This window comes from Lissotriton helveticus, chromosome 4_1 (assembly GCF_964261635.1).
Source record: "Lissotriton helveticus chromosome 4_1, aLisHel1.1, whole genome shotgun sequence".
NCBI classification, from domain to species: domain Eukaryota; kingdom Metazoa; phylum Chordata; class Amphibia; order Caudata; family Salamandridae; genus Lissotriton; species Lissotriton helveticus.
Window position 1 is genome coordinate 1,471,841,512 of NC_136063.1, and position 72,089 is coordinate 1,471,913,600.

General features: G+C 46.2%; 1 protein-coding gene across 1 annotated transcript; it reads right to left on the bottom strand.

Moving 5' to 3' along the window:
• Positions 1-15,697: 15,697 nt before the first annotated feature.
• NRN1 (neuritin 1) lies at positions 15,698-50,672 on the bottom strand. Its single transcript, XM_078688056.1, has 3 exons — positions 50,488-50,672; positions 20,826-20,970; positions 15,698-16,843 (listed from the first exon to the last, which is right to left on the bottom strand). The coding sequence occupies exons 1-3, from the start codon at positions 50,540-50,542 to the stop codon at positions 16,603-16,605; spliced, it is 441 nt and encodes a 146-aa protein (XP_078544182.1). The 5' UTR covers positions 50,543-50,672; the 3' UTR covers positions 15,698-16,602.
• Between the last annotated feature and the right edge of the window lie 21,417 nt (positions 50,673-72,089).

Genomic DNA, 72,089 nt, shown 5'->3' on the forward strand with positions numbered 1-72,089 from the left:
TATCACAGCTGCGCTCAAAATGTTGACATCACAACTGCACCACAACAATCACTCCTTCGTGCAAGAATATAACTTCACATTTGTCCTGTAGTATATTCGTGACAGCATTATTGCCATGGGCGAGAATGACGTCACATCTGCTCTGCTGTCCTAGCAAAATCAGATATATCCCGTAGCGAGATGATATTCCACCAGCCCTGCATTATGATGACGTCACACCTGCCCTGTAGCCCGATGACATCAGGTCTACTCTACAGAAAGATGGCATTGCAGCTACCCTGCTCTAGAATGTCGTCATAACAGCCCTGCAACCGATCACATCAGATCTGTCATGGAATATGAAGATGGCTTTGCAATTTATCTATAATAGGGCGACGTCACAACTGACCTTTCGTGCAATGACGTTACAAAAGGGGGTGGTGATGGACGGAGCATCTGAACCAATCAAACACTCACACCCAGTCAAGAGATCTGGGTTTAATTTTGTACCGCTTTCGTGCAATGACAGCAGACCTATCGACCAGCACGATGACATTTTAACTATCCTCACATAAAATGAGATCATAGCTGCACTGGAATAAGAAATATGACATCACTCTGCTCATCGGCTCGGCTTTGAGGACTGACATCACAACCCTCCATCAACCTGATGACATCAGAGTTGTCCTGTTACAAGATGGCACTGTAACAGTCCTCAAGTAAGCTGGCATCATGACCGAATACAAATTAGATGACATCAATGACCCCTGCAATAAGATGATGTCATAGCTGTCCTACTCGTGGACAGTATGACATCACTATGGTTCTGCAACCCGAAGAACTCAGAGCGGTCTTGCATTACGATGACATTGTAATTGTCCTGAAATAAAAAGCCCCCACAGCTGCAGTGGTGAAATGACTTGGCATCCATCTATATTACAATAAGACGATGATGCCGCAACTGTCATGCACAGAAGAAAGAAATCACAACCTGCCTGCAGCAAGAACACATCATGACAGCCCTGCAGTGAGATGTAATCATAATCCTCTTGCAAACCAGTGATATTCCCACGGTCCTCACGTGAGAAGGTAACATTACAACTGTAATGAAGATAACATTACAACTGTAATGAAGATAACATTACAACTGTATTGTATCACAATACAGTACCATCGTTAATGAAAGCTTGCAGGCTGGCATCACAACTGCCTTGTTAGAAGACATCCATCAAGAATATAAAGACGACATCACAAATGTCATGCTTTTGAATATAAAGCAAGGAATGGCATGCCTACAAGGAAATGACATCACTGCCAAACCAGCATTGCAACTGGCATACTTTTGATAATGTAAAGAATTACCGAAAGCGAGATAATGATGTCACAAGCATCCTGAAATACGAATACATCACAACTGACACGTTGTAGTGATTTCCCTTCGGGCCCACTTTGGTTCTCCCTTAGTTTTACATCTTAGTTAATTTAGGCTGACTTTGCTCTGCATTGGCAGATACGTTTGTTTTTGCGACATTATTCTAGGTACATGTTTTTCAGGGACTCTTCTTGGGATTCAGTCTGCACATGTTGTACAATGTTGCTCTGATGACATAACAGCATAGTGTATTGTTTTTCTCTGCTTGTTCAGCAAAAGCTCCTAATGTTAGACATAAGACGGTCGCACAGCTGCATCTCCCAACACAGTAGTTTTTAACATATAAACTGTGCCCCATCCCCTTGGGGGCAAGAGAGGAGGATTCCAGCAGAGAAGGCTGTTTTGGAACGACATCAGTGCTTGGCATGCAGCCCTGTGTAAACTAAGTTTCCATCATGATGCAGACCACCTAACTACAAACTCCAGGTATGGGGTATCAGGCCAATCCCAGAGATCACATGTGCTCAGACAGTGAGTTTAGATATAGCCAGATACATATTTTGCCATGGTTGGGATGTTTGTCCTCTACACCCTGTTAGTAATGCTAATTACTTTGTTTAGTTGCATTTGCCTAATGATCACTGCACATTTGCTTCGTAATAAACAACAATAGTTTCAATAAATGAATTGTAAACTTTCTTTGTGTCTTTCTTGTATTTACTACAGGCATGCATGAGCGAGTAACGAAAGGGGAGGATCTGTTTCCAGGGTTCCCTTGGGGACTAGCAGGTCACGTTAGAGGTTGCAGAAGTCACCTGCTACTCTGGGAAGGTTAGGAGTTCAGGTAAGGCACTGTGAGAGAGCTAGGATTTTGGCTAGCAGGTACTGAAACTGTAGAGAGACTCAGTCCCTACATTCGAATGTCCTGTCATCCTAATAGCCAGTTCTGCTTTAACAACAGAATCCGTGCAACATGGCACCCAACATGGAGGTTACAATAATGTCATAATGGTCCTCCTGTAGACAGAAGGCATCACAACTGCCATTCTTTCTGCCCTTGAAATCAAATACCAACATGTTTCTATCCTGCAATAAGGCAATTGCATCAGAACTGTTCTGAAAACAGACAACATGGAACTGGCCAACAATATGGCATGGCCAATGACCTACAGTGAGTAACCTTGAAAAATGTCCTGCAATAGGGTGATGACTTCACAAATCTCCTGTGGTACAATGGCATCACAACCGTCTTGCAATAGAAAGATGACGTCAGCACTCCCTTGAAATATGAAGGCATTACAACTGTTGTGCAATAATAATAATATATAATTGCAGATGTTGTGCACTAGAAACAAACATGGCATCATAAATATCTTGCAATACGATGGCATTACAACTGTTCTGCAATAATAATATAAATTAGAGCCTGCAATCTCTATCTAAAGGCCTGTCTCTAATTTTCTTATTACAGCAACTAGCTGCCTGCTACAAAGAAATCACATAGCCACTCAAATGTAATAACTTATAATAGTTGAGTTCTAAAATCGCAATGCTTGCAGCCAGAGCATGAAGACAAGATAAAGGCAGGTCACATAATTAAAACGGTGGTTTTAAAAATGAAAACTAAATGTGGCTTTTCCTTCTTCTGCTCTGTTTTTCTAAATGAATGGTGATAAGTAGAAAGGAAATATTCGTGACAACATGGTTATTTAACCATGCTTGATTTAGTTATAGAAAATATAGACTTGCTCTACATATTCTGAACTACAGTGTTTTTCTTAAATCTTTCTGGTCTTAAACTGATTCTAATATCTTTTTACAACAAATACCTGCTTTTTGGTGTGTTTAATTTTGAACTAGATATTCTATTTTTATTCTTCATGTGAAAGAGCTTTGCACCAAGGATAGAGGCATTTGTGATAAGGGTGATGGTGTGGCCATGTAATATATAAGGAATAAAGTACTGCCTGCTATATATTATAAGGATATTGCAAGTCCCCTCAGAAGTGCATGACCTTATAAACCAATTAGGCCTTCAGCATCATTCCTCTATGTGATCAAGGAACTCCTGAGCAACTTTCCATATTCTTATAATGTACAACAGGGAGCATTTCATCCCAGATATACAGGCCCACTGGAATAATGCCTTTTTGCAGCCACTGTGTTTTCCGCATAAGTATGGATTTGCCGCATGTTTCATATACTCCATTATCTACTGCATAATCTGTAGATTTTAGAAAAAATATTGTTTCTTGTTCAAATGGAACAAAAACGAATAAAAACAAAGCCAGTGGTGTTGCCGAATAGTGGAAGGCCCTGTACAAAGTTTGACTGGGCACCATTTTGTTGTGTATTCCTATATGTAGGCATTAAACTGTTACTGATGAGGCCCAGATAGTGTTAACATGTGTAAAATGACAAAATAATTAAGAAATACCACTACAAATGTGCTGCATTATGCAGTATAAATTACCTTTAGTTGCCACATAGTTTAGTGAACCTGACACACAATTTTGTCCTTCCCTACCACACAATTCAAGAGGCCCTGCATATTCAGCATTATAGCAGTTATGCACTAGAAAAATGACATCACAATGCTCTTGCAACATGATGACATTATAACTATTCTACTATAATAGTATAAATATCAGAACATTGGAATGTTGGGAGCTCCATTGACGACAATGGAGGGCTCCCTGCTTCTACGGGCCGGTAAAGGCCCGAAGAGCAACATTCCTATGTGTTACAAAGGCCTCTCGGAGCTTAAGGGGATTTAAATCCCCTCGAGCTTTGAGAAGCCTTTGTTTAATTTGTTAGAACATTCTGCCCTCTAGTGGCAGAATGTTCTAATAGCCTTATAGCCCTTCGTAGCAGGGCTATACCGGCTATTAAAGTCCTGTCCCTTGTTAAAGTCACTTGCCTTCGGCTCGGGGCTTTAACGCGGGAGCGGACCTTTAATAGCCAGTATAGCCCGCTACAGCAGGCTATAAGGCTATAATATTATACTGATAAAGTACCTCCTGCTATACATTATATGGCTATTGAGAGTCACCGAAGAGTTCCAAGTCCATATAGAGGAACAAGGCTGAAGGCTGAATTCCTTAATAAGGTTATGGATCTCCAAAGTGGCCTGCAATATCCTTATCATGGATGTCAGGGGTTAAATTATACTACAGTATACACTGTCACCTTTCCCACAAACCACTTAAAGACTAGGCCTGTAGCTTTTTCATATTAAAGAGACAGCATGTTTGCATACATGAAGAATAAAAATAGAATCTCTAGTGCAAAATTAAACACATTTAAAAAGCTGTTAGATAGTTGTTGCTATAAGATATTAGAATCAGTTTAATACTAGGCATGGGTGAAGTTTGTGGCGTTCCGCTATGCAGAACTCCAGGAAGTGCCCAAAAACTCCACTGTATTACGCAGAGTTCCACTAGCGGCGGAGTACGTTAGGTCATGCTGATTCTTAAACCAAGTGTTTGTTCCACGCTTGAAAATCAGCGCAAACTGCACCACGGGCAAGATAGCGCTGCTTCTTTCTGCTGCCTGTGGAGATTTTCTACTCGAGCAGCAGCTTCCTCAGCGTGAACGGAATGTTTCTCAACGCGAGTGGCAGCGGCCGTCCGCGACCACCCTCATTGAGAACTCTTGCTGAGAGGTGGTCTGGAGTAAGATTTTCCTCGCTCGTAATCACCAACTTGATGTTGGCGAGCGGAAAAAACTCAGCTCGGAGTTTTTTGGAACTCCGCATGCTATGCGGGGTGCAGACTGTGAAATACTCCGCGAGCAGAGTGGAATTTCATGCCCAGGCCTCTTTAATACAAGTTGTTTTTTTAAGTGCAGTAGCTCGATATATGTAGAAACGTGCAGAAAGATTCCAACTTTTCTATAATTACTTAAGGAGTCCAAAAAATAAAAATGTTACCATAAATATCTCTTTGTCACTTTACAGCCAGATAAACAGGGCAGAAGAAAGAAAACCCATGTTTCGTTTTATTATTCCTTAAACAGTTGCTTTAAGTATGCTCCATGACTTGTTCTTCCCCTTCGCTGCTGGCTCTGGCAGCAGGCACTGTGACAACAGAACTCAATGTAATGTAAAAGATGCTTATAGAGTGCACTGCAACCCATTGGGCATCCTGGCGCTAAAGAGGGAAGACGGTAAAAACATCTATGACAGGAGCAAAAAGGCATTAAACTCTGGGAAAGAGCCAAGTTTTTATTTCTTTAAGAAAAGGCAAAAGATCTTTCATCTGTCGCAACTCCAAGGGTAGCTTATTCCCAAGTCTTGCGGCAGCAATACTGAAAGCTTGTCCCCCCAGTTTAGCTCTACTAGTCAGGGGTACTTTCACCCAATTGGCTGAGGAGGACCGAAGGCAGCGGGGGGGGGGGGGGAGACATACCAGCAACATTTACTCTGCAATGGTATGGGCCCCAAACCGTGTAGTGCCTTAAACACAACACAGAGGGGTTTGAAGTGAATCCTCTGCACTATAGGAAGCCAGTGCAGGTCCGCAAGGGCCTGAGAGGAGGAAGATTGGCGAGGACGTGTCAAAGCCAGCTTGGCTGCCATATTCTGAATTCTCTGCAGTCTCCCCGTTAAAAACTGGTAATAGTTATCACAGTTGTGTTCTGACGTCATTTCTTTATAGTAGGCAAATAGGTGCTCTAGAAGTCACCAATTATAAAGAAATTAGAGGCTGTTTTTTAATACAGAGATTGCACAATTCCATGCATCATAATAATAGTAATAATAATAATAATAATATCATTACAACTGTCAACCAGAAAGATGACTTCACCACTCTCTTGCAATATGATCGCACTGAAGCAGTTTGGCAATAATAATAATAAATCATTACAACTGTTGTGCACTAGAAATATGACATCACCTCTCTCTTTTGCAATGCAATAGCATTACAACTGTTAGGCAATATTAATATTCCATTACAACTGTTATGCACTATAAAGGTGGCATCATCACTCTTGCAAGACGATGGCATTATGACTGTTCTGCATTAATAGTATAATAGAGCCTGCAATCCATGTATTAAAGTCTGTCTCTAATTTACTTATTACAGGCAACTTGTGATGCGCCTAGACACCTGTAATATATGAGATAAAGTACCCCTTATACATATTATAAGGATATTGCAAGTCACCGAGGAGTTCCATGGCCATATAGAGGAATGAGACCAAAGGCAGAGTTTCTTTATAAGGTTATGGAACTCCAAGGTGACTTGCAATATCCTTATCACGTATGGCAGGAGTTACTTTATCTCTTATAACACATGGTCACACCATCACCTTTCCAATAAACCACTTAAATCCTTGGTGCATGGTCCTCTCAAGAATAAAAATATATTCCATGTGCAAAATGAAACACATCAAAAAAAGTTGTTAGGTAGTTTTTGAAAATAAGATATTAGAAACAGTTGAATAGAAGTCTGGTTTTTTTTTTAAGTGCAGAGATATGCAGAAAGATTGTCACTTTTGTATAATTTCCCATGGAGTGCAAAAAATAATCATGTTACTATAAATATAAACTTTCTGCTTGGCACTATAGAGATTAAAAAAAACAGAGTGGAAGAAAGAAAAGCAATGTTTCATTTTTGCTGCTCTAAACAGCTGCTCCATGACCTGACCTGCCTTTCGCCTCAGCTGCTTGCTCTGGCAACAAGCATTGTGACCTTAGAACCCCATTCTAATAAGTTATTGAGGTTGATTACTGACATCTGATTTTGTAATTGGCGACAAAGTGCATCAGAAGTCTTAGATTATGAAGAAATCAGAGACAGTGGTTATAGAGGATAGCAGTATCCCATGTATTATAAAGCAATAACATAGCCACTCAACTATAATATCTTATTACAGTTAAGTTCTGACTTCACAGAGCCATTTGCTGAGCGGAAGGAAGGTCACAGAGCACAATTAAAACTGTGGTTTCAAAATTGAAAATGAAATGTAGCTTTTCCTTCTTCTGTCTCATTTTTTCTAGCTGAGCAGTTATAAGCAGAAAGGAGATATTTATGGCAACTTGTTTATTTATCAATGCCATAAGTAATTATAGGAAAGACAGAATCTGTCTGCATGTGGCTACACATTCAGAGCTACAGTGTTTTGTTAAATCTCGCTTTATAAACTGACTTGAATATATTTTTGTAACAAATATCTCACTGCTTTTTGGTGCATTTAATTTTGCACTAGAGATTATAATTGTATTCTTCGTGTTTACAAACATACTTTCACATGAAAGAGCAACACGCTAAGGATCTACGGGCCGATGATGATGGTGGAAGGCCCGCCACTGCCAGGCGTGCAGTGGCGGGCCCTCTGCCATCGGACGTTGATTTCCCCCCGCCAATTCAGGATTACGGGGGAACTCAGCCTGCGACCGTGACATGCGGAAAAACAGCCCGCCACTCTTCCGCCAGAGGCAATCGTCCCGATTGCCTGGCAGACGGTCCACAATGCGTGAAATGGTGGCGGTGCGGCGTGGGATTAAAAAGAGACCGAAGACCAGTTCGGGGTAGGTATGGTTTTATTTTGCTAAAGGTCTTTTTGTGGCGGGTTGTCAGTCTGTCTTTCTGAAAGTCCCAGGGGTCCGTGATGGCTTCTGGATAGGATCTTGTTTCGACGTGGCTATGTGGTAGTCTTCAGGGGGTTCCATGCCTCCTAACTTCTTCTGCACTGTAAGGCCTGATTGGACTCCGCCGTGAAAAGAAATAGGTACAGACTGTCAGGTAGGTACTCTATCAAGGTTTGCCCACGGCGAACCGGGTAAGTGCAGGGGTCACCAGTGCTACGGTTCTATACACTAAGCATGGGCGTAAAATCCGTTCCGCTCGCGGATTTTGCGGATTTTCGGTAAATTCGCAATCCGCGAACTCTCGCAAACTTACCGAAAATTCGTAAATCCGGTCGAAGCGGATTTTTTTGCTTGGTCGCACTTGCCAACTAGAATACTATACAATTTCGCGGGAGTAAACACTTGCGAGAACGTAGATGCGGCGGGCAGCAACAATCTCGCAATTGCGAGATTGCAAAATTTGCAATTTCGCACAAGAAATCCACCAGCAGGCAGCATAAACTTTGAAAATTATGATTTTTATCAGAATAACTCCTCAGGTTGACATTTGCCTGCACTTTATTTTTGCAAGGAGTCCATTTTGGGGGGGGGTGGGAGGAAGGAAGTGCCCCACAGTCTCCAACTTCCTGTTCCTGTCCAGCAGGCTCCTCTCAGTGCTTTCTTCATGTGCTGGTCACTTTGATTTGGATCTTGACCTGGAAGCACTCAGCAGGTGCAAAAGTTCAATCTTATCATTAGTAACCATTCCCTGTAGTGCCTGGGAGGATTACTTTTTGTGGATGCTGCTGGATATTTGGATTTTTGCTAAACTGAAAGCACTCAGCAGGTGCAAAAGTTCAATCTTATCATTAGTAACCATTCCCTGTAGTGCTTCCTGAGGGGCCCCTTCAGAGTTCAGTTGCCTACTTGCAACTATTCTATGACCCTGCTCTGACCCTCACAGCAGGCTCAGAGAAAGCAATTACAGATAAGGAAGCAGATTCCAGCCAGGAAGTTCAAATTCAGTAACACATTAATCAGCCCCTAATTCATTTATGTCAGTTGAGGCAGGGCAGGTGTGCTTTTCCACCCATAATCTACAGTGATGAACTAGAGGGTGGCATGGGTGAGCCAGAGGGTGGCATGGGTGAGCCAGACGGTGGCAGTGGTGAAACAGAGGGTGGCAGTGGTGAAACAGAGGGTGCTGTGATGAACCAGATGTAGAAACAACATGTTCGCGACCGTTGCTACCCGAAAAGTACGTTTGCGTTTGCGAACTGGTACAAAATCCTCGCAAACTGGCAAAAAACCTTGCGAACACAAAAAAAAAAATCCGCAAATTCGCGAGAGTTCGCGGATTTTGCAGATTGCGAATCCGTAAATACGCAATTTCACGGATTGATTGCCAATTCGCAAAATCCGCCCATGCTTACTATACACATAAATATATATGTGATAGTGAGGCGGTGTGTTGACTCGTGAGGAGGGGTATATTTACACAATGAGGGAAAGGGTTTGACGGTTGTTCGAGTTAAGCTACTGAAAACACAGGTTAAGGTCTAGAAGATCCCCGTCTTCCTACCCAGCCCGCCAAACGCTGCCGTACCTGCTGTAGCCACACTCCTCCCTCGGGAGTGTGGCACGGCGAATCACGGATCCGGTGGCCTCCTGGCTTACTCCCGTCGTCCTCTGGTCCTCCTCCGAACGCTCCTTCCTCCGTTTCTCCGATCCGCTCTCCCGCTCTCGATCCTCCAAGTGTGAAATCACACGCCAGGACATCTTCTTCTGTGTTTTTACCCATTAGGAATCCCTCAAAGTCATCAGGGGGCGGAGTCACGTTCTCGTGGGTCTTCCAAGTGAAGGCGCCGTCATCTTCCAGTTCGTCGGATAGGTCCCACGGACAGGCTTCTCCACTGTTCCAGTCATGCTGGTAATGGGGCAGAGAGGGGGGGGACGTCAGTTCACTACGCCACCACTCCGTATTAATAGATTCTTTTCCTCCCGGCCCCTGCCCAGTGTAACAGAGGGCTATAATCAGCCTTTCCATGGAGGTGGAACCGCCATGGAAAGGCTGGCGGAGATTGGTTTCGGGGGCCCGTTGCGGGCCCCCCTGGTTTTGTAGGGAGGTGGTTGGGCACTGGGGGGGTACCCATGGACTCCCTGACATTTCCTTGCACAAGTTGGCAGGCACCATGTGGTGCCTGCCACGTTGTACATGGAAATGCTCAACTTAGCCATTAAGCAGTGCGGCGGGTGCAGCAGCCAGCTTCACCCGCCGCAATGTCAAATTGCTGGATGCGACAGCCACGGTGGCGGTCGCATTGTAATTAGGGGTGCGGGACTGCGCCTTACAGGTGGGCGGTCCCTATCCAAGCTACGATGGCGGGTGGACTCAAGTCTACCCACCATCGTAATCGCCCCCTAAATGTTTTGTGGGAGGGAAGATGTGTGGTCATATATTATATGGAATAAAGTACCCCTGCCTTACATTATAAAGATAATGCAAGTCAACAGGGAGTTCCATGACCTTATGAAGGACCTCAACCTTCAAACTTGTTCCTCAAAATGGTCATGAAACTCCTCTGTGACTTATATATCCTTATAAAATATGGCAGGGGCTACTTTATCCCATATGTATCATTGTAGCTGTTGAGCACTCGAAAGAAGGCATCACCACTCAGCTGCATTAAAACTGTTCTACTATAAAAATAATAATAATAATAATAGTATGCCACTATCAAAGTCTTGCAATAGAAAGAAGATAACACAACTCTCCTGGGATAGGTTGGCATCACAAAAGTCCTGTAATAAGTAGATGGTATTGCCACTTGCATGCAAATACTCAGCATCACAATTGCCCTACAACTAAAGATGACAGTACCACTCTCCCTCATTTAGGGCCGTATTAGGAGTTTGGTGGTGCGGCAGCAAACCGCCCACACAGCAAAACCCATGTACAAACCGCCCACCAGATTAGGAGTTTTCGTATGGCCTGGTGGGCAGTTCTTTGGTGTTCTCAGGGCAGTGCCTATGAAATAGGCATGACAATGGGAACGTCAAAGGCAGTACCTTCACAGCATGCACTGCTGCAGTTCATGCTGTGCAGGTAGTGGTGTGCATGCACACATGTGGGCACATGTTGTGCCCTCCGTGTGCATCCACATGGCGGGATGCACCAGGGGGCTCTGTAGGGACCCCTTGGTTTCCTCACACCACACTTTTCATGGCTGTAGCACCGCAATGAAAAGTATGGCGGTGAGGAAACTCGTAATATGCTGCTGCACCAAGCATATTGTGGCCTCAATACGGCTGCACTTGGTTGCAGTGGTCCCAGGGCGGCGTGACCGTCCCAGTCGTAATGGGGCAGTTGGAAGACCACCATGACTGCGCCCCCTCGAGTCTGGCTGTCCATGGACCGCCAGACTCGTAATAAAGCCCTTAGATTGTACCCTAGCCGCCTTCAATAAAACAATGTCGACACCACTTTCTGCTGATTGCCCTGCAATGGGACAATGACAACATTACATTTCCACAATAAGATGGCATCACAACTGCCCAGCATTGTGTAGAAAACGTCACGACTCCCCTGCAGTTGGTAGGTGACATCATCACTGTCTTACTTCAAAATGGCATCACAACTTCTCTGCAATAAAATGATTACGTCTTCCAGTTATGTGACAAATGTCATAAAAGAGAACGCTTGAACAATCCCTTGCCAGCACGAAACATGCCCACAGCCCTGCAATAATACGATGGCGGCAATACTCTAGCAGTGGGATGACAACACGACTGTCTTGTACTAGCACCACTCATCACCTCTCTTGCAATATGATGACATCACAGAAGTCCTACTACATGCTTTGGCGCAGAACTCCGCACCTGTTTTTGCAAAGGGCGCATCTGTCAATGGTATAGCAGGTGCAGTGGCACCGGGTCCCAGTGGCCTCATTGAACCCAGATTATTACTGTAATTGTAATTGCATTTGTATAGCGTTTACTACCCCTGACAAGGCGTCGAAGCGCTTTTCGGCGAGTAGCACGCTATTCCGGAACCCAGAGAGGATTAAAACGAAAACAGACCTGGGGACATTTCCTTCCTTTCTTGTAGGTACACGGCTCCCTTGGTAGGCCACTGTTTTTTAGGAGCTTGCATTACCTAAGCACATACGTGTAACTCCGAATTGTTCCTTGCTGCGTTACCTACACACAGGACAAGTCGGGAACAGCTCTGTTTCCAACCTGTGCAGTCTGTAGCGCATGCATAGCCTCGTTATATTGTGATCCGCGTTAGACCGTATAAACACATAAAAGGTTCCTCAGCTCCGCGTCGGGTCAGAGCAACCGATCATGACACGCCTCTAGGTTCGAAAGGATGAACTGGAAAAATCCCAAATGACCCGTTCACAATATATATTTATACTGTTTGCGGTGCATCACGTTGTCTTCGTTCGTCTGCTTATAAATGGAACAAGACAAGAGGCGTAAAAGTCTAACTGTTCATTAAAATATCAACTAACAAAAATAAAAGCATTCACGGTATCAGAAACCCACATCCAACTCGCAATTGTAATCAAATCGAACTTCTACCACGAAAGCGGTATTTTGGGTTGGGAAGATCACATGCATTAAAAGAATGAAAGGACGGGTGCATGCTGCATAATAAGCAGGACACACACTGACTTTCCGGGCTCGTGCATCCATTGGAGTGAGTAATTGCTGAAGTAGCTTGAAGTGTAGAAATTCTCATTTTTTTGGTAACATGACAAACAGGACTAATTCGTTTAATTGAATGAGTGTTTAAAATAGCGTGGTGCATTTTAATTCTATTTAACCATACATACAGACAAATAGAAATGTAACAGCACATTGAGTTAGTGCTCAATCACCGCCACGTGCCCGTATAAAATTACACAATCTGTGCGTCCGATGAGCTTCGACGTGCGTGTGACGTCATAGCCCTGCTAACACGGATTGGCTATGAGCTCAGTAGTAAAGAACGGAAATTCTTGAATCAAACTTACCTAAAAAGTTTCCGAATTCTACGCAGCATTTGCATTACTGTTCTTAATGCGTGAACGTGTGCGTGCATGTCTGTGCATATTAGTGTTGGAGTGCGGGTGAGTGTGTGGTAGCTTACCTTTGTGTCTTTGCCGGTGTATCTTTGTGAGTTGGGTGTACCTTTGTATGTATGATTTCGTTTTTGTTTGTCAGAGCAAGTCACGCAGTGCTTTAAATGGGACGGTACTGAGTACCGGCACTTTTTTATTTGGAGGAGGAGAGTATCGGCACTTCTCAAGAGAAACGTAATACTTTCAATTGGAGAGCACATGCACTTCTCAGAAACAAGCAGGTACTCTGGTGCAGACTAGCAGCACTTCTGTTTTCATTTCAAGCACTGAGCAAGAGTGCGTGCGTTTGTGAGCACGTGCTAAGGCGGATGCATACACCTAACCCTGCCTATTTATTCTCCTTGCTAAATAGTTCATTATTTCATTGACACATTTCAGCCGGGTAAGTGTTTCCTCAATGTTTAAAAAGAACGGGGCCACCTGAAACATACAAAGGAGCATGTCTTAAGTATGCAAAGCGTCGGTCACTACCAGTTCTAATCCAGGCTCCCCTTTACTGTCCGTTACTGGGTCTCTCTGAGCAGCTCACTGCAGATCGTGCAGTAGATGTTGTGCACTTATGTCACTAGAACGCACACTGCTTGCCTGATTGGTTTACGCAGCGTAGCTCTTGTATAGAGGGGCAACTGTGCTACTACTGGGGCATTTGCGTGAACGTGCAGCGCGGGTGCTTCGTGACGAGGCGCTACACTTCGGACTGCAAGCACCACTGCTCCAGCCATTAGCGTAGCTAGTGTGTCATGGCCCCACTGCGAGGAAGGAAATGTCGCCTCCGCTCCAACCTGCTGTTTTAACTCTAATATACAGAAATAATAAGGGTTCAGCGGTCCCGCCGCACCAATGGCAGCTGCGGCCCTGTAGCCTGCACAGCTCAGGCCCGGATCAAAGCCCAATTTTGCTGGGAACCAGACTCTAACTCACGCATGAGACACCCCTCCCACCAGCCACCGGGCAAACGAGACGCGCCCTGTTCCCCTCTCTCCTGTTTACTTCCCCTCCAAGGCTCCGAGGCCTATAAATAGACGCCTCTCCAGCAACCTCCGCTGCCGGATCAATAAGCCCTGGCGCAGCCGCCCGGGCGGCGGACCAGCCTTATTAATTATGAATGAGCACATCTGAGCCCGGGCAGCGTGGCAGCCCCTCCCCCGGAGCTCCGCCTGGAGTCTGGCATGGAGGGGGTCTAGCCCCGGCCCCGGCCCCGTCCCCTGCAGGTTGCTGCACGCCTGCCCTCCGCCAGGCACGGGCCGCCTGACTCTAAGTGCTCTGTCTGCAGCAAGAGCACGTGACCCGTCAGGACACACGTCAGGGACGCGCTTAGAGGTTACGTGGCGTTGTAGCAACAGCAGCCGAGGCCCAAGGGCGTGTGGGGGGCAGTGGCCAAGCCCAGCTTCTGCCCTGTATGCGCTTCTTGCTGCCTGTCACGTGCTGCTTCTCCAGTCTGTCAGTACGGATGCAACGCACACAACTATCAGTCCACCAGGCACCCTCACTGCCAACCAGTAGACGATTCCACTCATCGTTAACTCGTGGAATCCCTGGCCCCTTTTTAGATAGTTTCGCCCTGAGGGTAGCTAGGGTGCTGTAGGCCCTGCTACAAGCTGGCAAACGATTCCCCATTATTGAATTGGAAGTAGAGAAAACTGCTACAACTGGGGTGCAGTTGACCCCTCAGACCTCTGTGCGCCAGTGTCACACCTGCTGCACCACTGACAGCTGCACCCATAGTTTCACACCGGAATCAAGGCCCTGACAAACAAGTTCCAACCAGCCCACATTGCAAGAGGCCACAATGGGGTCATGGGTGAAGCCATGGTTGAAACATGGCGGACAAGGATGTTCAGAAAGCAGCCCCCTAGCCTGCAGACTACCTACCGGTGCAATGGGAGAGTGGCAGACTGATCAGTCTGGCTCTGGGCCCAGGCAGGAACTTTCTAAATAATGGAGACTTGAAGTGCGCTTCCACGCGCTAGGAATACAAGATTATCACATTAGGTGGACTATGTCCATCCACACGTGTATCCATACAGTGGCTCTCTACACGTTGGCTACCTTTCCTCCGCGGTTACCATACCGGATCAGCCTGGGACCTTGATGAACTGGCCCATGGTGCTAATTTTGGACAAATAATTGGAAAAACAATTGGTTCCAATACTCTGAGAGGTTGAGAAACCTGCTGATTTTTCTATCAACATAATTTTGCCATATATTATTCCGTCCTTGAGGTCGTGGATGCCACAAGAAGATTCATTGCCCTGAAGAAGTCCTACTTGAATCGGACGAAACGCGTTGGCTGATGGTTTTTCAATTGGAAATAAAGAAAATATAATCAATTGATGGGATAATTAACTTTCTTGACACAAATCTGTTCTAGTTAATGTTGTGGACATATGGGGTTTCTTACATATATGTTAAGAAAGGTGGTGCAGTTCCAATCTATTGCTTACCCGGAACTGTGGCACTCACGACTCACTCCACCTCAGCTCCCCCTCTGCTAACCTTTATACTTGGACATACATATTATATTGGTCTGCTTCAGGTCAAAGTTCACCACATGACCAACCACCTGTGCAGAAGGTTCCGGTCACACGGCATCCAACAAGCAAAAAGCACAGCGCCTTTCAGAACAAACAACGCGACATCCACTTCAAACAATAATATTTATTTTAATACTTTTTAACTATACTTTGTAGCAAATATCTCTTTTTTGCTGATTTGAGTTAATAATAAACCTCTGTAAGTACATCTGTTATTCATTTATTTTAAAATCAAGGCTCTGGTTTTCTGAAAATCTCGTGTTTTTCTTTTGCCGTAGCTGTTAATACATTTAAAGCCCCCGGTGTGTATGAGTGCGTGAGTGTTTGTTAATACGGTTGTAATATTCAGGTTTACTATGTGCAACATCTAAAACAAGAGAATGAAACTAAAAAGGCAGTGAAATCGGAGATATGCCTTGGCAACAGCGGGTAAAGCTACAGTGCAGCCTCCCATAGCAGCAATGCATCCATTCTGGTGTGCGGCACTTCCGTTTCCGGGTCAGTTCCATCTTTCCTCTCTTAAACCTGTTTCCATACTCCAAGTGCTAGTTGCGGAGGTCCGGCCACACACTACACAAGTCACTGCAGAGGCCTAGTGCTGGGAGGCGGGAATTGTGGATTATTCACCGTTTGTTTCGCAGGCCAGGAGAACGCGCATCTCGCCGTCTTTCCTCACTTTCTTCTTTTATTGTGGAGAGCCCGCCTTGGCTGTTTTTATTTTTTTTATTTTCCTCTCGCTTATTGGTTTTGATAACGATTTTCGATGGCTCTCGGCCGTTCCTGAGGGTTTTATTTTCCTTATCTGCGAAAAGGTACCAGGGCTGGGGACTCCTTGTACTTGGCTGGACAGTAAAGCTGAGGTCCCGTTTTGGCTGTTGCTGCTTGCTGTTTGGTAACATTTGGCGAATAAAACACAAAATAAAGGTGTAAGTCCCGCCGGTCCTGTGGCGCGGAGTGTCGCTGCGCCCCCTGCAGGTGCGAGGCCTCGGGATGAGTGATGGGGTCCGCCAGGGGCTAGAAGACGAACCAGGTGACCAGGGCAGGGAGGGCGGCCAGCAGCAGGGGCAGGAGGGCGGGCATCGGCGCGTGGAGCCCGGACGGGCCCGAGCCGTTGCTCCCCCCGCAGAGTTCAAAGAGGCTGCCTTGGAAATCGAGGTTTTTGGACTCCCGTTTCAGTTTTTCCCAGATGTCTTTCGCGCCTTCCTGGCAATCCGTAAGGGCCGTGATGGTGCAGGCGTGGAAGTCGTTCCAGTACCTGCAGGGTGAGAGGGACAAACAAAGAGAAAAGAGGGGTAGGTTGGCATGGCTTCTCAAACACATGTGGAGATACCCACTCATAGGTCCACAACCCAAACCCCAAGACACGCTCCCCTGCATGCAAACGAGATTCTGGGGCCTTGGCGAGCACGAGCACCAAAGTACCATCCTGTAGGCTAGACCAAGGGTGTCCAATGTAGGCCCAGGAGGGCCACGTTCATGCCAGCTTTTCATGACAAGCCGTTTTCTAGATATACCCGACAGGTATCTCGCCCTACTGGCATGTGAGCCCAACCCTACAGCAGTTACCATATTAAAAGGTAACCGTGTGCTCCTAGCCCCTGGCAAACGCACCAACATACAAATATAAATGTCCAAAGTCAGATCCACCTACAAACAAGCACTCCCAGCCAACAACATCAACATGTCCGCACGAAACTACGGGCCAGCATGGTATAGGGCGCCCTCACACATACACGGCAGGGAAGCCTACTTTGACACAAACCAGAATTTGAAAAACATTTGAAGATCAACCTACACACACTGAATATGACGTCACTCCTTTACTCGTCACTGGTCAGCTTGGAACGTGCAGGCGTGCGGCCCTCCTGGCTCCACACTGGACACCCTTAGTGTAGGAAATATTCAGCCCTGCGCCCCACATGCACAGGCACACATTTTACAGAGTAGTCGCCACGGAGCTGCTGCCGGTGCACCGTGGAAGTAAGGGGTCTGACGTTCCTGCCAAATACATTGGGTTGTAAAGAACATTCGCTCTGAATCTGTGCGGGTCAGCGAACGACGTTCTCGGGTCGTGGATTTTGTTTTTTGGGGTGCAGGAGCATCTATTTTCACATCAATAGGACTCCATTTGTGCATTGAGGGATCGTGTGAGAAAAAGCTAGCGCCAAACGTGGCAGTGCAAGAGGGAACGTGAGGGGGCGTTCGCATTTCGTGAGATAAGCGTGGAAAAAAAGAAACACCTCTGATTACAAAAGAAGAGGGCGACTCTGGGGGGGAGCCTGGGGCCAAGCAGCCCCATAGCTGCACGAGAGGGTGCGCGGGCGCGCCCCCCCCGTCCTTCCTGTTACAAACAGTCTGTGTTTAGCAGGACGCGAAGCGCTGCTTGTTGAAACTCGCTCGGTTTTGTCCCAGTTTCCTACGACAAGACGGGGGCGCGGGTGCGGGCGAGAGGGCGTTATCACAGCGAGGCTCCTGACTGATGAAAGTATGTTTGGTGAAGTCTTTTCAAAAGAGGGCGGAGCCGCGTGGCAGCCATGCCGCGCCGGTGCTAGACAGGTAGAGGTCGCGCTGACTTATTACCCGCACCCCCACTCATAACATCCCCCCCTACTCCCCCCTCCCGTCTCTCGGGCTATAATTGGCGAGGTCTCTAAGCCGGGATGCAGGCCCCAGCTTTCGGCCCATTTGCAATATTTAATGAGAGTTTGAGGGGCAGGGGCGGCCCAGGGGGCGTCTCGCCTGCAATATCTCCCTTGTAATTGTGTCTCCCAGAGGGGGAGTAAATCTGCTCTCGTCTGCTGTCCGTGAACAGGCGCAGCCTAGTGACGGCCCCTTTTAGGGGGGGGGGCATAAACTACCGAGCCGGTGATCGGACCAGAAGCTCTCTAGCAGCATTGTACGTGGCCTTTTAGGGTGTGAACCCCTGGCTTGGATTCATTCAAACCGAGCCACACATAACTGCGCCATTAACGCTTCTCGAATGACCCGGGTGCATTTTCAGTTCGTTTTGTATACCGATTGCGATCGATGTGTGTGAGGCGGTGCGGGGGTCCATTTAGAAAAGAATGACGATTGAGGAAGTTAATGAGGGTAGAAACACGTGTATGAAATTAGCAGAAAACACATTAAATGATGATTTTAATATTTTTTTCGAAGTGATGTATTAATGTGTGTGTAAGATATTTTAGACCCTATAACGGACAGTAAAGGGTAGATGAAATAGGGTCAAACAATGTGCATCAGGCATTAATCTGCGGGTATGTGCCCGTGCGTGTGTGAATACATATGTTCACCATGCCAGTCACATGAACTGTGGATCAATAAACACATGATTTGGAGTTGGCGCACTAATGACAATACATTCCCATGTGTATTGCTGCAGTTCAAAAGGCAAAGGGGATGTTACCACAGTAGTACTCGACACGTTTTCACATTTTTACCGTTATTCGCATTCTAAAATGTTTTTCCTTAATTTTGTGGCGTTTATAGATTAACTGAAATTTTAAGGGCAGGGTTAAGTTTTATATACTTATATTTTCTCTTTTCTATATTGCGTGACTTATGTCGAATCAGCAAAAGATATTTGACAATGCCTAGCGTGAAAATGTGCTGCTTTACTGCTTCACGTGCAGTCTCAAGGCATGTTAAAGTCATAATATGCTTGTTTGCCATGCTGTCGTTTCCTGTGTGGGTTTTGTGGAGCAGCCATACACAAGGGTTGCATTCATGCCGTGGGATAAAATATCACCAATTATATCTGTGAGGGCGGAGGTAAGCGTCATGGTACACACGAGGCGCCGCCTCCCGTGGCTCATCGCCCGTCCCACTCACAACAATGGTAATAAAAGAATACATGGTTTATTGTATGTTATTTTTGTTACTTTTATTCGTAGGAATCATAGGTATTTAGGCCAAACCGAAGAAATACACGTGGCTCACCCCAGCGGGCACTGTGGTTATAACGTAGAAATTACCCCCGTAAATATGCACACCTGCTTCACGTTTAGTTTCCATGGGGTATGACATTTATTTGTACACCTGGGAATGTGCTGTACTGTTCAGACGGTGAATTATTTTTCTCGTCTGACTGAACTCTGGTCTCGTGCTCTGTTTACTGCAAGTTCATGGTTCTCATTTTTGTGTTATCGTCAATACAAAGGTAGGAAAGCACGTTTTCTCTCGCAGTCTACACGTAGAGAAACCGGAGGGACTTTCTGCACCCGGGGTGAGCGCAGAGGCAGGGGTGGACACATTTTATTACCCTCTGAAGGCTGAGAGCGATGAATCAAATGTGTATTTAAATAACGCGGCCAGCGCCTAGTGGAAAGAGACGTCCATGGGGACGGGGCCTTCAGATGTGCCGCCCCAGGCCGGGCTTTTTAAGCGCCCCCCCCCCCATGCCTGTGCATTAATAGGAAGACGCACGAATGCGAACAGGGAGCTGCAGCCCGGGGCAGCAGGCTGTCCTGTGCAGCCCTATAAGGCAGCCGGCAGCACCATCTGGGCTCCGGAGAGGGGGGTGGGCTTCAAAATTGGTTGGCACTGTGGGGGGCTGCACCGACCCTGGCAGGGTGGGTGCTCGGGAGAGAGGCGCCAGCTGTGTGAGGGCACAAGTGCTGGTGCGACAGAGAGTGTGAAGTGGAAGAAACGCAGATGTGTCTGTGTGCCAAGGAGGACAGACGCCAAGAAAGCGTATTGTAGGAACGAAAGATGATGTAAATGGTCTGAGCGGCATTTTTGGATGTGTGCACGAGCGTATGTGTCAGCAGGAAGCGCCGAGGGAGTCAAATGGCATGTAGGAGAGTTGTGGGAAAGAAGGGCGTGGCGACTTGGTGGGGGTGTCATTAAAGAAGGGACCAAGTAAGGAAATAAAATGTAAAAAGAGAAGAATGAAAAGAGGATGGAATAAAAGAAAAAAGAACCCGAAGATAACGAAGGAAGAGTTGGGTCGTCCGCCGCAAGGGAGGAACATGGCGGGTGTTTGTAATCTCGACAACACAAAATGTGATACATCATGCAGTCAATGAAATATGACCAGGCTGTGCTATAATCTTACCCTTGAGCCTGAGCATTACTCTAAAAAAAAAACTTAATTTCCGACAGCATTTACACACCACAGCATGCAACAGCACCCCACCTAACGCCCCGCCCACTCCTCTTCAGGCCGGGGGAGTCCAATTGCATGCGCGGGTACCAGGGAGTGGAGAGAGTGTCTAGCTAAAATAGGGCCTACTTACGAGCAGATGGTCTTGAGGTTCCGGTCATCGTCCAGGTCCTGTGGATAGTTGGCCATTTTGTCGCCCAGTGTGAGCAGGCAGTCCGAGAAGCCCTTGAAGACCGCATCGCATTTGCCCGCTGCCCTCACCGCCTGCACCAGGTACGCTAGGGACAGAGAAGCAGCACCGTCAGCACCAGCCAAGCTGGACAGCTCCCAGCAGCAGCTCAAGCCAAACACAGCCTGCTCTAGATCACGTGCAGCCTAAACCAAACACAGCTGCTCCTGGATCCCCTACAGGCCAAACCAAATACATCCCACGCTAGTTCACATACAGACTGAACCAAACTCACCCTGTGCTAGATCACATGCAGACCAGAACAAAGGCATCGTGCGCTAGATCACATGCAGACCAGACCAAACCAAACGTATCCTGCGCTAGATCACATACAAAACAAACCAAACCAAACGCATCTTGCACTAGAGCACATGCAGGCCAACCCAAACTCATCCTGTGCTAGATCACATGCAGACCAAACAACTCACATTGCAGGCTAGCTCACATGCAGCCCAAACCAAAACTATCATGCTCTAGATGACACACAGAGCAAACCAAACGCATTGTGTGCTAGATCACTTGCAGACCAAACCAACCACATCCTGCGCTAGATCACATGCAGGCCAACCCAAACTCATCCTGCGCTAGATCACATGCACACCAAACCAAACTCATCCTGCGCTAGATCACATGCAAACCAAACTAAACACATCCTGCTCTATGTCACATGCAAACCAAACCAACCGCATTCTGCGCTAGATCACATGCAAACCAAACACATCCTGCACTACTTCACATGCAGACCAAACTAAACACATTGTGCGCTGGATCACATGCAGAGCAAACCAAGCACACCCTGCTCTACATCACATTCAGACGAAACCAAGAGCATTGTGCGCTAGATCACATGCAGACCAAACCACCCACATCCTGGGCTAGATCACATGCAAACCAAACAAAACATATCCATGGCTAGAGCACATGCAAACAAAACTAAACACATCCTGCCTAAGAACACATGCAGACCAAACCAAATGCATCCTGTCCTAGATCACATACAAACCAAACCAAACCAAAGCAAACACATCCTGCACTAGAGCACATGCAGGCCAACCCAAACTCATCCTGTGCTAGATCACATGCAGGCCAAACAAAACACATTGCAGGCTAGCTCACATGCAGCCCAAACCAAACACATTATGCGCTAGATGACACACAGACCAAACCAACCACATCCTGCGCTAGATCACATGCAAACCAAACCAAACGTATCCTGCGCTAGAGCACATGCAGACCAAACAAAACACAGCATGCGCTAGACGACACACAGAGCAAACCAAACACATTGTGTGCTAGATCTCATGCAGACCAAACCAACCACATCCTGCGCTAGATCACATGCAAACCAAACCAAATGAATCCTGCGCTAGAGCACATGCAGACCAAACCAAATGCATCCTGTGCTATATCACATGCAAACCAAACCAAATGTATCCTGCGCTAGAGCACATGCAGACCAAACAAAACACATTGCAGGCTAGCTTACATGCAGACCAAACCAAACATCACGTGCTAGATGACACACAGAGCAAACCAAACAAATTGTGTGCTAGATCACATGCAGGCCAAACCAAGCACATCCTGCGCTAGATGACACACAGAGCAAACTAAACACATTGTGTGCTAGCTCACATGCAGACCAAACCAAACACACCCTGCGCTAGATGACACACAGAGCAAACTAAACACATTGTGTGCTAGATCACATGCAGACCAAAGCAAACACACCCAGCATTAGATCACATGCTTACCAAACCAAAATCACCCTGCTCTAAATCACACCCAGACCAAACCAAACACACATTGTGCTAGATCACATGCAAACCAAAGACATGCTGCTCTAGATCACATGCAAACCACAAACATCCTGCACTAGTTCACAATCAGACTAAACATATCGTGCGCTGGATCACGTGCAGAGCAAACCAAGCAAACCCTGCTCTACATCACATGCAGACCAAACCAACCGCATTGTGTGCTAGATCACATGCAGACCAAACCAAACACATCCTGCGCTAGATGACACACAGAGCAAACCAAACAAAGTGTGTGCTTAGATACCATGCAGACCAAAGCAAACACATACTGCATTAGATCAGATGCTTACCAAACCCAAATCACCCTGCTCTAGTTCACACCAGACCAAAACAACCGCATCCTGCTATAGAGCACATGCAAACCAAACAAAACTTATCCTGTGCTAGATCACATGCAAACCAAATCAAACTGATCCTGCGCTAGATCACATTCAGACCAAACCAAATACATCCTGCGCTACATCACATGCAGACCAAACCAAACTCATCCTGCACTAGTTCACATACAGACCAAACCAAACATCCTGCACTAGATCACATGCAGACAAAACTAAATGCATCCTGCTATAGCTCACATGCAAACCAAACCAAACGCATCGTGCGCGAGATCACATGCAGTCCAAACCAACCACATTCTGCTCTAGATCACATGCAAACCAAACACATCCTGCACTAGTTTACATGCAGACCAAACTAAACAAGTTGTGCGCTGGGTGACGCAGACCAAACCAACCACATGCTGCGCTAGATCACATGCAGACCTAACCAAACGCATTCTGTGCTAGATCACATGCAGACCAAACCAAACACATTGTGGGCTAGCTCACATGCAGACCAAACCACACACATCCTGCACTAGTTCACATGCAGACCAAAGCAAACACATCCTGTGTTAGATCACATGCTTACCAAACCAAAATCACCCTGCTCTACATTACACCCAGACCAAACCAAACACACCTTGTGCTAGATCACAGGCAAACCAAACACAGCCTGCTCTAGATCACATGCAAACCACACACATCCTGCACTAGTTCACATGCAGACCAAACTAAACACATCGTGTGATCGATCACATGCAGACACATTGCGAGCTAGCTCACATGCAGACCAAACCAAACACATCCTGCGCTAGATGACACACAGAGCACACCAAACACATTGTGTGCTAGATCACATGTAGACCAAAACAAACTCATCCTGCATTACATCAGATGCTTATCAAACCAAAATCACCCTGCTCTAGATCACACCCAGACCAAACCAACCGCATCCTGCTCTAGAGCACATGCAAACCAAACTAAACATATCCTGTGCTAGATCACATGCAAATCAAACCAAACGCATCCTGCGCTAGAGCACATGCACACCAAACCAAATACATCCGGCGCTAGAGCACTTGCAAACCAAAACAAACTGATCCTGCGCTAGATCACATTCAGACCAAACCAAATACATCCTGCGCTAGATCACATGCAGACCAAATCAAACACATTGCGAGCGATCTCACATGCAGACCAAACCAACCGCATCCTGCTCTAGAGCACATGCAAACCAAACTAAACATATCCTGTGCTAGATCACATGCAAATCAAACCAAACGCATCCTGCGCTAGAGCACATGCACACCAAACCAAATACATCCTGCGCTAGAGCGCTTGCAAACCAAAACAAACTGATCCTGCGCTAGATCACATTCAGACCAAACCAAATACATCCTGCGCTAGAGCACTTGCAAACCAAACCAAACTGATCCTGCGCTAGATCACATTCAGACCAAACCAAATACATCCTGCGCTAGATCACATGCAGACCAAACCAAATACATCCTGCGCTAGATCACATGCAGACCAAACCAAACTCATCCTACACTAGTTCACATACAGACCAAACCAAACATCCTGCACTAGATCACATGCAGACAAAACTAACCACATCCTGCTCTAGATCCCATGCAAACCAAACCAAACACATTGTGCGCTAGATCACATGCAGTCCAAACCAAACGCATTGTGAGCTAGATCACATGCAGTCTAAACCAACTACATATTGCTACAGGTCACATGCAAACCAAACACATCCTGCACTAGTTTACATGCAGACCAAACTAAACACATTGTGCACTGCCTGATGCAGACCAAACCAAACACATCCTGTGCTAGATCACAAGCAGACCTAACCAAACGCATTCTGTGCTAGATGACCAACAGAGCAAACCAAACACATTGTGGGCTAGATCGCATGCAGACCAAAGCAAACACATCCTGTGTTAGATCACATGCTTACCAAACCAAAATCACCCTGCTCTAGATCACACCCAGACCAAACCAAACACACCTTGTGCTAGATCACATTCAAACCAAACACACCTTGCAATAGATCACATAGCAGACTAAACTAAACATGTCCTGTGCTAGATCACATTCTGACCAAACTAAATACACCCTGCTCTAGATCACATGTGGTCCAAACCAATCACATTGTGGGCTAGTCACATACAGGTCAGACCAAACGCATCCTGCGCTATATAACACATAGACCAAACCAAACACATTGTGTGCCAGATCACATGCAGACCAGATCAAACACATCCTGCGCTAAATGACACACAGAGCAAACCAAACACATTGTGTGCTAGATCACTTGCAAACCAAACCAACCATCCTGCGCTAAATAAAATGTGGACCAAACCAGACACATCCTGCGCCAGATCTCATACCTTGCCACTCCAAACACACCCTGCTCTAGATCACACCCTGACCAAACTAAACACTTTCTGCACTAGATCACATACAGATTAAACCAAGCACATTCTGCACTAGATCCCATGCAGACCTAACTAAACTACACATGTGCTAGATCGCTTGCAAACCAAACACACCCTGCAAGATATCGCATTCGCTTAGCAGACCAAACTAAACATGTTCTGAACTAGATCACATGCAGAGCAAACTAAACAGACTATGCGTCGGATCACACACAGACTAAACCAAACGCAGCCTCTTCTGGATCCTGTCCAGGGCAAATCAAACACATCCCGCACTACATGACATGAAAACTAAACCAAACACATCCTGTGCTGGATTACATGCAGAGCAAACTAAACACAGCCAATGCTAGATCACCTGCAAACCAAGCAAAACAGATCGTTCCCCAGACCACATGCAGACCAAACCAAACACAACCTGCACTAGATCACCTGCCGACCAAACTAAACACACCCTGTGCCAGATAACATGCAGACCAAACCAAACAGCCTTTCCTATTATTTTATGTAGATTTGTAGAGCGCTATATCAGCTGAGAGGGTATTTTGGCGCTGAGCAGGTGTGAGTCTACCCAAACCGAGGGCCTTGAGGGACTACTTGAAAAGTCGGTCTTCAGCTACTCGCTCTTCTGGATCCAGTATAGGACACACCAAACACATTCTGTTATAGAACACATGCAGAACAAGCCAAACAGAGCCTCCTATGCAGCCCAATGAACCTTACTAAACACCAAAAACCAAAACATCTTACCTTTGGCTACATTATTTTCTACCAATAGCCACCGTCTTACAATATTTCACACCTACTACAACACAGCCTGTCTTACAATGTAATACACAGAACTAGAACACATCATGCCTAATACCATAGAACTGGACTGTTCCCATGAGGCACAGGGTCAGACTGATTTGCACATGGCCATGTCTGAACTGGGGTGGCAGAGTGGGCTAAAGAACGGTGATGGGTCAAACCCAGATCTTTTGACTGGGTGTGAGTGTTTGATTGGTTCAGATGCTCCGTCCATCACCACCCCCTTTTGTACCGCTTAATACCATAGAAGACATTATTACAATAAGTCTAGACTGTTTGACCAGTGCACCTCAGTACAATACACTCTGCCTTAAAACCCAATACACATTGACTTAAAATCCATAATCGTCCACCAAAACTAACAATACCATACAGATATGAAATAATACATCCTGCCTCACTGTAGTTCACACCTACCGCAACATAGCCTGCAATGCAGCCCAAATCACAACTTTTAGATCACAGCCTGCTTTACACCCTTAAACGTGCACATGCAATATAACCAATTCAAATACTACTGCACCTCATTCCTTATACCCAAAACACATAACCACAATATATTCTAATTTATTCCCCATGATCACACCCAAAAAATTCAACCTGCGTAGGGCACACTGATTTGTCTTATAAGCCAATACATATTACTAAAACGCAATCTGCTTATATCCAAACTCATATTACTAGAACACATCCGAGCTGAACCCCAACTAACATTACTAGAGCACACCCTCCCTTACATCCGTAAATATATTATTAGAACACATCCTGCCTAACATTTCAAATCACATTACTGGAACACACCCCACCTTACATCCTATCACACACTACAAGAGCACATCCTGCCATACATCTATAAACATATTACTAGAGCACATCCTGCCTTACACCCCTATACATAGTACTACAACACACCCTGCCTTACATCCTATCACACACTACAAGAGCACATCCTGCCTTACATCTATAAATACATAGTACTACAACACACCGTGCCTTACATCCTAGCACACACTACAACACACCCTGCCTTACATCCCTATACACAGTACTAAAACACTTCTTGCCTTACATCCATGATCATAAATAACTTTATTCGATTCAAGAGAATCATAAAAGTATACAGTTTCACATAACATCCATAAACATATTACTAGAACACATCCTACCTTACACCCCTATACACAGTACTAAAACACATCCTGCCTTACATCTATAAACATATTACTAGAACAGATCCTGCCTTACACCCCTATACACAGTACTTCAACACATCCTGCCTTACACCCCTATACACAGTACTAAAACACATCCTGCCTTACATCTATAAACATATTACTAGAACAGATCATGCCTTACACCCCTATACACAGTACTACAACACATCCTGCCTTACACCCCTATAAACAGTACTAAAACACATCCTGCCTTACATCCATAAACATATTACTCGAACAGATCCTGCCTTACACCCATATACACAGTACTAGAACACACCCTGCCTTACATCCTAGCACACATTACAAGAGCACATCCTGCCTTACATCTATAAACATATTACTAGAGCACAGCTCACCTAACACCCCAACTAACGTTACTAGCACACACTGCAAGACATCCTGCCTTGCATCCAAACGCACATTACAAGAGCACATCCTGCCTTACAATCATCAACAAATTACTAGAACACCTCCTGCCTTACACCCCTGTACACAGTACTGCAACACATCCAACCTTACACCCTAGCACATACTACTAGATCACAGCTGACCTAACACCCCAACTAACATTACTAGAACACATCCTGCCTTACATCCTAGCATACATTACTAGAAACAGCCTACCTAACATCCCAACTCACATTACTAGAACACCTATACACATTACTAGAACACATCCTGCCTTACACACTTATGTGCATTACTACAACACATTCTGCCTTACCTCCTAGCATTTATTATTTTAGAACAAATGTGGCCTTATATCGCTATAAACAAGACCCCCCCCCAGGATTATGCGGCCTGGGATGGCAAATTTTGCAGCAATAAAAAGGACATTTTGCTATCATGAACCGCAAAATTAGTGGTATTTTTACGGCAGGCAAAATATGTGTTTATCACAAAAATACAGCTCGGCCATTGCGGGAGACTCTGACCAGTAATGTTTTGTGGCCTCTGGCCTGGCAGAGTGCCCAGCAGCAACACACCTCGGACAAGAAGGTGTTTGCTGCCAGAGAGTGCGTATCTAAATTTGAAAAAACTTTTCTCTCTCTCTGGCATCGGACAGCCACTATTACTAAAGTACGAGTACAGAGCAGCAGGGAGCAAATGGAGTGTCAGGAATATCGATGACTCAAAAATGGGAGCACAATGGGGGTGAGGAGAGGGGGGCCATGAGTGTCCTGAGATTGTTGGGGTGCTTATCACGGGGTGAGAGAGGAGGCACGGAGGGTGGGATCTAAGAGGGGGGCATTTTAGAGGACAGGATATGGCGTTGGGGACAAAGCTACCAAATTTGCAACTGGGGATCCAGATTTGAGTCCTTTCATCGGTTCAACATCCTAGGATTCTGGGCAAATAAGGAAACCTCGCCAGCTCCGAAATACTACTTATTTAATGTAACTGGAGATCCATAGGGAAAAAAAAACACAACAGGCAATGGTTTCTGGACAGCAGGTCTGAGGAAACAATGGGCAGGGGCCCAGGGGGAGCGCTGTGTGCATTTTCAATGCAAAAAGAACAATTGATGGACAGAATGCAGAAAAGATCTGGGCCTAAATCCATTGTTTTTTGCTCCCCGTGCCATTCTGGTTTGAACTCAGCCATATGCAAATCAGTCTGACCCTGCACCCAATGGGAAAAGTCCAGCACGAACTGCCAGGCCAGGTCCTCCCTGGACTGGAAACAAGCATCCTAGGACTGGTTGCAGGATTTCACCCCTCTTCAGGAACAATATCTTTACTCAAGTGGCATGGAGAGCACAGGACCCATGTCTGGGCATACCCACTCGGGGAGAAAAATGCAAAAAGAGAAAATTGATGGACAGAATGCAGAACAATCTCCTACATTCACCCAAGTACAGAGATATGGGCCTAAATCCATCGTTTTTTTGCTCCCCATGCAATTCCGGTTTGAACCCAGCCATATGCAAATCAGTCTTGACCCTGCGCCCAATGGGAATAGTCCAGCCCGAACTGCGAGGCCGGGTCCTCCCTGGACTTGAAACAAGCATCCCAGGACCGGTTTCAGGGTTTCACCCCTCATCGGCCAGGATAGATTGACTCCAGTGGCATGGAGAGCATGGGACCCGCGTCTGGGCATACCCGTCCCACTAGGTGTGACAAATGAAAAAAGAACAATTGATGGACAGAATGCAGAACAATGTCATACATTCACCCCAGTACAGAGATCTGGGCCTAAATCCAACTTTTTTTGCTCACCATGCCATTGGATGCTTGTTTCCGGTCTGATTTGAATATGGAACTAACCCATATCTATTGACTGGGGGTGGATGTTTGTTTTGCTCTGCATTCCCTCCATCATCTGTGTGTCTTTTGCTTTCTCACTCTAAGTGCGCCGGGTATGCCCAGACGTGGGTCTCGGGCTCACTGTGCCACTGGATTCAAGCTAGCCTGGCGCTTCGGGTTTGACTGTTCCCATGAGGTACAGGGTCAAGACTGATTTTCATATGGCTGGGTCTAAACTGGGGTGGCATGGTGAGAAAAAGAACAATGGATTCAAACCAGATCTATAAAACATGGGGTGAATGTTTGATTTGCTCTACATTCCATCCATCATCTGTGTGTATTTTGCTTTCTCATCCTAAGTGTGCCGGGCATGCCCAGACGTCGGTCCTGGGCTCACTGTGCCACTCGATTAAAGCTAGCCTGGCTGATTAGGGGTGATGCCCCGAAACCGGTCCCAGGTTGCTTGTTTCCGGTCCAGGGAGGACCAGGTTTGGCAGTTCGGGTTGGACTGTTCCCATGAGGCACAGGGTCAAGCCTGATTTGTATACTTCTGGGTCTAAATTGAGGTCACATGGTGAGCAAAAGAACAATGGATTTAACCCAGATCTATTTACTTGGAGTGAATGTTTGATTTGCTGTGCATTCTGTTCATCATCTGTGTGTCTTTTGATTTCTCGCTCTAAGTGCGCCTGGTATGCCCAGATGTGGTTCCCAGGCTCACTGTGCCACTGGATTCAAGCTAGCCTGGCAGTTTGGGTTGGACTGTTCCCATGAGGGACATGGTCAAGACTGATTTGTATATGGCTGGGTCTACACTGGGGTGACATGGTGAGCAAAAGAACGATGGATTTAACCCAGATCTATTGATATGGGGTGAATGTTTGATTTGCTCTGCATTCCATACATCATCTGTGTGTGTTTTGCTTTCTTGCCCCAAGTGCGCCGGGTATGCCCAGACGTGGGTCCCGGGCTCACTGTGACACTGGTTTCAAGGTAGCCTGGCTGATGAGGGGTGATGTCCCAAAACTGGTCCCAGGATGCCTGTTTCCGGTTCAGGGAGGACCTGGCTTGGCAGTTCGGGCTGTACTATTAACATGAGGCACATTGTCAAGACTGATTTGCATATGGCTGGATCTAAACTGGGGCGGCATGGTGAGCAAAAGAAAGATGGATTTAACCCAGATCTAATGACTGGTGGTGAATGTTAGAATTGCTCTGCATTCAACCCATTATCTGTGTGTCTTTTGCTGTGTATTTTAAAGGCAGGCAACAGTGGTACTTAACACTTCTGCAGCCTGCTAACTTGTTACTTATCCTCATTTCACTGGCTCAGCACAGAGCAGAGCCAATAAAAGAAGGATCAGCCTCAATGTATTTTAAGTGGCAATTTTGTAAAACAATTGCTGCATTTTTACAACTGTGCAGATTTTACGATAAACATTACTAGAACACATGATACCTTAAATCCCTGCACAAATCAATAGAATACATCCTGCCATATATTGCTCTACACATTATTAGAACATTACTAGAACACATCCTGTATTACTTCTCTATATCATCTATATCCCTATACACATTACTAGAACACATCCTTCCTCACCTCAATGTAGACATTACTAGTAAACATCCTACCTTACACCCCTATATACATTACTAGAACCTATCCTTTCTTACATCCATATACACATTACTAGAACACAACCTACCTTGCACCCCTTATACAAATTACTAGAACACATCCTGCCTTACATTCATGCACACATTACTAGAACATATCCTACCTTACATCCCATACACATTACTAGAACACATCCTGCCATACACCTCTATACACATTACTAGAACACATCCTGCCTTACACCTCTATACACATTACTAGAACACATCCTGCCAGTCAGTCAGTCAGTCAATAAAGCTTTATTTCGATACAATTTATCATAAAAGCTGCACATGAAACAAGTACATCAAATTTAAGAACAAAAAACAAGAACAAGCATACAAAAAAAAGTTTAACCCAGTGAAGGAGAATTAGTTTAAAATTTTACAAATTTCAAAGAAGTTCATTTGGCAGTTTTTTAAAAAAAACATTAAACAATTAATTTTAGCCTTTTGATTCGAATTGACCATGCCCATGATAAAAATTTAGCTAGGGCACAAACATAGGTAGCACGACTATCAGACGTTAATATCCGAATTGCCGCCATGTGGCTCCTAGTGCCCAGCTGCCGGCATAGGTTTTTGAGCCTAACCCTCCTAGGAAGGGCATACTCTCTGCACTCAAACAAAAAATGTGCCACTGTCTCTGGTTTACATAGGCATACTGGGCAAAGTTCTGTAGACTGTGCGGGGGATTTTCAACGTGAAGTAAAATAGTACAAAGGAAGGGTTCCTACTCTAAACTTAAAGTACAGAGCCCTATCGAAGGGTTTTTCTATAATATCAAGGTACACTTCCCGTTTGGGTTGATCCTTAAACTTCAAGAAGTCCTCCGTAAGTCTGCCCATAGTAGTACTGGTGTTCCTTTGTAGAAAGATCCAGTCCCAATAAAGTTTCTTAAGGATTGACTTCGGAGGTGAGGATCTATTAGCCCACGCATCATTTAAGCCCAGGTTTGATAGCATTGTCTTAATTTCTTTCAACCATTTAATTTTATGCCACCCTGATGATGACATAATTTCTGCTAGACCTTGCGCGTATGTTCCAAGTTCCTCCACACGCCACAGTCGTGCCCATAGCAAAAGTGGACGGAGTCTTGCAAGATCATCAATTGGGCGACATCCTAGGTCCAACATTAGCGGGACCGTGGGGGTGCCCTGGGGGAGTGACATAATTGCTCTACAAAATTTCTTCTCTGATCTTGGTAAATCGTCAGTAATGGATGAGCCCCAAAGTTCAGCCCCATAAAGAGCAGAGCTGACCCCTTTAGCCGAATAGATCTCAAGAACTACAGCTATTGGTCTTATTTTGCAGGAGCGTTGTTCTTTTAAAAGAGCTCCTGTTATCCTCTTATGGGTTAACAACATTTTGTCCAAATGTGGGGACCATTCCATTTTATGTGAAAGGCGAATACCAAGATAGTCGAAGACTTCTACCCTCTCCAGGGGTTCAGCATTCAGGGTAGGAGAGCGGACTGTTTTTTTTTGAGGATTCAACACAAGATATTTTGTCTTGCTTGTGTTGATTACCAGGCCTCGTTTGGAGCAAAAAGATTGAAAGTTATTTAAGAGCCTTTGGAGGCCTACTGGGGTTTTTGATATTAAAAGTGTATCGTCCGCGAAGAGGAGGGTAGGTATACGTTTGCCAGCCAGGGATGGTTCATCTGAAGGATGTTCCCGGAGATGCTCAACCACCCCATTGATATAAAGAGAAAAAAGGGTGGGAGCTAACACACATCCCTGGCGGACACCTCTCTCAACCGGGAACACATCCTGCCTTACACCTCTATACACATTACTAGAACACATCCTGCCATACACCTCTATACACATTACTAGAACACATCCTGCCTTACACCTCTATACACATTACTAGAATACATCCTGCAATACACCTCTATACACATTACTAGAATACATCCTGCCGTACACCTCTATACACATTACTAGAATACATCATGCCTTTCACCTCTATACACATTATTAGAACACATCCTGCCTTACATCCATATACTCATCCTGCTGTACACCTCTATACACATTACTAGAACACATCCTACCATATACCTCTATACACATTACTAGAACACATCCTGCCTTACATCCATACACACATTACTAGAACACATCCTACCTTACACCTCTACACGCATTACTAAAACACATCCTGCTTTACACCTCTATACACATTACTAGAACACACTCTGCCTTACATCCCAATATATATTAATAGAACACATCCTGCCTTACATCCATATACCCGTCCTGCCGTACACCTCTATATGCATTACTAGAACACATTGTGCTTTACACCTCTATACATATTATTAGAACACACTCTACCTTACTTCCCAATATATATTATTAGAACTAATCATGCCTTACAATCCAGCACACATTACTAGAATACATTCTGCTAAAACCCCAGCTCATATCTTACATCCCCGTTAACATTACAATAAACCAGAGGGGAGGGTGGGGTGGTAATGCCAGACTCTGGCCAAGAAAAAACTATACTAATAAAAAGACAGAGCTGCAATAAGTCACTCTGTAGTGTGCCATCACTAACATATGTTGTCACTCATAGCTGTGCTGAGAGTAAGTGTCAGATGGGGAAGGGCCTCATTTCAGATAAAGAACAACACTGCGAATAGTTTTACACTTTGGAAAGACCAGATTGCCCATAAGATGCTGGCAACCATGTACTTGAGTACATTTTTAAAAAGGATAACATAACATAACTGCAGTGTGCATATATGGTTAAGGGTATTTAAATATTGTCAGTTTTCTAGAATAATTGTAAAAATTGATTTTCATACTGGGTGGCCCAGTGACTTTTTTAACTGGGGGGCGCGCCATTGAAAGGTTTAAAGGCTACTGCTTTAACCCCTCATGCCTTGCATCCCGGCACACATTACTAGAACACGTCCTGCTACATATCCTGGTACAAATTACTCGAACACACCCTGCATTACATTGCAACTCACAATACTAGAACAAATCCTATCTTACCTCCTAGTACACACTACTAGAACACATTCTACCCTACATCTCTATCCACATTGCAAGAACACATCTTGCCGTACATCCCTATACACACCCTGCCTTATATCCCCAGACATATTACTAGAGCGCTTCCTGCCTTACGTCACAGCACTCATTACTAGATCACATCCTGCAATAGGCCCCATCCCCCAGAGCATGCCTGATAGTCATGCTGATTCCACGCAAGTGCCTCATAGCAGTTCACTTCTACAACAGGGCGACCAGTAGCGGTTGTTGGTGGGAGTGCTGCCGGGCGGTGACATGGGGCGGGGGAGAGGCAGGGTGGGGGGTAGTAAACTACGGAATATGGCCAAATGTGATGCAGTGCGCGCAACAAAATTCATTTTATTTATTTATATGTTTACTTACCTGTATTTGGCCGTATTCCATAGTTTACTACCCCCCACTCTGCCCCTCCCACGCCCCAAGTCACCGCCCGGCAGCACTCCCACCACCGACCGCTACTGATGGCGACCCAGCCTGCACATTTAAACCCACCTATTACAATACAGCCTACATTAAAGTCTATGATCATTCAGTCAAATACAACATGCCTCCTGCACACACAATTCCCACAGTAAAGTCTGCCTTGTACCCCAAAGCAAGCATACTGCACCACACATGCCTTGTACCCACAGAAACCCCACACAGCAGGGTGTGCGTTGCTGTTGCAATTCTACTGATGGACAGCTTGGCTTACTTCCACAATTCACATCCACCACAATTCAGATTGCCATTGTACTTCATAGAGATCCCAAACAAACATGATGCTTGATACACATACCGATGCCCCATAGTACAACATGCCTCACCCCAATCCTCCTCTGCCACAGCACAGCTTACATTACAGTCTGGTATACATGTACAACAATGCAGCCTCTTTCAAACACACACGCCCCCAGAACAACTGCAGCATACACAAACAGACATGACACTATATATTCCGCCTAACCTCAATGCAGGTAGTATTGTGACACAGGTTGTCGAAGCACATTTACTTGTACAGCCTGCAGCATACCTCAAATCACCTCTACCACAACCCAGCTGGGCTTGTGAACGCGATCGGAGCACCCCTACTTTACACGCCATGCAGATTCAACATACAAACGTTATCAGTACTATTACATTATCATTCATTTAAAATGCATTACTTTTTTATTGCTTTTTTGTTTTCATCGTTATCAATAAATATTATTAGCGATGATAACAATATTAATAATAATAGAAGTAGCAATGGAGCAATAATAATTATAATAAACTGGTTAGACAATAACTACTTTATTAAAATCCAATATACTGCCTTCTTATGTGATCTGTGCCCATCGTATCTCTCTCCCATATTCGCATAATTAATCAAGCTTGATATTGTATATGTATTTCGCTTCGCACTCTTCGTTTTTCAGATAGTACATTCTAAACTGGGCTGTGTCGTGTCCCCCGGGGGAGTCACGGTGGGCTGCTCGGATCATGCTTTCTCTCCCCACGTGCACGCGGGATCAGTGAAGAAGCCCCGCGCGTGCGTGCTGCAGCCTTATTGTGGATTTTGGAAAAAGCCGTCATGAAAAAAACCGAGTTCCCACCAGCTCGCTAATTGGCACGTAGATTTTTTTTAAAAAAAAGACGTCGAAGTAGTCTTATTTTCGCACAGATGGCACGTCTGGTGGGCTCACGAGAGCTGGCCGGGGTACCGGTTGGAGGGGTTACAATTGTCTCCTTTGGCTGCCTCAAGATTCACCACCCAGTGCGTCGTGCTCCTGACAGGAGGAAACCAGGTTGTAACGGAAACACTCTGACGTCAGCCACAAACACGGACTCCTGGGGCAAGAAGCTGGGGAGGGGCTGGGGGCGTTTCATTCGGAGCCACCGACGCCGTGCCTGTCAGTGACGCCGTATCAGTGACAACCGTGCCCGTCAGAGAAGCCGCGGAGACTCGAACCCTAACCTAACCGGGAACCAGCCGAATCCAAAGTCTCCTATGCGGGAGACGACAAACCGCAGCAGCTGCCCAATCACAGGTGTCCTGTCATCCTATGCAGGGTCCGCCACGCTGCAGGAAACACCAAAACACAGAACCTAAGCAACTCATGGAACGAGGTTTCGCGTTACAGCCCAGATCAAAAAGCCGATAACAGACGATCCCTCCTGTGCAAGAGGTCGAATTACAGCACCGATCAAAACACAGATCCCAAGTCAAGAGGCAGCAAACAGCAGTAGAGGCCATGCACAATACCAGCCATCCCATGTGCAACAAACAGCAGTGATCAAAACACACATACCAGGCTATCCTGTGAAAGAGACAGCAAACAGCAGAGTTCATAGCACACAGATCAAAGCCAGCCAGTGCAATGCACAGCAAACAGCAGCAGAGTTCAAAACACACAGAGACCAAGCCATCGTGTGCAATAGACAGCAAACAGCAGCAGAGCTCAAGACACACAGACGAAATACAGCCGTTGCAATAGACAGCAAACAGCAGCATAATTCAGGACATACAGACGAAATACAGCTATTGCAATAGACAGCAAACAGCAGCAGAGTTCAAAACAAATAGACGAAATACAGCCTGTGCAATGGACAGCAAACAGAGGCATAGACCAAGCCATACTGTGAAATGGACAGCAGCAGGTTCAACATACAGATCCAAAGCCATCCCGCGCAAGAGGCAGCAAACAGCATCAGAGGCCAAGCACAAATACCAGCCATCCCATGCAACAAACAGCAGAGATCAAAACACTCATACCAGGCTATCCTGTGAAAGAGACAGCAAACAGCAGAGTTCATAGCACACAGATCAAAGCCAGCCAGTGCAATGGACAGCAAACAGAAGCAGAGTTCAAAACACAGAGACCAAGCCATTCTGTGCAATAGACAGCAAACAGCAGCAGAGTTCAAGGCACACAGACGAAATACAGCCGTTGCAATAGACAGCAAACAGCAGCAGAGTTCAAGACACACAGACGAAATACAGCCGTTGCAATAGACAGCAAACAGCAGCAGAGTTCAAGACACACAGACGAAATACAGCCGTTGCAATAGACAGCAAACAGCAGCAGAGTTAAAAAAAAAATAGACGAAATACAGCCTGTGCAATGGACAGCAAACAGCAGCAGAGTTCAAGACACACAGACGAAATACAGCCTGTGCAATAGACAGCAAACAGCAGCAGAGTTCAAAACAAATAGACAAAATACAGCCTGTGCAATAGACAGCAAACAGCAGCAGACTTCAAAACACAGAGACCAAGCACCATGTGCAATAGACAGCAAACAGGGGCATAGACCAAGCCATACTGTGCAATGGACAGCAGCAGAGTTCAGCATACATATCCTAAGCTATCCTGTGCAAGAGGTAGCAGAAGCGTAAACTCAGATCCCAAGGTATCCTGTACAAGAGGTGTCAGGCTACATCAGAGATAAAAACACAAAGCACATGTGCAGGCGATAGCACACAACAGCAGAGATGCCAGGCTATCCTATGCAAGAGGCAACAAACAGCAGAAGCCCACACACACATGCCAGACTATACAAGAGACACGTCAGACCACAGCAGAGATCAAAGCACATGTAACGTATTTAGCAGGCGCTAGCTACAACATGGAGACAAACACCGCCTTCGAAGAAGGCAGCAACCTACAGCAGACGGTAAAAAAACACAGACAATAGAATGCCCATTCGTGGCATCAAACTACAACATATTCTGAAACACAGGTGCCTGGCTACAGCCGGAAAGAGCAGCAAAATCAACGATGAATGCCTCAAAATAGCCAAAAGTCTACCCCACGTAGAAGGAAGTAAATTAAAATAAACGCCAAAAAAACAATCAACTGCATCATCCATACAAGAGTTCCCAAACTGCAGCGTGTACCCCATCGCAGACAACGGACAACCCCTTACAGAAGTCAACTTAATACACTAGGATGCAAAACGCGGGCACCTCTAAATGAAAATAAGCAGAGCGGTGTCAGTTTCAATGCTAATTGTAACAGAAACACGGGTCCAAAATCCAAAATAAAACCAGCATCTGTGTGCACGCACTAATTCCTCATCATAAAACAAGTCGCCTGTTCACACTTCCCTTTGACTGATTTTTCTTCCATGAGCCATTTACTAAAATATTTAATAATTCAACAATATAGGGGAAAAACACTTTTCTGGCGGAAATCGTGCAGCTATTTTATTTTAAATGTAAAGCAGTTGATTTTGCAAATAAATGAACGGCAAGTGGTCCTCCTAACTGTTGTTCAAATGGTAAAAAACAAAACAAAAAAAACGGCCTTCTACAGCAGCTCGGGTTAGTGTCCGATGCCGAGCCACGGGGGCCTTTTACAGCGGCCGGTGCCGGGCACCAATGACGCCGCAGCCGGCCCTTTAAACACATAAGATGAATTGTGCCCAATTGGGGGACACCAAGACGCCGACACGAGGCCATTCATAGTTAGACTATTTTGATGATTTTATTCCACTATTTCTGTAACTGTTCTATTATTTTACGGTGGTGCGCTCGCTAATAGCCTGGTCACGTTTTTAACCAAAAATAAGGCATGGAGTTTCCCAACACATTCGTCAGGACTCTACATACAGAACAATGTGTTGATCCTTTTGCGGAAAATGCGATTTCACGTTGGAATCCCACACAAATCCTTGCAGTGGCTGGTTTGTACAAACAACAGGTCCGGGGTCCGTGCTCGGGTCTGGCCGGAAATGTGTTGTTTTGCCCACGAGTGACACGCTGCTTCCACTGTGCTGTTCGAGCACCGAATCCGCACTACAACGAACAGAATCCATCTTCTGCTTCTGTATCAAAGGCGACAAAAATCCGCCTTGTATTGGTTTTATGTTTCTGGTTTGTTGCTTTGGTCAGTGATTGGAATGTATTTGCGGCGTGATAAACGCCCTTGAACTGTAAACGCTACCGCGTGTTACGATGAATAAACGCAGACAACCGGGGCGGGATTTAGAAAAAATGCACACCGTGGGAGAGTGTGTAGTTTTAATTTTTAATATTGAATATTATTGAAACGGCCCATTTCTGAAATGTAGTGCGCGTTCTTGGAAGTAATTCTTTGTCAGGCGCGCGCGCCTTTAATGACCTGGTTAGACAACTGAACAGAAAACGGGCATGGGCGTTTCAGAGAGGAAGTAACCGGACAGGTTGTAGCTATTCTGCGATGCCGGGAACTGCAACGAAGCGCCCTGCAGCCGAGGTGCGCGTCTGTGCTGGGAATAGGCGTTTCAAGGTGTGTTTCCGCAGAGCAAGCGCTGTGCTCGGATGGAAAGCAGGGTCGTCGGGCCCTCCACGCCCCGCCCCCTTCATGCCGAGCCCCGCCCCCTGCCAGGCTTCTGAGGGGTTAGTGGGGCCCTGGTGGTGTCTTCATCGGCTCTGGGGGAGTCTCTGTACAGGCAGTGACTGACAGCTCGTGATGGGCGGGAGTGAGGCGTGTTCAGGGCACGTGCTGCTCCCTGGTGCGTGTGGGTGTGTGTGGGAGGGGAGTAGTGCACGACTGCACAAGCCCCCGATTTCCCCTCCCCAGTCCGTGCTGGGATACTACCAGGAACTATCGTAGCGCCTCTTTCTGCAGAGCTCCCGCTATATGGCGTAACGCAAAATGATGCCCCCCCCCCATCTGCAGAATGTGATGGGGGGGGGGGGTGAGAAAGTCACGTCCCGCAGATATTCATGGCCGTGGGTGAATAGGGCCCAAGGAGTTTAGCTCCCCTGAAGAAGGGGGGGGGGGGTTGGAGGGCTTGTGACGCTGCCGGGGCCACCTCACTATCCTGCACCCAACTCTCCACCCTTCACTAGGGATGGGCAGAGAGCCGGGGCGAGGAGGCAGCGTGGGAAGGAGAACAGGTGGGGGGCAGGATAAACTGGCGCTTTGCTTCCTGGTGAGCGGGAATACATCCATTCCAGACTGCAAGCATCCATCCCTTCATCCATCCATGCATCCATCCACCCATTCATAACCAACCAAAAAACATTCCTGCATCCATCTGTAGGATGTCGCTTTAACCACGTGAGACCCTTAAGAGTTGGGCAGGTGAGATCAACTTGTCTCCACAGGGGAACATAAAGGGCTGAATGTCGTCCCAGGCCCCCACCGCCAAACCACAGGGCACAGCACACGCCGGAGAGGGCCATTCAGAGTGTACATTCGTGTGATGCATTTCAGGGCTCCTTCTGCCGACTACAGGGGGATCTGTTTGAACTCGTCTGTAAAGCTGGGCTCACCTGAGGTCCTCGAATATTGGGCACGCTGCTGGTGCCGAAACACATGGTCTCTCGAGGAAGGAAACGCAAAGCCATCTAAAATCACATGACTTTCCTTTGTAGGCAAGGGCAGGTGACGTCATGTGTGCAGAAGACAACGAGAAGCCAGAAAATTAAAATATTCCCCACATAAATCACTTCTCAGTGTCAGACTGGCCTATACTATAGGCGGGGCCACTGGAATTATGTGGCAGTCGAGGGCCAAATTGTGTGTCAGGGTTTAGTAAATTAAGCAGCAAGAAAAAGCAACTTCTGCGGCATGATGCAGCACACTTTGTGATAGTATAACAATTATTTTTTCACTTTTACACTTGGTAACACTGTATGGGCGTTGGTTGTACCTCATTAGCACCAGTTTAAAACCCAAATATAGCAATAAGCAATAGACATTTTACCAGCCAACCTTTTGTAAAGGGCCTTCCACTGCATGGCAACACATGTCGCTGGGGTTTTAGTACATTTTGACCTGATTGACCTCCAAACAATTTTTTTGCTTTTGTAATATCAGCAGATTAATGATTATATGGTAAATGCAGCAAATCTACAATTATGAAAAAAACACACCAACCGCATAATCACATAATTCCAGTGGCTCTGTCTACCGGACAATCGGATAGTGCCTGATGAGCTGGTCCGACAGGTCAGTGTGTGGGCCGTGTTTTTTGCTGTTTGTGGGACTGTTTTAGGGTCTGCTGAGGCCAGTTTTTACTGCTGATTTAGCCAATAGTAGAACAAACATTGTCTAAAGCAAGCTCATATCTGTGCAGCCTTCCATAACTTATCAAACACCTCTACAACCTGTCTTTACAAGTTGAAACTGCCCCAAATTGCAAACATGGGGCACTTTTTTTGCTTTCTAATTCACTAATGGGGGCAACTTTTATTTTGGTGTCCGGGGCCTACTTCGACATCCCAGTTCGACCCTGTTACCTCTCATCACATGGAACAAGCACCATCTTTAGAACAATGTCATTCAGGGTAAATGAGCACACATTTACTCTTCCATCTGTTCACTCTGTCATCAATTCATTCATCCTTCTGAACATTCCCCTAACTTTCCATCCATACTTGAATAAGTTCATGTGTCCTTCCCTTCCTCCTTTCATCCATCCTTATCCAACTGTTCAGTCTTCTACCCTTCTTTCATTCACCCTTTCACCTGCAGCCCCTCTAACTCTTCCATACATCCTATCACTCTTTCATCAATCAATCCTTTCATTATTTCACCCGTCCATACTACCTTTCCCCCTTCTTTCCTTTCACTTTCCTTCCACTCTCCCTTATTCCCTGGGGTTTTCCCTCATTATTTCTATTTCTCTTTCACTGAGCATGAAGCCCAGGCCATCAACCCTCTTTCATTCCTTCATCAACATTATATTTATTAGCATGATCTCCGAAGACATGCAGACAGAAGAGGCTTATACACAGGGCCATATTAACAGCATTACAGGCCCCTGGGCAAAGCAGTGCACTGGGCCATGCCTACACAACCACTCACAGGAATAAAAATGTTTATCAGAATTTGTGTTAAACTCTGGTCTGCATGGGGCCCCTATGCTTGTGGGGCCCCTGGGCAACTGCCCGGCTTACCCATGCGTTAAAGGTGGCACTGCCTATAAACAACTAATAAGGTTTAAGTGTGACACAGTACACCAGCTCAACAGGCCCAGCAGCAGTCCTTGCTTAAGCTGCTAGAGTAGAGGCCTCCCTATGCCACTGGTGGCAGCAGACGGTGCTGTGTGAGCATGGCAGAGAAGCATGGGTGTGAGGGGAAAAAGTGCAGGGTGTGAGGGAGAAAATGGTACAGGGTATACATGAGGAAACAGAGGGTACAGGGAGTGTGTATGGGGTAGATGGGTAGGATCAGATGGTGTGCGGTGAGTCAACACACACCATGAGGTGGGAGTCCTGGTGCTAAAAGAGAAGGGCTAGCCTGGAAGCAGATGGTGCATGGGGAGTGTGTGGAAGCAGATGGTGCATGGTGAGTGTGAGGAAGCAGATGGTGCATGGTGAGTGTGTGGAAGCAGATGGAGCAGGGTGAGTGTGTGGAAGCAGATGGTGCAGGGTGAGTGTGCAGAAGCAGATGGTGCATGGTGAGTGTGGATGAGCAGATGGTGCATGGTGAGTGTGTGAAGCAGATGGAACAGGGTGAGTGTGCAGGAGCAGATGGTGCATGGTGAGTGTGCGGAAGCAGATGGTGCATGGTGAGTTTGTGGAAGCAGATTGTCATGGTGAGTTTGGTGAAGCAGATGGTGCAGGGTGAGTGTGCAGAAGCAGATGGTGTATGGTGAGTGTGCAGAAGCTGATGGTGCAGGGTGAGTGTGCAGAAGCAGATGGTGCAGGGTGAGTGTGTGGAAGCAGATGGAACAGGGTGAGTGTGTGGAAGCAGATGGTGCATGGTGAGTGTGCGTAAGCAGATGGTGCATGGTGAGTTTGCCTAAGCAGATGGTGCACGGTGAGTGTGCGGAAGCAGATGGTGTATGGTGAGTGTTTGAAGCAGATGGAACAGGGTGAGTGTGCGGAAGCAGATGGTGCATGGTGAGTTTGTGTAAGCAGATGTTGCATGGTGAGTGTGTGAAGCAGATGGAGCAGGGTGAGTGCGGAAGCAGATGGTGCATGGTGAGTGCATGAGCAGACAAGCAGGGTGAGTGTCAGGGGGCACATGGTGCAGGCGATTGTAAGGAACAGACGGTAGTGGTTGCAGAAGCAGACTGTGCAGGGTAAGAGCCAGGAACAGACATTGCAGGATGATGTAAATGACAACACCAACAAAACTAACAAGCATTAGAAATGCAATAGGTCGCTCCTTTTTTTGAGTTAGAGCTATTGGTATATGCAGGTGCCGAACAGAGCATTGCTCCATGAAAAGGCCTGAAAACCTAAAACGATGTTGATAGCCTACAAAATAAAAAGGCAAGTCAGGATGCCCAGGAGGAACCGTGGACCTATTGGGATGGCCAAGGCAAGCAAACAATGAGTGAAATCACCTTTGTGTGACCCAAGCACACAAAGGCCGGAGAATCAGACCCAATGCACCAATAAAAACCTGTATTTCTAAATGACACAACGACGAACAAACGGCAATTCATGGGCATGCCAAAAGCCGATAGAGGAGATAACAACAGGTCTTGCAGACAGCGCATGCGCACTGCCTAGGCTCGACCTAAAAATGATCACACTCCGCAAGTGTGACAGTTCAGAATATTCAAGGCCCCCAATGCTATACCAATAGCTTGAACGGAGGTATTGGTAATTTCTAATGTATATTGTAATAATAACAACAGTTGTGCTCATCTGTAAATGTGGCAGGCAGGTATTGACAGTTCTGTATCGGTGCAGAGCACCAGAAACTACCGGCTCATATTAAGCACTAAGGGTGAGTGTAAGGAGCTGATGTGCATCATGAGTGTCAGAAGCAAACAGTGCAGGGTGAGTGTGTGAGAGAAGAAGGTGCAATGTGAGTACGTAGGTGCACACACTGGTGGGTGAGTGCATAGAAACAAACAGTGCAGGGTGGGTGCATCGGAGGAAATCGTGCAGGGCCAGTGCATGAGGGCAGACTGTGCAGGTTGAGTTTGTGGGAGTATACATTGCAGGGTGAGCAGCAGCGGCTCTTCCGCTTTGGTGGAGGAGCATCGCCCACTGGCTCAGAGCCAGCAGCTGAATAAAAAAAAACAATATTTTATTACTGTTTTATTTTTCAGCTGCTGGTTGAGACAGAGTGTGCATGGAGGGGCTGTGCCATAGGAGGGGGTAGGAGGAGTGGTGGATGCACTTTTAAGTGCACATGTCTGCTTGGCCTGCTGTCTTAGGCCAGCTAAAGTAACATGCGCACTTAGGTTTCTCCCACCCGGTGTATTGGACAGCTGGGGTGGATAAACTGAGCGAGTGTTAATCCAGCCCGCTCAGGCCAATCCCTACGCTGCTCTCATTTTTTAGACCATCGCGGGGATTGGATGAGAAGTCCATGATGCTGTCCCAGGGACTGCTGGGACCAGGTACTGGAAGCAGAGGAGCGAGAGATAGCCAGCAGCACCAAGTAAGTCTTGTTTTTATTAAAACCCCAGCTGTGTGCTCCACCCGCTGTACACTCCCCCCACAACCCTCCACCACTCTTTACTTGTGTCAGCGGCCACTTAGGGTGAGTGAGGGGTCGCATTCGGTCCGGGGTGCATAAGTAGACAGTGCATGGTGCGTGCAGGGGAGCAGAGGATGCAGGGTAAGTGTGCGGCAGCAGAGGGTGCAGGGTGAATAGGTTCTGACGATGAAGGGTGAGTGCCAGGAGCAGACGATGCAGGGTGAGTGAGCAGGAGCAGACGGTGCAGAGTGAATAGGATCTGACGATGCAGGGTGAGTGCCAGGAGCAGACGATGCAGCGTGAGTGAGCGGGAGCAGATGGTGCAGGGTGCGTGAGCAGGAGGAGATGGTGCAGGGTGAGCGGGCGCATATAGTGCAGGGTGAGTGCACAAGAACAGAAAGCGCCAGGTCAATGTGCAGGAGCAGATGGTGCAGGGTGAGTGCACAGGAACAGAAAGCACCAGGTTGATGTGCAGGGTGAGTGTGTGACAGCATATGGTGCACAGTGATTGCAGGGGAGCATACACTGCAGGATGAGTGGGCGCATATAGTGAAAGGTGAGTGCACTAGAACAGACTGCGCCAGGCCAGTGCGCAGGAGCAGATGGTGCAGGGTGAGTGCATGGGACCCGATGCTGCGGGGTGAGGGTAAGGAGCAGACAGTGTCAGCAGCAGACCTTCGAGTATCAGGAGCAGACGGTGCAGGGTGTCAGTAGACGGTGCAGGGCGTCAGGAGACGGTGCAGGGTGAGTGTCAGAAGTAGGTGGTGCAGGGTGTCAGGAGACGGTGCAGGGCGTCAGGAGATGGAGCAGGGTAAGTGAGGTGTAGGCGGTGCAGGGTGTCAGGAGTAGGGGGTGCAGTGTGTCAGGAGCAGACGGTGCATGGTGTCAGCAGCAGACCTTCGGGGTATCAGGAGCAGATGGTGCAGGTTGTCAGGAGACGGTGCAGGGTGAGTGTCAGGTGTAGGTGGTGCAGGGTGTCAGGAGCAGTTAGTGCAGGGTGTCCGGAGACGGTGCAGGGTGTGTGTCAGGAGTTGGTAGTGCAGGGTGTCAGGAGCAGACCTTGCATGGTGTCAGTAGTAGGTGGTGCAGGGTGTCAGCAGTAGGTGGTGCATGGTGTCAGGTGCAGAGGTGCAGGGTGTCAGGAGCAGTCCGTGCACGGTGAGTGAGCGCAGCCGGGGGTGAGCGAGCGCAGCCCCGCTGCTGACAGAGCCGGGTCGGCCTGGTTTGTTCCTGTCTCCCGGTTGGCTGAGCTCAGACTCGGTCAATTGATTCGGATGTAACAAAAAAGGAAAACATTCCCGTCCCCGCCGGGCCGCGGGCGTCACTGGAGCAGAACCGAGCCCGGCCGTTTATCTCATCGACGGCGCTGGGGTGACGGGAATTAGGCGGAATTAACGACGACGGAGCTGTCAGCGGGGCTTGTCTCCGCCACGGTCCAGCGCTGCGGGATGGGGCCTCGGGGAGCTGCGCGATCCGGCCCTCGGAGGAGTGGGGATGGTGGTGCGGCTGAGCATCAACACAGGGGAAGAAACTGGCCAGACTGCATCATAATCTACCCCAAATAGAAGATACGGGTGGTAGTCACACATCAATTCACCCACGAGGCCACCTATCCGGCCGCGTTCAACTACCCACCCACTCATTCAGAGGATTTCCAAGCACAACCCAGAGTACCCCAAAACTGAACTCCGGGCTCAGTGGACTAAAGATCTGTGCTTGACTCAATGGGTTCGAATAGGGGCAGGCCCACCCCGCCTTTCATCTTCTTGGCGTCGAAAGCGTGAGTCTTCCGGAGCTAACAATAAACATCAGTTAACAAGTGCCAGGAAACCCTAGGGTTGAAATGCGTTTGTATAAATATACACGTCGTCTTATGTTATAGTGTAACCCAGGTGTAGGCGCTGCGTGGGGGCGCCTGTGCCCCCTCCCCACCCTGTAGTGTGCGTGGTGGGCACAAGATCACACAAGGAGGTCCCTTTAAACCATCCGTTCAGCTCGAAGAGAAGCCCCCGAATGTGGATTCATTACATAATGCAGAAAGGAATAGAAAAGGGAATGCGGTGGGGGTGAGGGGGGTGGGCGGAGACAGCGATGAGCGAAGCGTCGGGAGGGGCTGTGGGAGGGACGCACTTGGCGCGTAGTGGAGGGAAGGGGGAAGGCTTGGGAGCGAGGGACCTAGAGCGGAGGAAGGAAGATTTCAGAGAGGCTTGTGCGGCGAGGGGTAGGGGCAAATAGAGGTGGACTGTAGAGAAAGGAAGGAAGCCAAACAGGGGTAGAAGACTGGAGGCATGAGAAAGAGAGAGGGAGCGAGGGGGAGAAGCAAGAGGTCTCGGTGGGGAGAGACAGATGGAGAAAGCGAGAGTGCGAGGTAGAAAGGGAAGGCGAAGTATAAGACAGATAGATATATAGAAGGACAATTAGATAGACAGATAGATAGACAGATAGATAGATAGATAGATAGATAGATAGATAGATAGATAGATAGATAGATAGATAGATAGATAGACAGATAGATGAGTAGATGGCTAGACAGATAAATAGATAGGCAGATAGATAGATGGACAACAGAATGAAGCGTATTCCAGTTATTCTGAGGTAATCTGCGCACCCCTTGTGTAATATGCTTGCCCCTTCCATAACCCTTAGGGGCCACGCTCTGTGCGTGCATTTGGGTGCACGAAAAGCAGCACAAAAGCGCAGAACCTCTCTTCAGACACTCGGTGTACACAACTAAGAGGCCGTGTTAGAACCGAAACTAAGCCACGGATAGAAACAGCGAGCAGGGGCAAAATGTGACATCAACAGGGAGCCCTCTGTAGACAGGTGCAGGCTGTCACTGTGTATCTATCCTCCTGCGCTCTCCTAACCTCGCGGCTGTCCTTGAATGAGTCTATACCTTCTGCTTATCCCAAACTGCCACTCAAACCAACGCGAAAACATGTATAAAGAAAGTCCACAACCGAACATTCCCACCAGCAACGCTGCCAGGAACAGATGCAGCAGGTCGGGAAATGACCAGAGGGCCGAATTCATGTCGAGCTTCGAAGCAAAAATTAATTTACAAAAACAACGGAATTGTCCGTTTTGTGCGCCTTGGTACCACTGGCGAAGGCGCTAGTTACCCACGTCCTCGGCACTGGCCCTGGGTGCCCCGTCTGCTGGTTCCGAATGAAGAACAGTGCCTGAAAAGATGGGGGGACTCCCTGCCCGGCCGCGACCGCTCCATCACAGACACAGCTCTGCAGACGGCCGGCTGATCACCCTCACTGCATACTTCCGCAGGTAGCCCCACCGCAGAACCATCCGTGCTTCGGGATACTTTGTACCACCAGAAATCCATCTCCGTCCTTTAATATTTGTGAGTGATTTCAAAATGAAATTCTGAAGTATGATATATATGTTTGTGTATATATATTTCAGATATATTTATATAGCAGTAAAAACTTCCAGCCTCCGATTGTGCCGTCTTCCTTGGTTTCCCCTCTCTGATTGATTGTTGGACTGTAAGGGCAATATCCGGAAAAAATATATATATTGCGTTTAGTCACAACGAAAACCGGTATGAATACGAAATACTACTAAGAAGAAAAAGAAGAATATATTTTGTGAGAGAAATCTGGGAGACTGTATAGCTCATTTTCCACAAATTAAGTGAATTTCATCTATGAAAGGAGATGTAAAGCCCACCACCCATCCTCATAAATAGAGTTTACATTAAAAGAGGCAGAAGAAAAAAAAATAAAGTAAAACATAAACCTAGAAGCAAAGAGAGCAAGATGACGTAAATATATATTTTTAGAAACGTTTTCTGTGTAGATAGGGCGCTCTATGTTCTGCAGGAGAGAGACCACCGTCCTCTGATACACTTGTTCACCTGTTATTTTTCTTTATTACAAACCGTCTCTTCATATTCGGTGTATGAGTGACCTTGACACCGGTCATACTCCAAGAATGCACGCCCCCTCCCCTGGGTTTCTTCCTAATCGGATTCAGGGCGCTGGAGGGTGTGAATTTGTCATTAAAAAACGATTTTTCACGAGATTAGGCAGAGAGGTGCCAGGAGGCAGTGACGGGCTGCAGGAGCCGGAGGCGGTGCCGCAGTCATCGGGCCTGTGGGTACTCGAGCCCACCTCCCCTCAGGGGTACCACGGCTCTCGGGCCCCTTCCCCACGAGCTAAAAGCAGAACATTAAAAAATACTGGGCAAATGAGTGGAGATCTGAAGGCACGGGCTCTGTCATTGAACAGTGAACGGTAAAAACCGGGGGCTCTCTTCAGACAGCAGTGGATGCTGTGAAACGTGCATCTTAACTAAACACGAGAGGGGTCTCCCTGGTGGACGGACCCTGCGGGGGGAACGGGTGGGAGGAGGGGGCGGGCTGGTGGCACCCCCTTTACACACAACCATAGCTCAGAAATGAGGTCACAGCCAGCGGCTCCTCTGCAGTCCTTCCTTGGCGCCCCCTGGCACAAACTAATACGGGGGTAGAGATGTTTTTCCACAGAGGCACGACACAGGGAGCTGAGAAATACCCGCAAAATATATCCCTTGTAGATTCAGTCGAAGAAACGGACGAGACGGGCGCGGAATCCTCGGAATGGCGCGATTCACAAAAACAAGATCCTAAAAAACCAAGCATCTGATATCGGCCTTTGCAAAATAAAAAAACATGAACAAAATAATTGATGTAAAAAAAGATGGTGCAATCTTCTCAACGGTTGCGATTCTCAAAAATGACGCTCCTGGTATCCTTCTCAATCAACTATAATGATCCTTATATATTTTTTTTCCAAGGGGAGAATCGTCCTTTCATTTTGTTGCTTTCTCGAAGTGTTATTTTTTAAAGGTTACACTGCCTTTCTAAACAGTTTCACTGTTGACTCCTGCTTTTAAACCAAAATGATAAAATGACAAAATATATATATATATATATATGCATGTATTTATATTTCAAGCTCTTTAAACACCGTTAAATTCATACAGTGGTACCTGCGTCCCTACCCTAAAACTCCCAATACATTATTCGTTAACCAGACCTTCCATTCACATTGCAACGCACCACTATTGCTCTGTATTACAACATTTCGGTTGGAAATGTCAAGGCTGTTAATTTAATAAATAATCAAACGGTTGCATAAGCTCAGGGGTTTGATAATCCTGCTCTGACGCTCGGTAAGGGAAATAAACTGTTTCTCGGCTGGAATTTCGCGCGCCTCTCTCTTCCGTGCCACAAGCCTCGGTACTACGTGCCTCGAGCCTCCTGTAGCGCCCTCCGCTCCGAGCGCTTCCTTCCCTGCATCCCAATCGCACCGCCAGGCACGCAGATTGCATATTCATCACTTATGCATTAAATATGACCCAGACTGGACAAATATGAATGGGACCGGGCTTGGGAGGAGAAAAAAAAAATCACACGGCAATACTGTACTACTATTATCACGCCTCCCCCACGCGCAAAACTACACACTCGAACAACTATTCAAACAAATAATATTTCATACTAATATTATTTTAATATTCCATGCTGCGAATCAGCGCGACCTCTGAAAGAGGCTCTCTTTATTTCCTTCTTTGCAAGCCACCATGGGGCAGTGTTTCTCGAACCTTCGGCCCCTCGTCAGCGCGCGCACCTGAAGCCCCTTGGCCGCGCGGGACACTCACCTAGCTGCACCGCGAGGATGAGTGAGACGTATCTGCCGCTGCACTTCAGTCCCATCCTACAGTGCGTGCCACCATTGGAGAGTGCCGGGCTTTAAAGAGTTGGCTGAGAGGGCGCGGGGGGACGGGGGAGAGCCGGCATCGCCGAGCGGTGGCGGCGGCCGCGGGGTTGGTGCAGCCGGGGAGCCCGAGCGCGAAAGGAAGGAAGAGGAGAGCCGGGGAGAGGGGTAGAGGACAGAGAGCGCCCGGGCGGTGCGGCGCCGGGCCCTGGGCGGGGCCCGGGGAGAGCCCGCCCACCGGCAGCGCTGGCTGACCTGAGGGGTGGGCGGGGGGGGGAGGAGAGGGGGTGTGTTTGTGTGTGTAAGGGGGGTGGCGAGTGGAGGAAGGTGCTGCTGAGGTGGGGAGAGGGGATCTTACTATCACATATGGGACAGAGAGGGAGGAATGGGGGGGAGGGTGGCTGGGAGGCAGGAGGAGAGAGTAAACTCCCCTTTGCAGGGAGGTTCCTATTGTTAATTAGGAGAAGGGAAACTCTACTATCAGGGGTGGAGTCTACCATGGAGAGCGGCAGGAGGACCCCTTAAAATGAGGGGGGACCCCGATATCGGGAGAGCACCTGCTGAAGGAGGGAAGGGCACCAGTGCCGGAGGAAGGGAGCCCCCTTGTGCTCACGGGTTCCAGGGGAGCCCCCAATACAGAGGAGGAGAAGGGAGCCCCCACCCCAGAGGATGCAAGGGGAGGACCCACTGGTGGGGAGGAAAGGAGGACCTCATTGGAGGAGTGGGGGGGGGCATGGGAGGTCCCCACTGAAGGGGGAGGAGAGGGGAGGGCCCCACTGCTGCAAGAGACATCCGCTGATGTGCGGCCTGTAATGGAGTGTGGCCATTTAGAGCCATCACAAGACACGATCATTCAGATATGGTTGGAGCGGGGCCTCCCCCTCACAGGAGCACCCCCAGGGGGCGGGGAGCTCAGTGCTCCCCGCATCACACCCCGAGAAAGCCCTTCTCTACCTCAAACTGCGGCAGAGGCGACAGGAGGGAACCTGGCATCCGAAACTTCTCTCATTCCCCTTCCCCACACTGCACCGTCCACTCTCGATGGCACCCATAACCAGCCCCTAATGGGCCCAGAATAAGGCAGTTCTGTTAACCCTTCAATATTTCTTACCGATTCCACCATTTTAAACTCCTTGCCATCCCTTTTTCATTTTTGTAGAGAGAGAGAATATGGAAATTTAAAAAAAAGTTGTACAAATCGAATTTTGCCTTTCACTTGTGCCAGTACTTCAACGGTGCTATCTTCGGATATTTATGATATACGTTTTGAGTAATAAGCGATTGTGTCTGAGGACTTTTTTGTACTCAAGTGTGCGATTCATGTCTCCAGTTACCTACTTTGAAGCATACGTTCGGCATTGTTTCTGTCCCTGCTGCCTTTCTCTAGCTCTTTAGTCGTACAGACTGGCCCTCTCTCATAGTCGCACCACACAGAGACTCACACACAAAACACGCACACTGCCTCCCTCTCACACACACTCCACGCACACATTCACTCTACCTCGCCCTATCTCACGCATACAAAACACACTCACACACACACACCTTCTGTCTCGCATTCACTCTACCTCGCCCTCTCTCGCAGGCACACAAAGCACACTCTAGCATATACGCTCTGTCTCTCATAGTCGCAACACACACACACAGAAACACACGCACTCCCTCTCTCTCACAAACACATTCCTTCACACACACATTCACTCCACCCCCCTCTCAGACACACAATAACACACTCACGCACGCACGCTCCATCTATCAGTCGCACCTCATAGAGACACACACACACAAACATCCACAATACCTCTTTCTCATAAACACACACAACCTCCTTCACACACTGAGTAACCCTTTTAATGTGGCTGACCAAACTCTGTTGTCCTTAACAGAGTCGCTAATACATAGGAGTTACCTAACCATAACTGAGCTTGCCCCTGGGCATCCATCACAAAACATTTTCCCTGAATGAGATCATGACTGGTTCTGAGACCCTTCCTCTTAGAACCCCTTGTCCAATATCCAATGAACATGGGTCCCTCCTTTGGGACGACCCCATCCGACCACCTCCCATACCGGGAGAGGCCTGTGCAGGGGGCCCATCTGCCCACTGGGATACCAAACTTGGGCACTCCCTAAACCCACCTCCTTGAGTTGGGCGAACCTCTGCACTCTCGCACCTCACACATGTGTTCCCTCTCTCATACTCGCACCTCAAAGAGACACAGACACCCACACTGCCTCTCCCTCACACACACACACAAATTTCACACTCACACATACTCTGCATCGTTATCTCACATGCACACAAAAAACACAATCGAACTCTCACACATGCCCCTTCTCTCATAGTAGACCCTAGAGACACACAAAACACCGACACTGCCTCTCTCTCATGCACACACTCCTTCACACACACATTTACTCTGCCTCGTCTTCCCTCTCTCTCACACACACACGTATTGTAAAACGGCTATAACACATACCTATTTGATATTTCAGCAACGCTTTTGACCTCACAATTTAGAGAAATAAAACCAACACACTTGCAGTCCCTGCCTTGCTTTTAAAAACGTGCAGTACCTTTAAATGCTCTGTTGCGTGCACATTAGTATGTGTGTTGACCACCACATGCAGGTAAATCGTGCAAAAGTGTCGATGTAACCTCCACACTTCTGCAGTATGACAGGGCAGCCACGTGGGCCATACAACTGCTCAAAGAACTGAGGGCGGTGTCACCGCCCACCCGCCCTCCTGTACAGGTGCCCAGCTCCCGTGGGCCTTTGCGGTAGCATTGTTTCCGACCCCCGTTTGGAAAGTCCCACCTCGAGCGTGTGGGTATCTAGCACGAACCGCAGGCACAGAGAGATTACATTATTTGCTCAGAATCAAACATTTTGAGCCAAGCACCCAGCTGGTCTTGAAGCCCGGGTAGCTACTAGCCAGGTTCCACAGTCGGACGCTCCAGCCACTAGGCCACATCCCCGCACTTATCCCCGCCTTCCTAGACCACGAGCTTGCTATTCCAGGAGGAGGAGGCCTTGTCAGATTTCAGGTAACCCTGCTCCTACACTACAATTCACCGACTGTCTCCACTGGGTTCACCTTCCCAACCCTGTCTTTATTTAATTTTTTGTGCACACTTCTCACATACCCCTGCATCAACTCCTTTGAGATCTATAGCCTGCATGTTTCTCTGTTGCTCCAAGCAGCATTGCGGCAGGGACCCATGTTGATGCACTTGTATTATGTAATGTATTTTGTAAATAGGCGCGTGCGAATTTCCAATGCTTTTTATTTTTGCCTTTTTTTGTAACCTTGATGACATTCCACGGGAGGACTTCAAAAGGTAACCAAAGTTTGCTGTGTTTCTTACTTTGCTACATTTATGTGACTTTTGTAACAATTTATGCTTCATGCGTCATAATATATTGTTAATAAAATGGTTCTGCATAAGTTATGCATTCAGGCCCGGCTCCAAGAATGTGAATTTGGGTGGGCCAAGGGTGCATTTGGGTGGGCCACTGCGGGCTCGATTTGTCGCATACATGTCTAGGCAGACCTGCTTCAGGGCCCTCCTTTATCTCTTTTTAGTCTTACAAGGCCCAGTAAAACTCACTCTTTTCCAAATATCTTTTTAATGTTATCTCTCTCAAAAAGTGTTTTTTCCATGTAATGTTCCTTTGATGGGAAGAGGAGGTTTCTGAGGTGGAAGTATCAGGCACGTGGCACTTCTCATGCTCATTATTTATGGAAGAGTGGAACTACCGAACACCACGCCACTTTGTCCTAGAATGTTGCCGGTTGGCATTGACTGAGAACTATTTTGAATTTGATGGAAGCCTGTTTTTACAGAGCCATGGCACTTTCATGGGGAGTGCATTTGCTCCTTCAGTAGCAGGCCTGTATGTCAGCAATTTCGAAACTACCAATGTGTTTGCTGACACAAATCCTTTCGATACCAGTATTTTATACTGGAAGCGTTATATAGATGATATCCTGATGATTTGGAAGAATGAGAAAGATCTAAATCTAATAATCGACTGGTTGAACACTAGAGACGAGTGTCTAAAATTCACGTTTACATCGGATAGTACTAGTATTGATTTTCTGGATCTAACGATTTTTGTAAAAGATGGACAGATCGAAACAAAAACATTTACGAAACCTACAGCAAAGAACAGCTTGTTATCATACAAGAGCTTTCATCCAAAATATTTGAGGGACAATCTACCTTATAGTCAATTTTTAAGGTTGAAAAGAAATTGCAGCCAAGATAATGACTACAGAAAACAAGCACTAGAGCTGAGTCTTAAGCTGCAGAGTCGGGATTACAAACAAGCCACTATCTCGAAATGCCAGAAGAGAGCAAAAAATCACCCGAGAATATGCTTACTTGAAACTATCACAAAGGAACCTGTTCGAGATCTGGTCACATGTGTTACAACATACTGTCCAGCAACCTACACAGTACAAAAGATAGTGAACAAGAACTGGAGGATACTGACATCAGGGAATCTGAAATGGCCCAAACCCAGATTCGCTAACCGGCGAACACGAAACCTAAAAGATATCCTTGTCCACACACGTCCGAAGAAACAAATTACAAGTGGACAAATAAGGAATACTGAGATGGCTATTGTGACAGGACACCACCCCTGTGGAACGTGTCTGGTTTGCAATTTAACAACTACAACAAAAACTCTACAACTGACAGAGACATTGCTCTGGACTCAAAGGCAGCATACGAACTGCAACTCGACACATGTTATTTATATGATAACATGTCCCTGTGATAAACGATACATAGGAATGACTTGCAGAAAAGTAAAGCTAAGAATTGGGGAACATAAGAGCAATATAAAGTTGAAGAAAAACAACACAAAACTCTGTACCCATTTTGTGGAAACTGGCCATAGAGCAGAAGAGTTAAAATGGACAGTAATTGAAATGTTAAGAAACAAGACTGGCAATGCTGAACACGTTCTATATGAGAAGGAACAAAGATGGGTAGATAGACTCAAAACCTACCAGTATGGTCTCAATGATAATGTCCCATGGTGAGGTTCCGTGAATTCTGACCCTGGGTCGTAATGGTCGTGGTTCTGTTACGATTTTGGTAACAGCGAACCGTAAACAGTGAGCTCAGCAAGCATGAGTGTTTCCGTCATGTTACATTGATGGATTCACTGTGTATTTGACGATTTCGTTCTGAAACCCTTGGGTTCCATTTTGTGCATGGCAGCCATTTTGTGGTTGCCCTCACATAGGTCTATGACTGTGGCTGAACAAGTCTCTGGGACACGTACACCTTAGCTTGAGTTTTTACTGACTCCTGTTTGACCTGAAGTGAACTGACCCTGCTGCCTCAAGCTAACCTTGCCAAACCAGATCCTGCCCTTTAGCTGGTCAAGATAGAGATCAAAGAGCAGGACATTGCTGAGTTTATGGTACATGCACACAGCCTTCTACCTTGCTTCTCATCTGTTTCTGTTCCTTCTTTTATGGCCTGTTTATGATTTGGGTTGAGGTCTTTTATTATGGGTTCTTGTCCGGCTTGTTAGAAAGAAGAATTTTTATTATGATTAATTTTGGGCTGGACAAACTGAAAAATGGGCTTGTCATCATGCTCCTGCTTTTGTCGTGGAAACATGTGAGTGGTCAAACTGTAAATAAGGAATGTCTGCCTGAAGCACAATTTTTTGTATAAAAAGGGATGGCTTGCTTTGTAAAGTTGAGCAGTCTCCTGAGAACATACATCGTGTTGTACTTCTAGGATCTCTGTTACTGGCTGCAGCTAATAAATGTGATCTTTGACGTCACCAAGAAGTACCCCGAGTCTCTGTATGCCAAGACAGGTGAACTCGGAGACATCGGGCGTTTCCCCTGGCGCCGCTGGGTTCTAAAACCCGGTTCTTCAATTGGCGCCCAACGCGGGACGACTTCAGCGGTACCGGTCCAAGCCTGAAGATCGTGAGGAGCTTCGTGTGAAAATTCTGGAGGAAGGCCTGCCACTTCATCGACCCCTGTATGTCGTCGTGGTCCGAAAGTCTTTGCTGCGAGGTTCCCCGCTTTCCGACGGCTACGAAGGACTGCTGCCCTGACTGTCGCCCTGTCTTGGAGCCCTTAGACGATTTGTAAAGCGAGACGATAGACGGGTCTTCTGGTGATGTGATCGATACCTCAGTCAAGTATGAGTGGAGCGTCTCCCAGTCCTTAGTTTTTGGGTAACCCTTGGGATCTTTGATTTGGGACTTGCAAGCTCCAAAGCCGAGGGACTCGTGTATTCACGAGGCTATCGTGTTCGATATTCCCTTGAAGTTTGAAGCTAGACTAGTGTGCGAAGATGCCTGGTCTTAGAAGACTTTGTAAGATATTTTGTTGTGGTTGTAAGAGGGATTCCCGATTGGAGGACTCGTGTCCGGTGCCTCCGATTGGAACTCCGACCTATGAGCTCTATTTGAAACATGGCGTGGGCCCCATCACTTATAATGAAGTGTGGATTCGCTACACTAGAAAGGACGGTGTCCTAAAGTGGCCCCAATATGGTAGTTATGACACAGAGATTTTAGATAATTTAGAAGTTAAACTGTTCAAGAAGAAAGCCCGGCCGGCGATGTTTGACTCTTTCCGCCTCTGGCGAAAGGAAGCCAAACAGAAAGAAATGAAATTAGCAAAGAGAAATAAAAGAGAGAAGGGTATTTCGATAATGCAAGCTGCTATACAGTTTAAAGATAATGAAGAAGAACAAGCGAGTGAGCAGTTGCACAGGCAACGTAAAATGGCGATTGATAAGTGTTATCCAGCTTTGCCACCTCATCAGCAAGATGCGACGAAGGTCCTTGAGAAGGATCCTTTGATGTCCCATTTGTTGAGGTCGCCACCCCCTTATGTGCAAAGTGCTACAGCACCTCCGCAACCTTTAGTTGCGCAACCTCCGGTTGCTTTGCCTCCGGTTATTGCACAGCCGCCAGCTCCTCTTCAGTTGGCTCCTATTCCTGTGGCGCAGCCTTCTCAAGGGCCGCCGACTTTGCTACCTGCTCCGTCTCCAATTCTTACGACTTTGTCTCCTGTTCTTGCTACTTCTTCTGCTACCGCCCCTATATTGGTTTTCTCTCAGTCTGCCTTGTCTCCTGTCCTTCTGTCAACTTCTCCTTCTGTTCGACAGAGGATGACTGATACCGTTACTGGTCTCCTTTCCCCTCTCTTTGGGTCACTAGGTATGACCCCTGTTTCAGAGCGTAAACAATTACGTAGCCAATTGCCTGGTCCCGACGAGCGGACAGTACTGGATCATTTGGCACGTAAATGGGTTACTAATACTTTGAGATATGATTTAGAATCTGTTATGGATGTCTTCCGTCAATGGGAAGCACCGAAGCAGAGGTATGTTTTTGATGAAATGTGTACTTTCCTTCGTGAAGAATGGGAAGATGGTGATTTGGGACAGACTCCGTCTGAGTTGTTCAGTGTACAGTCCGAGTTTGCGAAGGGAACTATAGTGGGTCTCGATGTTGAGAGAGCAGTTGCGACATTGTTGTCGTTTAGGAGTAAGTCTCCTTCTCAGCCGTTGTTTGAGCCTGATCCTTCTGTTAGGAGGAAAGTGCGACAATATCCAATGAGGGAGGTTCCTCCGGTGTGGAAAGAGGCCGTTCAGGCCGATGTTAATGCTGGTATTGTAGCTGCACCAGCCCATTTTCAACGTGTTTGGGTACATGTTCCGTGGAAGGGAGCTGAAGTTTTGGCTCTTAAGCAGACTTTGCCTGACCCCCGTAAAAATCCTGCAGGGTATTATAAGGAATTATCACAGACTGCAGACTCATGTATTATGAATCTAGCTGATATAGACATGTTGTTCGGAAATGTGGTTCCACAGCCTTTATGGGGATTGATTCGTCACACGGATCATGCGCAAGAGTTAGGTGATACCTGGGTTAATATTGGTGCTGCGGATGGTCGACAAGTTGGTGGTGCTAAACCTGAGCCTCTAGTTGCAGAACTTCCTGGTAGGATCGTTACTTATATGAAGACTTTAATGCCTGCTATGCGAGTAAACTGGGACAAATTGTCTGCGTGTAAGCAGAAGAAAGATGAAAGTGTGTCTGATTTCTTCACTAGGTTTGAAGAAACGTTTATTGACCATAGTGGTCAAGACATGAGTACGGAAGGTGGTCAACGGTTGTTTGTTGATAAGTTTGTGCATAACTTGCTTCCCGAGTTGTGTACTAAATTGAAGGATTCAGAGAGTTCTGGGGCTGTTTCCTCATCAGCACAGATATTGGCTACTGCACAGTACTACGAAAATAGGGATAAGGATGAGAAGGATAGAGCAGACAAGAAGACTAAAGAGTTGAAAACAAAGGTTCTTTTGCAGCAAGCGTATCTGCCTCGTAGTAGCCAACGTGATTATCAGCAGCCTCAGCAGTTTCAGAGAAACTCGCAAAGGTTTGAGCCTCCTCAACCGTGTTTTCCTGTAGGCCCTATTCAGTGTGCATATTGTAAAGAAGAGGGCCATTTTAAAAATAGTTGCCCTGTTCTGTTACAGCGCGCAAATGGTGTTTCTGGTGTGAGAGGTCGAGGTGTTCAGCAAGCTTCTAGAGGTAGGGGACGTGGTGTGTTCCCCCAGAATGCGTGTTCCTTTCCTCCACAAAATTCAATGAATTGTTTTGATCAGCAAAATGGTGCGTCTGGTAGGACGACTCACTACTATGCAGACGACTACTATGTCGAAGGTGAGAATATGGACGGTAATGATTGCTAGGACAGCCATAGACAAAGAGAGGGAGTTGTTTCAGTTCCAGTAGATCAGAGTGGACCTTATGTTGAAGTGATTACATCAGGTGTGTCAGAGCCTTTTCTGTTGGATACTGGTGCTGCGAAGAGTTCTAATAGGCACTCTAAACTCCCTGGCGCACCTTTGTCTGGCTTGACGAATGTTTCAGTAGGATTTTCTGGCGCCCCAGTTAGAAACCCGATTTCTAATCCTTCGTCTCTTTCTGTTGGACCTTGTGAATTCGAAGCACCCCTTATTTTGACGACAGGTTGTGGTGAGAATTTGTTGGGATTGGATCTATTGAAAAGATTGTATGCGACACTACAATGTTCTCCTTCGGGAGTACAACTCACATTAGGTAAGAGAGTGATCTCTCCGATGTAATTGTCGAAAGACCGACTCCCGGCCGAATTGTCTTCTCTTCCTGATATTCTTTGGGCTACTGGTCCTAATGATGTGGGTCTTTTGGAGATACCGCCATATGTTGTAACGCTGAAAGCAAATGTTCGAATGCCACGTATTCCCCAATATAGGATCTCTAGTGATGGTGAAAGAGCGTAGCTAGCGATCATTCATGACCTGATTGAGAAAGATGTGATTGAAGAAACGAGAGGTAATGTGTGCAATAGTCCGGTTTTGCCTGTTCTGAAACGTACTGATTCTTCACAACCGCCTGTATATAGGTTCGTGATCGATCTTCGCGAGGTGAATAAGATTGTAGTTCTGCAATTTCCTGTTGTTCCAGATATTACTGCCTTCCTGACCATGTTTCCAGCTTCAGCCACTTGGTTTTCGGTGATTGATCTGAAGAATGCTTTCTTCAGCATCCCGATTGCCGAGGAGAGTAGAGATATTTTCGGCTTCTCTTTAGGAGGTCGAAGCTTTCGGTTCAAGCGCGCTCCTCAAGGCTATTGTGAGAGTCCATCAATCTATAGTCAGGCTTTGAAAACACAGCTTGATACGATTGTCTTACCCGATGGTGCTGCTCTTGTTCAGTATGTCGACGATTTGTTAGTTGCTGCTGACAATGAAGAGATTTGTAAAGAAGCTACTTTGTCGTTGTTGCGTCATTTGTCTAACTTCCATCATAAAGTGTCTCTTTCGAAGCTGCAGTATTGTCGACAAGAAGTGACCTACTTAGGTCATCTCTTATCAAAGGAGGGAATGAGATTGACCCCAGAACGAATCCAAGCGATTGCGAAAATGAGTGTGCCAACTACTCAGAGAGAAGTGCGTGCTTTCCTGGGTATTACGTCATATTGTAGACAGTGGATTCCAAATTTTTCGCTTCTTGCGAAACCTTTGATAGCTCTTACTGTTAAGGATACTCCGAATCCTATTCCTTGGACTGACGAATGCCAGAAGAGTTTTTCAGAATCGTGTGATGCATTGTGTTCGGCTCCTGTGTTGGGTACTCCCGACTACAGTAAGCCTTTCACACTCTATGTCCACGAGACAGAGGGATGTGCATTGTCAGTTTTGACACAGCAGTTCGGAGATAAGCAACGTCCATGTGCGTATTTCTCGTCGACTTTGGATCTGGTAGCTAGAGCGTTGCTGAGTTGTTTGAGAGCCACAGCGGCAGCGGCTGTCTCTATTCGACAGTCTGCTGGCTTGGTGATGGATAATACGTTGACTGTAATGGTTCCACATGCAGTGGATACATTGTTGAACAGGACAAAGACACAGCACTTAACTAGTGCTCGATTGTCAGGTTATGAGTTGACACTCTTAGCGAGTCATGTGCATATAAAGAGATGCAACACGTTGAATCCAGCTACGTTGTTGCCGATTTCAGTGGAGACAGATGTTTCTGAACAGCATGATTGTTTTCTTAGGACAGAGGAGGAAACGAAAGGGAGAATAGACCTTAGGGACACTCCTCTTTCAAGATGTAATGGTACCTTATGGGTAGATGGTTGGTGCTTCAAGCTTCCGAATGGTGATACGACTGCGGCATATGCTGTTACGACTTTGCACACGATTGTTGAAGCTACACGTATCCCACATAACTCAGCTCAAGCAGCAGAGTTGATTGCATTAACAAGAGCGTGTGTGTTGTCAAAAGGGAAACGAGTGACTGTGTACACTGATAGCCAGTATGCGTTTGGTGTGGCTCATAGTTTTGGACGATTGTGGAAAGAGCGTGGGTTTCTGACTTCGGATGGAGCATGGTCAGTTGGTAAATGAGCTTCTTGAGTCAGTTACTTTGCCGTTGCAAGTTGTGATCGTGAAATGCAGTGCACATAAGAAGGTTACCGATGACGTTGGTCGTGGTAATACGTTTGCAGATGAAGTTGCGAAAGAAACGGCAAGGGATGTGATGAGTCGAATGTATGTTGCGGGTCTGGCGAGATGGGTTCCGGATAGAGGAATGCGTGAAGGTACGATAGAAAGTGTGAAGTCAATTCAAGCTGAAGCTACAGAGAAAGAGTTGAGCGTATGGAGAGAGAGTACGGGTAAATTGGATTCGAATGGTTGTTGGGTTGAGTTGTCAGAGCATCAGCGATGGTTGTTACCCGATGCGTACGTGCTTGCTGTGGTTACAATGGCGCATGGAATGGCTCATATCAGTACGAAAGGGATTTGTAAGTTGTTGGCTCCAGTGTGGCAAAATGCTGGAATTCCTAAGTGTGCAGAGAATGTGGTCAAGAATTGTATGGTTTGCCTGATGTACAATCCTGGCAAGGGAACTCCAACTCCAGCTGGTCATTTTGCGCCTCCAACGTATCCGTTCGAGGTTTTGCAGCTAGATGTCATCCACATGGAGAGGTGCAACAATTTGAAGTATGTACTCGTGGTTGTTTGTGCCTTTTCAAGATGGGTAGAAGCATATCCCCTGAAAGATAATACTGCCTTGTCCACAGTTAAAGCCCTTGTTAAGGAGTTTTTCCCTAGGTATGGTTTACCGAGAATGGTCTGGAGTGACAATGGGAGTGAATTTGTGGGTCAAGTGATGAAGAGAGTATGTGATGGTTTAGGAATTCATCAGAAATTCCATGCTGCAAATCACCCCCAATCAGCTGGTCTAGTGGAGTGCTATAATGGGACCCGTAAGTTGAAACTGGCCAAGATACAGACGAGCTCTGGTCTTCAATGGCCTAATGCTTTGCCATTAGCACTTTTGTCAACTAGGATGACTGTACATTCTCGAGTGGGACTTAGTCCATATGAGATAGTTTTTGGTCACCCGGCAAACATATGGGGAGTGCCGAGGCCAACAAAATTCAGCGAGATCGTACACCCTGTACTGCTTGATTACCTGTACGAATTGACGACTAAATTGCGTGTCTTACACCAACAGGTTCATGATACATTGCCTCAGGCTTCTGAAGACTCAGGACATGCCATCGATCCTGGCTCCTGGGTCCTAGTGAAGAACTTTCAGCGGACAAAGAACGATCAGCCCCGCTGGACCGGTCCCTACTTGGTGCTATTATCTACGCGATCTGCAGTACGAGTGCAAGGGAAGAAAAACTGGATCCACGGCGTACATTGTAAGAGGGTTCCTTTGCCTCTGCCGTACGACCGGTGGATCCAGGAGGGCATTCCTGATTCAGAAACTGACACCGTGCCTCGTTTTCTGCCTTTTAGCGATGCACGTTTAATTGGGACGAGTTCTGAGCGTGAAAGTGACGATCTTCTGCAAGAAGCTGTGCCACCGTCAGTTCGACTGGACACTACCAAGCCTGAACTCTTGTTCCATGATCAGACATTGCCTGGAAAGGACCGTTATAATTTGCGACCAAGAGTTGTGGGACTAATAAAGTGAAAATCCTTTTTGCTATTTCTGAAAGTTCAGCTCTCCCATCTGAGAAACTGTTTTGACTGATTTTTGTTTTTCGAACCGCCATCCGGGTTCTGCTGTAGGGTCGCGGTGTAAGAGCAAAATGTGCCGAATTATTAGTAGAAAGTGATTTTTGATATTATGTCTTTCCATGTTACTTAGCTTGATGATGTTCTTGATGGGCTATATTATATTCTCTTTTCAAGTGACGTTTGCACCCACTACACAACCCATACCTTCTTCTACTGTTTCTTCGCATTCTTTTCATCCTCTGCCTGAACATGAGTCCATTAGGAGATTGGAATTCATTAATAACTCCTTTGTTCAGCTTCTGCACCAACACCAGCTAGTAGTGAACACGACAAATTGTTGGGTGTGTGGCTATATGCCCCATACTACCGATAAAGGTATTCCTTACCTGGTCCTGCCATTCAGCTATAATGGTTCCGTGTGGGCATACAGAACGATGTTCATCTATGCTCGTGAAGTCTACCCCCTACGTTCTGTGAAAGACAATCCAAAGAATAGTGCTCTAGTTAAGGGTATAGTTGATATGATTAAAGGAGCTAGTTCCTATGAGACTATCCCTAGAGATGAGACACTAGCGTATATTGGATGGAACGTGACCGGATATGGAGCTAGTCTGAGTAAGAACCAGCAAGCGAAAAGATCCTCTCCGATTTGGATTGTACCCCATCAGGGTCATCTTTGTCTGCAAGGTAATGGCAAGAATCCGAGAGCTCAGTTAGGGAAGAGTATCTGCACTGAGATGTATGTTTTTGCGTCCCAGACTTCCCCATCGTTCCTAGCAGCTAAGGGTACCTATTTCGTCTGTTACGATAGAGCATACACATGGTTGCCCCCTGATTTTGGCCGACGACGCCTGGAATGGCAGAAACCGGTCCCCGGAAGCTTGTCTCCTTTCTGGTAAAGAATTGGCTTGGTAGTTTGGTCTGCCCTGTTCCCATGATGCACTGGGCCAGGGACAGACTAATTTGCATATAGCCAGGTTCTGAGCTGGGATGGGGCAGTGAGCTAAATAACGGTGATGGATCAAGCCCTGATCTTTGGACTGGGTAAGGGTGGTCTGCTTAATTCAGACACTCTGTTCATCATCACCCCCTTTTCTGAATCCCTGATTTCTCGGGCACATGTTTTGTCTCGTTCCTGTTGCCTCCTACGTATACAGCTGCGGCAGATTACCACAAGACGAGAGTTGTTAGAGGTGTCTTCAGTAAGGAAGATACTGCAGAACAAGAACTGGGAGATTTTCTGAAGGGTTTTCTGCCGTTTTGGGGACCTATGGTTAACAGCAGGTACATACGGCAATTGATGAGAGTGGTTGAGGCCACCATAGTTGAAACTGCCGGTGCCCTTAGCAACTTGACTGCTGAGCTCCAGTCGGATCGCCTTATGACTCTTCAGAACAGGGTTGCGTTAGATGTCATACTTGCAGATAGAGGAGGGGTATGTAAATTGATTCAATCAAGCTGCTGCGTTTTTATCCCAGACAACGCTCCGACAGTGTACCAAGCCATTTCCAAGCTACATAAGATCTCCGAGTCTGTGCATGTGGACGAAGGAGATTGGTCGTTGATGGGATGGTTTTGGGGATTGTTATCCACTTGGGGATGGAAGATTCTGATGGTCAGTGGGGTGGTATTAGCTATCCTTTTCCTGTTCTGTCTTTGTGTACAGTGTGCTCCTGCTATATGCAGCCTTTGTGCTACCTCGTCTGCAAGCAGACTTGTATCAAGAGACGTGCTAAGTAATAGGATGATGCTACATCAACATCTTGATGATCTGATGAGTATAGACCTGGATTCAGATTGACGTGAGTTTAGGTCATTGCCTATGTAAGGGCAAAAGGAGGGTCTGAGGTTCCGTGAATTCTGACCCTGGGTCGTAATGGTCGTGGTTCTGTTACGATTTTGGTAACAGCGAACCGTAAACAGTGAGCTCAGCAAGCATGAGTGTTTCCGTCATGTTACATTGATGGATTCACTGTGTATTTGACGATTTCGTTCTGAAACCCTTGGGTTCCATTTTGTGCATGGCAGCCATTTTGTGGTTGCCCTCACATAGGCCTGTGACTGTGGCTGAACAAGTCTCTGGGACACGTACACCTTAGCTTGAGTTTTTACTGACTCCTGTTTGACCTGAAGTGAACTGACCCTGCTGCCTGAAGCTGACCTTGCCAAACCAGTTCCTGCCCTTTAGCTGCTCAAGATAGAGATCAAAGAGCAGGACATTGCTGAGTTTATGGTACATGCACACACCCTTCTATCTTGCTTCTCATCTGTTTCTGTTCCTTCTTTTATGGCCTGTTTATGATTTGGGTTGAGGTCTTTTATTATGGGTTCTTGTCCGGCTTGTTAGAAAGAAGAGTGTTTATTATGATTAATTTTGGGCTGGACAAACTGAAAAATGGGCTTGTCATCATGTTCCTGCTTTTGTCGTGGAAACATGTGAGTGGTCAAACTGTAAATAAGGAATGTCTGCGCGAAGCACAATTTTTTGTATAAAAAGGGATGGCTTGCTTTGTAAAGTTGAGCAGTCTCCTGAGAACATACACCGTGTTGTACTTCTAGGATCTCTGTTACTGGCTACAGCTAATAAATTTGATCTTTGACGTCACCAAGAAGTACCCCGAGTCTTTGTATGCCAAGACAGGTGAACTCGGAGACATCGGGCGTTTCCCCTGGCACCGCTGGGTTCTAAAACCCGGTTCTTCAATGGCACCATTTTGCACAATAATCCCTGAACAGACATGTCCTTGACATATAGAGACCCAGATAAATGTAACTTTCAATACTAACAACTACGCTCAATAATTCTGTGGAGTAGCTTTGGTTTTTATGCACAATCTATAGAGAGCTGTAAATAGCCTCCAATCAGTCAGTAATATTTTATCACAGCACTTGCAGGGATGCTGAATAATATTGTTAATATATTGTCACTGGAGTTACTATGAACTCCGCTTTTTAATTCTTATTTGGATTATTGTGCAATTATATCGTATCACAACAAATTATTGACTGCACAAATGTTAACCATAATCTAGTGGTTATTAATGTTGCAAGTAGAACTTGGATATGGCGATTTGCTTATTAACAATACGCTATCGCCATTTGTCCGTTCTCCATGATTTAAAATTTAAAACTTAAATGCAGCGTCCCAATGACACTCTAACGCTGTCCGCTTTCTACTGCTATGATCTTAATACTAGAAATGCAGGATGTTGACGGCGTTTCCGCGTCCGGGGGCAGAGCCAGCACCAGACGCGGAATTCGCCTCATACTGCGGGTGAGAAGTTTAACGCGGTAAGATTCAACATCACGCTGAAAAAAACAGAGTCCCTAGTAACGGCAACGTTTTGTAACCCCTGTTTACAGCCTGGGACTCTTCTGTCCAAATTCCCCCGAGGACGTACACATCGCCTACTGATAAGGTAAAAACTCTGTAAACCCTTTGCATGTGGTGTCTTATATTAAACGCTGTTCTCGGGAAGTCTGCAGCGTTCCTAGCGCAAACGTGATTAATATTTGTATAACAGTAAGCTTACATTGTGCTTTTTCTGAACGTGAGAGATGCTTTTATAATAGAGGGAGCAACATGTGACACAATATCGGTCCCTTGACTCGGGGTAGTGTTTCAGGGTATATCGTGATTACTAATGATGTATCTTTTACTACCAAACGAGAACAGGGTCCTAGACACATGGACAATAGCTCCTGTCCTATACCATTATTGAATAACGTGCCCCTTTGATTTTACTGAAGGATTCTTCATTGTGATTCCCCATAATAGTCCACTCAGAATGCTATACTTGTGAATAATAAGTGTCACAGATAAATAATATTTGTGAATAATAACTGTGAACAATGGATCACCAAATGGCGCCATTATAGAAAAGTGTGTACATGTAGAGGTACATCTAGAGTTTTTGAGAAATTGTCATATATCTGATTTTTATTACAGGTAAACTGAGCCTTGCAATAAAACTACGGTGGATACATTTAAGACCCCTGAATACTACACAAAAGGTGTGAGTATAAAAATGTAACCTCTTTGTCCTGACGAATGCTCCATAGACCCGGCTGGGCAACAAGGAGCTGAAACATGTTGACTGTTTGTTTAAAGTGATATGCGAGGATCCAGTCACTTGATCCAAGAGTATACCCGTCTGTTTCTTTTAATAACAAATCACATCCGTTTATAATTAAAGTAGTTGCTTGGATGTAGATTTGCTTTTTAAGAATAACCTTTTTTCGTGGTGGTACCTACACACATCTCTGGACACTACTACGCTACTCCAGAGGTTGCCTCAGGCTTGAGGCTGGCATGTAGCACACTAGATCACCCAATGATAAAAGCCACAACGTCTATGTGGGGCGGAGAATGAACATAAACCGCACAATATTAACCATAGCGTTTATGAGGGTTATCTAGAGAACCTATAGTAACGTAGTTACAAGTGTCCTAGTCTAATTTTGATATACGCATCTAACCTGGGGAACTGACTGGACACCAATTCCTCCTCCCTATTTTGATTAAGAATGTATTAAGCAGCGCACAGCTGCGGGAGCATTTATTGGCTATAAAACAGATAGCGAACGAGAATTCACAATAGAAGCATTATGGAGGACAACCTTGGCTTCAGTTACACGAAGAATGATATCAGTGAGATACTGGCGGCACAACCCCTACTACAGAATACAGACCTAACCCAAGCGCTAGCACAGACGGATGATTGGGAAGCGCTTTCGGAAAAGAAACGGGACCAAATCAGAACAGCCATTCATGGCATTATAATGACTGAATAGTTGAGATCAAAATCGGCACCCAGCGGCCTGTGGGTTAACAATGCCCCGAGGATCTTCTTGCACGACCTGGCATTTAGACGAGACTGGTCGTCGATATCGTGGAAATGTACCCTGGACTATCTGGTCCTCATAGTAAAAACTGCAAAGAGGCTGTCAGATGCATTACTTGCCCAAATTCTAACTTGTGAAAGTGAACTGAAGAAAGGAATATCTCTTTCAGTATACAAAAAGAGACTTGACGAAATCAATAAAGAGATGAATGATACACAAGAACATATTATGCAAAGCAAGTTACAAAAACTGGGAAAAGATTTGAAAAGATTCAGCCAGGAGAAGATGCATCCGTACACTAAAGAAGAATACACACCACCTGACCACCATTCAGGGGGATGGAACTCTACGGATGGGTCTGAAGACGGTTCCGAAGACTCGGCCCCAAGAAGAGGGAGGAACAACTACCGTAATTACCGTCACAAGAGAGGAAATAGGTGGCCGAAACAAAACTTTGCTGGAAATCAAGTCCCATATTTTCAACCATATATGCCACCATACGCAGGCTGGATGAACCCCTACAACCAGGGGATGCAACCAATGCCTCACATGATGGGCCTACAAATGCCGGGAGCCGAAAACCCCAACCAACAGCCTTTTTTAGCAAGAGGCCAACAACAAAGAGGTCGGCGCAAAACTTTAACCTGGCAGGATCAACAGAGAAACATTCTGACACGCAGCATGACCACCGAAAAAACAGGGACAAGCAAGAACAGTCATTGATTATAAATTTAACGGACTTAGTCCTTTCAGAAGACCAATCAAAAGTCTTAAACAAAGGGCTTGGATTTGTGCCTACCCCAACCCTAGACACTTTCAGACTTAAATGTGAGTTAGCTGAATTTTGTCGAACCTTGAAATTGAAAGCGTACTTCACAGGAACTGAACAAAGGACAGAGGATGGAGATACGAACTTGAGGAGAAAGTCTACATTCAATCCTCCCAATAACTTAGTCCCTGTAGAAATCCAAACCTTCGAACAAGCCATCATGAAAGGCATAGATGAAATGAGTATCGAAAGTAACCAGACATTCCAAAATCTAACAAAGAATGAACGTAAAGCACTGGAAGAACTGCGGGGGAATGATAACATTGTCATCAAGCCCGCGGATAAGGGTGGGGGCATAGTGATTCTGGGAAAAGAAGGTTACCAACAACAATGCCTAGCCCTCCTTGCGGACGAGAAGTTTTACAAAAGAATTGTTTCAGATCCAACATCGAGACTGCAGAACTCCATTGCAATGATGGTTTATGAGGCAGAAACAAATGCATGGATATCTAAGAAAGAGGCAGACTATTTAATCACGAAAGAACCTAAGATCCCTTTCTTTTACTCCTTACCAAAGACGCATAAAAATAGGTCCCCACCACCGGGACGCCCGATAGTATCGGGCATAGGCCCAATATTAGAGCCCCTATTACAGTTCGCTGACCAGTTTTTGAAACCTTTGGTCCAGAAAACGCCGACCTATTTAAAGGACACCCGAGATCTTCTCAATCAAGTGTTGGAGATGCCTTTTGACCAAGCGACCATGTTATTGGTCGGATTAGATGTAGAATCATTATATACAAGCCTACCACAGAAAGGGACATTACAAATGCTTGAGGACACATTATTTATGGAAGAGTGGAACTACCGAACACCACGCCACTTTGTCCTAGAATGTTGCCGGTTGGCATTGACTGAGAACTATTTTGAATTTGATGGAAGCCTGTTTTTACAGAGCCATGGCACTTCCATGGGGAGTGCATTTGCTCCTTCAGTAGCAGGCCTGTATGTGAGCAATTTTGAAACTACCAATGTGTTTGCTGACACAAATCCTTTCGCTACCAGTATTTTATACTGGAAGCGTTATATAGATGATATCCTGATGATTTGGAAGAATGAGAAAGATCTAAATCTATTCATCGACTGGTTGAACACTAGAGACGAGTGTCTAAAATTCACGTTTACATCGGATAGTACTAGTATTGATTTTCTGGATCTAACGATTTTTGTAAAAGATGGACAGATCGAAACAAAAACATTTACGAAACCTACAACAAAGAACAGCTGGTTATCATACAAGAGCTTTCATCCAAAATCTTTGAGGGACAATCTACCTTATGGTCAATTTTTAAGGTTGAAAAGAAATTGTAGCCAAGATAATGACTACAGAAAACAAGCACAAGAGCTGAGTCTTAAGCTGCAGAGTCGGGATTACAAACAAGCCACTATCTCGAAATGCCAGAAGAGAGCAAAAAATCAACCGAGAATATGCTTACTTGAAACTATCACAAAGGAACCTGTTCGAGATCTGGTCACATGTGTTACAACATACTGTCCAGCATCCTACACGGTACAAAAGATAGTGAACAAGAACTGGCGGATACTGACATCAGGGAATCTGAAATGGCCCAAACCCAGATTCGCTAACCGGCGAACACGAAACCTAAAAGATATCCTTGTCCACACACGTCCGAAGAAACAAATTACAAGTGGACAAATAAGGAATACTGAGATGGCTATCATGACAGGACACCACCCCTGTGGAACATGTCTGGTTTGCAATTTAACAACTACAACATACACTCTACAACTGACAGAGACATTGCTCTGGACTCAAAGGCAGCATACGAACTGCAACTCGACACATATTATTTATATGATAACATGTCCCTGTGGTAAACGATACATAGGAATGACTTGCAGAAAAGTAAAGCTAAGAATTGGGGAACATAAGAGCAATATAAAGTTGAAGAAAAACAACACAAAACTCTGTACCCATTTTGTGGAAACTGGCCATAGAGCAGAAGAGTTAAAATGGACAGTAATTGAAATGTTAAGAAACAAGACTGGCAATGCTGAACAAGTTCTATATGAGAAGGAACAAAGATGGGTAGATAGACTCAAAACCTACCAGTATGGTCTCAATGATAATGTCCCATGGCAACATCTTGCACATTAATCCCTGAACAGACATGTCCTTGACATATTGAGACCCAGATAAATGTAACTTTCAATACTAACAACTATGCTCAATAATTCTGATGAGTAGTTATGTATTTTATGCACAATCTATAGAGAGCTGTGAATAGCCTGCAATCAGTCAGTAATATTTTATCACAGCACTTGCAGGGATGCTGAATAATATTGTTAATATATTGTCACTGGAGTTACTATAAACTCCGCTTTTTAATTCTTATTTGGATTATTGTGCAATTATATCGTATCACAACAAATTATTGACTGCACAAATGTTAACAATAATCTAGTGGTTATTATTGTTGCAAGTAGAACTTGGATATGGCGATTTGCTTATTAACAATACGCTATCGCCATTTGTCCGTTCTCCATGATTTAAAATGTAAAACTTAAATGCAGCGTCACAATGACACTCTAACGCTGTCCGCTTTCTACTGCTATGATCTTAATACTAGAAATGCAGGATGTTGACGGCGTTTCCCCGTCCGGGGGCAGAGCCAGCACCAGACGCGGAATTCACCTCATACTGCGGGTGAGAAGTTTAACGCGGTAAGATTCAACATCACGCTGAAAGGAACAAAGGCCCTAGTAACCGCAATGTTTTGTAACCCCTGTTTACAGCCTGGGACTCTTCTGTCCAAATTCCCCCAAGGACGTACACATCGCCTACTGATAAGGTGAAAACTCTGTAAACCCTTTGCATGTGGTGTCTTATATTAAACGCTGTTCTCTGGAAGTCTGCAGCGTTCCTAGCGCAAACGTGATTAATATTTGTATAACAGTAAGCTGACATTGTGCTTTTTCTGAACGTGAGAGATGCTTTTATAATAGAGGGAGCAACATGTGACACAATATCGGTCCCTTGACTCGGGGTACTGTTTCAGGGTATATCGTGATTACTAATGATGTATCTTTTACTACCAAACGAGAACAGGGTCCTAGACACATGGACAATAGCTCCTGTCCTACACCATTATTGAATAACGTGCCCCTTTGATCTTACTGAAGGATTCTTCATTGTGATTCGCCATAATAGTCCACTCAGAATGCTATACTTGTGAATAATAAATGTCACAGATAAATAATATATGTAAATAATAACTGTGAACAATGGATCACCAAATGACGCCATTATAGAAAAGTGTGTACA

Excerpts from the sequence above, each read along its gene's own strand:
- NRN1 (XM_078688056.1), bottom strand. The coding sequence starts at position 50,542 with ATGGGACTGAAGTGCAGCGGCAGATACGTCTCACTCATCCTCGCGGTG. Across the intron at positions 20,971-50,487 it reads CATCCTCGCGGTGCAGCTAG|CGTACCTGGTGCAGGCGGTG; the intron begins GTGAGTGTCCCG and ends CTCTGTCCCTAG. Across the intron at positions 16,844-20,825 it reads AACCTCAAGACCATCTGCTC|GTACTGGAACGACTTCCACG; the intron begins GTAAGTAGGCCC and ends CTCACCCTGCAG.